Source organism: Gymnoscopelus microlampas (assembly GCF_963454915.1).
Source record: "Gymnoscopelus microlampas genome assembly, chromosome: 20".
Lineage (NCBI taxonomy): Eukaryota > Metazoa > Chordata > Actinopteri > Myctophiformes > Myctophidae > Gymnoscopelus > Gymnoscopelus microlampas.
In genome coordinates this window covers 46,365,060-46,437,148 of record NC_139957.1, presented here as the reverse complement: position 1 = coordinate 46,437,148, position 72,089 = coordinate 46,365,060, and the positions used below count along the sequence as shown (strand labels likewise).

The 72,089-nt window shown below is 41.5% G+C and overlaps 3 protein-coding genes across 3 annotated transcripts; 1 reads left to right on the top strand and 2 right to left on the bottom strand.

Moving 5' to 3' along the window:
• The first annotated feature begins 20,854 nt into the window (after nt 1-20,854).
• LOC311035814 (calpain-1 catalytic subunit-like) lies at nt 20,855-64,109 on the top strand. Its single transcript, XM_084044272.1, has 21 exons — nt 20,855-20,986; nt 26,292-26,550; nt 28,015-28,084; nt 28,832-28,950; nt 30,002-30,135; nt 32,392-32,566; nt 34,674-34,748; nt 35,382-35,467; nt 40,576-40,650; nt 40,886-41,046; nt 42,330-42,496; nt 43,933-44,141; nt 44,865-44,907; nt 50,586-50,669; nt 51,821-51,878; nt 52,442-52,503; nt 54,030-54,098; nt 55,362-55,440; nt 57,785-57,901; nt 59,654-59,706; nt 61,853-64,109. Exons 2-21 carry the CDS (start codon nt 26,314-26,316, stop codon nt 61,877-61,879), a joined length of 2,100 nt encoding a protein of 699 aa, XP_083900398.1. The 5' UTR covers nt 20,855-20,986; nt 26,292-26,313; the 3' UTR covers nt 61,880-64,109.
• Nucleotides 64,110-67,138: 3,029 nt separating this feature from the next.
• On the bottom strand, nt 67,139-68,173 carry LOC311036169 (kelch domain-containing protein 3-like; the record flags this gene model as incomplete). The annotated part of the gene is made up of 1 exon (XM_084044696.1): nt 67,139-68,173. The coding sequence occupies one exon, from the start codon at nt 68,171-68,173 to the stop codon at nt 67,139-67,141; it is 1,035 nt and encodes a 344-aa protein (XP_083900822.1).
• A 1,938-nt stretch (nt 68,174-70,111) lies between these two features.
• On the bottom strand, nt 70,112-71,152 carry LOC311036168 (kelch domain-containing protein 3-like; the record flags this gene model as incomplete). The annotated part of the gene is made up of 1 exon (XM_084044695.1): nt 70,112-71,152. The coding sequence occupies one exon, from the start codon at nt 71,150-71,152 to the stop codon at nt 70,112-70,114; it is 1,041 nt and encodes a 346-aa protein (XP_083900821.1).
• Nucleotides 71,153-72,089: the final 937 nt, after the last annotated feature.

Here is a 72,089-nt window from a genome sequence, read left to right as displayed (position 1 = left end):
CAAGGACACATTACAGCAAAGTACACACATTCATACACAGCTTCTCTTTCACAAAATGCACACACACATGGCTAAAGGTACATCACGCGCGCGCGCGCACGCACACGCACACACACACACACACACACACACACACACACACACACACACACACACACACACACACACACACACGAAAAACCAAGAAAGCTTTTAGTTGTAGAATATCTTTGAATTAAAAAAAAGTACATATTTTTCTGCGAATATTTTGTAACTCGAATCTTTGCTTCTAAGGGTCCCTGGAACAAAATATTTAGACATGGGGGTCCCTGGAACAAAATATTTAGACAAGGGGGTCCGCAGCCAAATACATATAATTTTGTGGATCCTTGACATGAAAAGTTTGAGAACCACTGATTATAACAACAAACATACATTTTCCAGAAAACTGTAAAACTGCATTTAGAAGACATTTTCTCCCTAACTAACCCATAACTAACTAACTAACCCACAACTAAGCCATAACTAACTAACCCATAGCTCTAACCCTAACCACTAGATGATTTCAACATGACTCTTTTCCCAATTGTAACTCTAAAGGTCATTACACAACGGCGATTATGCGAATATACGCGAAATTCGGACTTGTTCCGAATAATTAAAAGACGCTTTTTCGCTCCATGTAAGCTTGCATTGACTTTATAATTTTAGTAATAATAATAATAACGTCTATTTCTCAAATCCTTCTATACTTGTGGGGACATTTGACCCCCAGGAGCACACACACACACACACACACACACACACACACACACACACACACACACACACACAGTTTTGTCCCGGACGAGGCCAAGTCTCCTTGGGGACAGGGAGGGGATGTGTGTGTGTGTGTGTGTGTGTGTGTGTGTGTGTGTGTGTGTGTGTGTGTGTGTGTGTGTGTGTGTGTGTGTGTGTGTGTGTGGGGGGGGGGGGGGGTAAATAAATAGCTGCCTGCCAGCTTGGCTGGGAACCTGTCTTGAGGACCTGCTCCCTCCGCAGCACACAGGGAGGAGGGAGGGTCTTTCCATCAAACACGGACCCCTGAATGGAGAAGTGTACGTTCTGTTCTGCCACTATAGCCTGCACCACAGTGGTCCTCAAACTTTTTCATGTCAAGGACCCCCAGAATGATATGTATTTGGCCGTGGACCTCCATCTCAAAATATTTTGTTCCAGCCAGGGACCCCCCAGAAGCAAAGATTTGAGTTACAAATGTTCGCTTTAAAACATATATATATATATACTAGAGTTTCGGGGGGCTACGCCCCCCTCAACCCCAGCCGCGCACGGGGCCCAGCGTGGCCGTGTGTATATTGGGGGACCCAAATCGGCGGAGTGAAACTGAGGAAAAGTTTTTTTGAAAAAGGAAAAAATTTGAAGAAATAATATTTGTTATGTTTCAGGGGGTCCACAGGGGGTCCGCGGACCCCCTGATGGTCCACTGACCCCCTGTGGAGTGTTGGGACGCGCGGGGACACCCCTGGAACATTGCGGACCATTTCGGTTTTTTTTTTTTTTTCATGAAGGTGGTTGCTTGTTTCTGGCGCAGGCTGTGCAAACCTGGCAACCCAGCGCATGCTGCCGCACGTTTAAGTGGCGTAGCGTCATGAGGGTCAGTGGGGCCGTGGCTCGGTCAGTGAAGACCCTGTAGTGCGGATGATATGTGGCAGAGAGGGGCAGATTGTAAATCCACAGAGGAAACATCCGTGGGCTACCATTGGTTCAGCGATGTGTGCGGTCGCCCTGCGGCCCCTCCTCCTCCACCAATGTGCAGTATTGAGAGCCCTGACGTCACAACAATTGGAGCGATGGGCACTGCACTGTGGTTGGTTAGGGTACACCTAGGGCCCAGGTAGAAGGCAGTTAAAGCCTGCATGGGCAAACCCAGTTAGGACCCGCCTTGGTCCCACATAAACATGGCTAGTTGGGGCCCACCTAAGGGCCAGGTAGAAGCTACTTATAGCCTGCATGGGCATCGCAGTTGGGACTGAAGTGGATGGCGCTGACATTGCTGACATGGGGTCCATATGGTTTAGCCCACCTTGAAACCATATGGGAACTACGCTGGCATGCTGGCTGTAATGCAAACGCTGCATCATACCTGCAGTGTGTAGTTTGATGTTGTGTGTGTAGCAGATATACCTGCAGTGTGTAGATCAATGTCCATAGGAAAGTCAATGCCCAGCAGTGTTTTTTTTCCCCAGCAGAGTTTGTAGTGTCTCTGTGTCTCTCTGGAAGAGGTTGCACATGAACTCTGCAGCCGCACTGAGGCGCTCCAACACAAACACTCTGACATTAAGCTGCTTCACACAACAAACATCAGCACCACGCTGCTGTTTGTCCAAAAGACACAATATCTCCTCTCCCACCGACGTCATGTGTTCATTTATCGACAGGCGTACAGACTCCTTTTGACACATTTTACGTCGTTTATCCAGCTCTCACTGACTCTCCACATCGGGCTGTTATTTTGCTGCGATCAAGTCAACGATGTGAGAGATTAGCTATGACAGACGGACGGACAGGGGGTGAAACATAGTCTTGCGGCATGCCTTTCGGCCTGGCGGAGACAATAAAAAACCGAAAGTAAGGGAAATGGCCATTTCTGCAACAGAAGTAGTCAATAAACTATGCTATGAAAACATGGGCCACATTGGCAAAGAATGTAAGAAAGAGGCAATCATGTAGAAAATAGCCGATCTCCAAGCGTACAAAGCCTCTCAACGTGAGGCGGTTCGAGCTTGTAGATCGGCTATTTTCACAATATTTACTTGTGGAACGGAGTCAAACAGAATGGGGGGGTCCCAGATCAAGTACGTGTATTTGGGGGGGGGGTGGGGGGGGGGGGGGGGGGGGCGGCGTGAAAGGGTTGATAAACACTGCTCTAATCGGAGCAAAATTATCTGAAATTACTACATGAGCATAATGCAGCGTAACATAAGTTGCACGGGGCGGTCCTGCCATTACGTTAGTTACTGTAGTTGCTGTGGAGCTACATAGTTCTCCAGAAGACACACACAAACATACACCATCTACAATGGACGAACTGAGCAGCAATATAGACATTCACCACACGAACGTGCATTATTGACAAAGTGATTGCACAGCCGCTGCAGGCATGACAACCAGGTTAGCGTTAGCGACATGGCAGCTATCACAGCGCCCTGTCCGTCGTGCTGCAACTGCCTGTGATGGCTACAGCAGTAACAGCAAGCTGTCTGGAGACTGCTCTTAGCGTGACACGACCAATGAGAGTGAGCGCTGTAGTTGTTGCTAAGATACGGTGGCGTCTCTGCCCCATAGCTTGTAGATCTGTCACACATGATTGGCGTAGGCTGCGTTGCCAGGTCTGACTTTGTGTGTAAGCAATGGTCGGCTTATTTTTGCGCGCCTTTGGGCTCGTTTGCATTGTGCGCACGGCAGCGCTTGTTTAGCGTACGTCAGCGCGACGTGGCAACGGACGTGGCAACGTGAAAGGTGATTGGCTGGTGAAAAGAAACACCTGACGTTACACCAGAAATGGTGCCTGGAGAAAATGGTGACCAAAAAAAAAGTTTGGAAAAAAAGGAAAAAACCCCCGCAGCGGCTGGCTGCTGTTGTGGTGATGAGGTCGTGCGCACGGTAAACGGTACGAAGCTGGCTCCCCTTCCGTTTTGTCCGACATTTGGTGAGTAGAATTAATTATGTTGCGCGGTGGAAAAGGTGTAGTGAACAGTGAGATGTCCCCTACGCGAGGCGTAAATTCAGCGCGGCCGCCGTGGCGAGTCAGTAGGCGACATGTGGTCTGGCGGTGCGTTGTTTATTCGATAACAGAGCTGTGGGGTGTCACCACCGAGGGTGCGGAAGTTGCTCGCCATTTATATAGTTAGATATATATATATATATATATACATATATTCTCAAAGATTTGCACACATTTTCACAATAAAAAAAAAATAGCAGACCTACAAGTAATTATTTTAAGCCTAGAATCAAGCCATCCAGGGTCCTGGTAAATCATGACCATAAACATTCTATTCTGTGAAAAGATCATTTTGAATAGTTTAACTATATGATATACTATATTTAAGTGCATTCTCTTCTAAAACAACTAAGAGTATACCTAGTGCTAAGGTAAAAGTGCAATATATCAGCTCCCTACATTCATAAACAGATGAGACAAATACGAAAATCAAATGAGCAAGAGCTAAAACAAATAAGTGTATCGACTAAACAAAATCCAATAAAACAAGAGCTCATACAACTAGTTAACAACAAGTAGGCAAGGCTAAGAGGAAGGGTAGTGTTTCCTGAAGAGGTGGGTTTTCAGCCTGTGGCAAAAGATGGGCAGTGATTCTGCTGTCCTGACATCAGTGACTCTGCTGACCTGACATCAGTGACTCTGCTGTCCTGACATCAGTGTCTCTGCTGTCCTGACATCAGTGACTCTGCTGTCCTGACATCAGTGACTCTGCTGTCCTGCCATCAGTGTCTCTGCTGTCCTGACATCAGTGTCTCTGCTGTCCTGACATCAGTGTCTCTGCTGTCCTGACATCAGTGTCTCTGCTGTCCTGACATCAGTGGGGAGTTCATTCCACCACTGTGGGGCCAGAACAGAGAAAAGCTGTGACCGTGTCGATCGGCCAGAAGGACCACTTAGCGACGGGGAAACCAGTCGCCCCAAATATTTGCACAAATCTTCACGATGTAAAAAAAAATATATATATATCTGATGTATAAGCTCATGAGATACACAAGCTTATAAGCTATTTTTGAATAGCTAAATACATCTTAAAATGACACAGATGCGTTCCAGCGTCTTGTTAAAGCTCTCTATTGGTCCTGATAGTTAAGGAGCGTTCAGACAAATACATTAGTACATTTACTGATAGTTAAGGAGCATTCAGACAAATAGATTAGTACATTTACTGGAAGAAATGCCTCAAACTGTCTAAAAAGAAGCTCTCATGCTACAGGGCTCCATAAAGCTGTTTTTCTCCAAGGAACCCTTCCAATATGTTCCATATCTTTGTGGACTTGAGTACCACCACGGCGTGGAACGGACTATGGATCTCACTCAGCATCCGTTGGTCATTGTACCGGTCATATTGCAGCCTAGATCTACAAGCCGGGAAATAGATAGCTATAGCATTTGTATTGATCCCACGGGGGGGAAATCCAGCTGTCATGGAACGCAATGAAACTACGATCCTTTCCATCCATATGATAAGATCATCCTTTCCATCCACAGTGGTGTAAAGTAACTAAGTACATTTACTCAAGTACTGTACTTTTACTCTACAGGAGTACTTCCAATACTTTTACTCCACTACATCTCAGATGCAAATATTATACTTTTATTCCACTACAATTATATGAAAACTTTAGTTACTAGTTACTTTGTAGATTTTGATTATTATTACAAAACATACATTAACCACTTCAATACCTGCAGCCTTTTCTCTCACACACACATTTTAACCATTTATTTATGTCCACACAAAGGAGAGTATACAGGGACACAAATATTAAAGGTGCAGTGAGATTACATCACAAAATCATGGAATACGTCTTCATGATACAATAAGCATGTCACTCAGTTTCTCTATGGGTATAAGTAACAGCGTCTCCGCCATATGTGGCGGCTGCCAATTATAGCAGAAATAGAACAATACTTTGCCAGCCTTTTTGCCTCCTTTTTGGGCATCCCAAGTTGTTGGAACCCTCTAACAACCAGTCTGTGGGTATGTCCTAGGCTGCCAAATATAAAGACAAATAGTCTGCACCTATAGCCCAGCTCTGAGATGGTATGTAGAAGTGGTTGGTACTTAATGACCTTGGTCATAAAGGCCTCCTCTAGGCTAGGGTCAAAGGTGCAGGCTATCTCTAATACAAACACCTCTCTGGACTCTTCATCAACCACAACAACATCTGGTGTATTAGCTGTCAAAGATGTAAATATGTCTGGGTTATCACAAAGATGAAACATGGATGAAATGACACGGGAACCCTCACTGAGGGTGCATGATTTTTTGATATGTCCTTTGCGATGAGTTCCACTATTCTATCGTGGCGTGCAATGTACATCCCTTTGTATGCATAACAGCCATTCAAGATGTGTGGCCGTGTTTCAGTGATCTGTTCTGTGGTGTGGTGCAGACAATGAGGAGCTTGACTGGTGGGAAACCATATGGAAAGGTTGAGTCTGGTGGGAAGGACTTGTAGTCTGGCTTTTATAGTGAATGAAGTACTTTTATTCCACTACAATTATATGAAAACTTTAGTTACTAGTTACTTTGTAGATTTTGATTATTATTACAAAACATACATTAACCACTTCAATACCTGCAGCCTTTTCTCTCACACACACACACACACACACACACACACACACACACACACACACACACACACGCACGCACACAAAACAGTGCGATACGATCACACATCTCCATATCGTTGCTGTCGGGTAGAAACCATATTCTAACTGTTTGTATCAAAAGCAGCAGATCTACAAGCACGCTTCAAGGCTATTTTTTTTAAAGCCGAAGTATAAAACTAGGGCTTATCTCATTAAGACTGGGAACGCATCTGTGTTTTTACATTTTTACATTTCTTTGGCTATTTTTTTCAAATCGTGATTTTTTTTTTCAAATCTTTGAATATATATATATATTTTAAAGACATTTTAAACTCAAATCTGTGCTTCTGGGGGTCAACATATTTTGACATGGGGGTCCGTGGCCAAATACATATCAATTTAGGGGTCCTTGACATGAAAAAGTTTGAGAACCACTGATATTATAGCAACATAAGTTATTTTCAAAAAACAGTTAGGATTTAGAAGACATTTTGTAGAATCCCCTGAAGCAAAGATTTGAGTTACAAATGTTACAAATGTTCGCTTTAAAAAAATGTATATTCAAAGATTTGTCACACATTTTCACGATTAAAAATAAAATAGCAGATCTACAAGCTCATAGCGCGGCACTCGGTGCCGCGCTATGAGCTTGTATATCTGCTATTTTTAAATAGCCAAAGTATAAAATAATCGTTAAAGTGGTTAAAATCTAAAATGACAGAAGCTTTCCCTGGCTTAAAGGGATAGTTCACCCAAAAAATGACTTCTTTTCTATCAATCATACACCCCATGAAGCCTTGAATTCATTGATATTTGTTTAGTTTCTGTGTCATTCCTCAGACAATCTGATGAGCCGTGGAGACTCAATGGAGACTCTTTGAATCCTAACAGTTTTCTGAACAACGTATGTTTGTATATCAGTGGTGCTCAAAACCTCTTCATGTCAAGGACCCCCAAAATGATATGCGTTTGGCTGCCAAACCCCCATCTCAAGATTGTTGTTCCAGGGACCCCCCAGAAGCAAAGTTTTGAGTTAAATGTTCCCTTAAAAAACTATTATATTCAAAGATTTGCACAAAATGTCACGATTTAAAAAAAAAATAGCAGATCTACAAGCTCGCAGCGCTGTGAGCTTGTAGATCTGCTATTTTTGAATAGGCAAAGAATAATTGTGGTTAAAATCTAAAATGACACAGATGCTTTCCCCGTTTTAATGGGTTAAAATACACAATGCGACACATACAACACATAGAATATATACTGTTTCACGGCGGTGGAAAACTGCAAACTCTGTTACAAGTTAAAGTCCAGAATTCAACATTTACTTGAGTAAAAGTACAAAAGTATAGGTATCAAAATGTACTTACCAAAGTACCAAAGGTAGAAAGTACTCATTATGCAGAATGTCCCATTTCACAAGTTAAAAATGTATACAATCTTTTGAAAATAGCAGATCTACAAGCTCACAATGCGTCGCAACGCGAAGTAAAAAACATTCTAAAGTGGAGTGAGGAGTCACTTGACTGTCTTAAGGGGTGTTTTGATTGTACTTTATGGGACATGTTTAATGACACATGTGCTGATCTTGATGAACTTAACTCTGTTTTAACGCATTATATACAGTTTTGTATGTTATTCCATCCAAAAGGATCAAAGTGTTTCAAAATGATAAACCATGGATGAATAAGGAAATGAAAGATGCATTATATAGGAAGAAACGTGCTTTTGAACAAGGTGACCTAATTCAAGTGAAAGCTATCCAGAGAGATATAAAACGGATAACTACTGAATGTAAATACAACTACAAACTTAAGATTGAAAGGCAAATGAGGGATACAAATGTAAGACAAGCATGGAAGGGGTTGTATACAATGGTAGGAATAAAAGAAAAGAAAGAGGTCATCAACACTAGTGACGATCTGTCTTTTGCCAATGAATTAAATACCTTTTATGGCAGATTTGATACCTCAGATTTTTCTGTTGAACGTGATTTGTTAAAGGACCAATTTGGCAGTGGTCAATCACTTTTAATAACAGAGGAGGACGTGTGTAGAACCCTCAAAGGAATTAACCCACGCAAAGCACCGGGTCCCGATGGGATAAGGGGTTATGTGCTTAAGGAGTGTAGGGAACAGCTCAGCCCTGACTGAGACAAATGTTCCAGTTATCAGTAGATACGCACTACATTCCAAAAGCATGGAAAACTTCACTTATAGTTCCAGTGCCGAAAATGACCTCCTTAGTAATGTGCGTCAACATGAAATGGACCCCTTGCAGTTTGCATATAGAAAGGGGAGGGGCACTGATGACGCTCTTCTTCTTATGCTTAATAAGATCTATTATCATCTAGACCAACCTAAAAAGACACGATATGCTCGGGTACTTTTTGTAGACTTTTCTTCGGCATTTAACACGATGAGACCTCATATTTTGATGGGGAAACTGTATGACGTGTGTTAACACCAATATCATCAGATGGGTGGAGTCCTTCCTGACTGATCGGGTACAACATGTCAGGGTGAATAAAACAATATCTCTCCCCATTACAACCAACACGGGGGCTCCGCAAGGGAGCGTGATCTCACCGGTATTGTTCACTCTGTACACAAGCAACTGTAGGAGTGACTCAGATAACACCTGTATTGTTAAATTTGCCGACGACACAGCTATTGTTGGTCTGATTGAGAATGATGAGATAAGCTACCGAAGAACAGTGGATGAGTTTGCTGGTTGGTGCAAGAGTAACTTCCTTCAATTAAATATTAAGAAAACTAAGGAGGTTATATTTGATTTTAGGACTAGTGCTCATGATGCACACCAGCAAATAGTCATTGATGGGGATGGGGTGGCGACTGTTGAGGAATACAAGTATTTGGGCACAACAATTGATTCCAAGCTGACATGGAATTCCAACACTGATGCCATCTATAAGAAAGGTCAGCAGAGGCTGCATTTTATGCGCAGACTGAGACAGTATGACGTGGAAAAAAGTGTAATGGTACTCTTCCATCGATCCTTCGTGGAGAGTGCACTGACTTTCTGTTTTGTTTCCTGGTATGGCTCATTATCATTGGTTAATAAGAACAAACTCCATAAAATCATCAATGTATCCAGCAAGATAGCTCGGGTACGACATGAGAGTATGGCAGCAATGTATGAGACCCGGGTGCTTACGAAGGGGAGAGCCAGTCAATACCACCTTTTACCATCAGGACGACGGTACACAGTGCCAATGTTGCAGGCTAGGGCCTCAAGATCATTTGTCCCTACAAGTATAGGACTCCTGAACAAACACGCCCCATCTCAGTTCTGTGCATAAAATGTAATGTGATGCCTCTTGAATCATGACTGGTTGCCTTGTCTAGTTTGTATGTATTTTGTAATTATGTTATGTGTTTGTGATTTTTTTGTATCCTGATGGCTGCTTGGCACAAAATGAATGAAATGAATGAAGGACAAATAAAGTATCTATCTATCTAATGCGTCGCATTGTGAGCTTGTAGACCAGCTATTTTCAAATGGCCGAAATGCATGTAGGGTTTTAGAGGTTAATTTGTGTTTTGTAAAAACAATCAAAATCTACAAAGTAACTAGTAACTAAAGTTTTCAAATAATTGTGGTGGAGTAAAAGTACAATATTTGCCACTGAGATGTAGTGGAGTAGAAGTAAAAGTACTGAAAATTGGAAATACTCCAGTAAAGTAAAAATACCTCAAGTACAGTACTTGAGTAAATGCCTACTTAGTTACTTTCCACCACTGCTGTCTTACCAGTATCTCCAGGTCTCCAGACACAGCAGTTCATTGGAGGTCACTTCATTTGTACAACTGGAATAAATAAATAAAGACATTTGAATGAGATCAAATAAAACAACGATGTTGACACAAATTAAAGTGCTGTAAGCATCATGTGCTCAAACAAACAATAGGCTAACAGATACAGGGCAGCGGCAGCATTAGCTGCAACAAACAAAAGGTTGGCCTTACACAAGGGTTCCCACACTTTTCAGGACATGACCCCCCAAAATAATGATATCCCCCCCCCCCCCTTATAAGCACTTAGAATTGTAGGCATTACATTTAGTTTTACTCGGTTTCACAGATAAACAGTGAAAATAGCCGATCTACAAGCTCACATAGTTCCGTATATTTTCACAATGTTTGCCTCTTTCTAATGTAATATTTGACAATTTTGACAATTTAGCATCAAAAATGTTCTAAATGTCATTAAATTGTAACTTTATAAATGTTGCAGATAGCCTGTATAAACTTACACTGTATGTGGGTTTGTTTGCTGTTGAGTGAGAAAACAATAACAATGTGCTCATTGAGCTAATCACCTGGGGACCCCTCAACATTTTTTGGAGGACCCCCCTGGGGGTCCCGACACCCCAGTTTGGGAACCACCGCCCTTACACATGGTTATTCTGTGCTTAGTCATACCATGAGTTCTCCTTCACCCTGCATGAGAGAACAAACACCAGAGTCAGTCAACATGTGTCTCTGCTGGGAGGAGCTGGACCTTTAAGACTTCCTGGTCATGTGACATGGGTCAGGTGTGGTGGGCGCACCAGAGCCCTTTAAGGAGAGTTGGGTCACCTCCGTTCACTTCATCAGGCCAGGTCTTCTACAGAGCCTTCTATTGGCCAATAGTGACAAAGCCCTGAACCGGAAGTTTACGGAATGCATTGGAGTCTGTGAGTCTATGAGCGTTTGTCACTATTTACAGTTTACATGAACCACGTGACCGGCACTGTTTTTGCCCCCTCACTGACGCAACTCTCTAATACAAGGCTCTGGGGTCATGGTGCACCATTCACCTCGATCCACACACTGGATCCACACAGAGTATTTCCACCATAGATATAGAAACCTAGATACCTCATTGGCCTCTGCAGTTCATTGGAGCGACTGGTATCGCAATACCTTTGTGCTTCCGCCCTCAGTCGCGTGCGTCACAGAAGGGGACGTTCAGTAGCCTAACCGAACGTCCCCTTCTGTGACGTTCAGTAGGCCTCTGATTGGCCTACCGAACGTCCCCTTCTGTGACGCACGCGACTGAGGGCGGAAGCTGGTGCGCGCCCGAGATACGAACGCTTCAGAACCGAAGGAGGCGTCTACCTTTATATGTCTATGATTTCCACATTGTGGTATCCATGCTTTTACTTCCAGGCCAGGGTGTTACCGCTCTGTAACTCTGAGTGTACAAATGTAACAATGGGTCCATTTGGTTCCATGTGTACACTCTCACACTAAATATAGACTAAGCTATGACTAAAACTAAGACTAAATATATTGACAATTTCGTAATAAGTATAAGTATAAAAACTAGACTAAAATGTCAGGGAGGGACGAGTGGAGAAGAGATCCAGTAGAACTAAAAGACGAGTCATTTTATGCTTGTTAGCGCTCGAGTGCCCTGAAAATAGCAGATCTACAAGCTCACAACGCGTCGCGCTACGACACGTTATGAGCTTGTAGATCTGCTATTTTCAGCATGCAACCAAGTGTAAAATCATCCACTACGACGCTATCAAGGCACCGCCAAAACACATTATAGTCGACTAAATCAACTGTGGATTTAGTCGACTATAATCTTATGATATTTAGTATAATAAAACTAGACAAAAACTAAAACATTTCATTACTTTGGCTGCCAATTGACAGTAAAATTGTTTTTAAAATGATGTTAATCACCTATAAAGCTCTCCATGGGCTGGCCCAAAAGGCCTTCTCACTGTCCCCACAACCGGGCTGAAAAGAAAAGGTATATGGAGCTTTTGCAGTGGTAGCAAACTAGTAGTAAGGCTACTGAAACTAGTAAGGCTACTTCTTGGCCTTAAACATACAACTCATCTAACCCCTGCTCATTTTTCTAGGGTGGGATGGCTCAGGGTTGAGGACAGAGTACGGTAACTTGCTATGGGCCTGGTCTACAAGATACACCACAACATTGGGATACCCATGTACCTGTCAAAGTAATTCAAAAACGTAAATGAAGTCCACAATCACACCAACACCCGAGGCAGCTCCACTGATCCACATGTCCAACCCAGATTTGGCACAAACAAGGGGTTGAACTCGTTCTCATGCTACGCAACAAAAATGTGGAATGCCCTACCAAAAGTATAGTGAAGGAGTGTAAAACCCTACTCACTTTCAAAACTGCCCTAAAAGGATACCTTCGGGAGGCTGCAATTCTAAACTGGCCCCTGTCAAAGTCATAACCTAGCCCGCCCCTCACCCTTGAACTGTTTACTGTACATATTTTCAGTTTTTTTGTTTTGTTTTTCTTGCTTTTAAAATGTTCATATGACGTTCTGCATAGTAGTGTATATCTGTCTGTTTTTCTCCATGAATTGGGTACGTGGGGCTCTAATTTGAAACAAGCCATTGGGCTTTTTTGAGCGATCCATTTTAGCTGACCCTGTATTGTAAACTGTACTTCTATGAGCTTGTTCTCTGCAATCTTCTAAATAAAGTATTCATTCAATCAACCAATCCCCGCCCCCTACTCTCTGGAATGACTCACCACTGCACTGTCCTTAAGTCAGTCAGTCGTTGCCTTTAAAAATCTGCTAAAAACTCAAACATTTTGGTTTGTAATATTGTTTATTTCTATGTATTGTTGATGTGTAATGTTTTGCTGCTCTGTCTTTTTATTTTGCGTATTTATTGCGCAGCACTTTGTAACATTTGTTTTGAAAGGCGCTTTATAAATACATTTACCTTACTGTACATTACCATCTGTCCCATGTGACCTCTCACTCCCCCCCGCCACCCCCCCCCCCCCCCCCCCCCATGTTTTTAGTTTTTTTGCCAGGGCCCCCATTTGGGCCGAGTCACTTATAAATTAATAATTGGCCCGGCCCCGCCTGGCCATGAGGGGTCCGACCGGGACCCCTCGTATTCAGAGAGCCAGATGGGCAAACGTCATGATCAGACGCTATCTCAGCTGACACCCTCCCCCCCACACACACACACACACCCCCCCCCACCCTTCCAACGCCAAAACACATTAGTCATGAATTAGTGATGAGGTCGTCGTCCTGAAGCCTCCAGGACCGTGGTAGCCTTTAAAACATTGGTTCTCAAAGTGGGGTCCGGGGACCCCCAGGGGTACTTGAGGGGGTTCCAGGGGGTCCCCAGCTAAATGATGGATAGGAACCAAATGGACCCTTATGGGTCTGTAACTCTGAGAGTGTACAAATGGAACCAAATGGACCCTAACGGGTCCATTTGGTTCCATTTGTACACTCTCAGAGTTAAATTAACATTGATTTTACAATAGGAAATGGGGTCCCAGAGATAGAGATGCCATTAAATGGGGGTCTGTAGCCTCTAATGCATGTCAAACTGGGGGTCCTTGAAATTAAAATGGTTGAGAATCACTGCTAGAGCCGTAAAAATCTTCTCTCATGGGGGTCCCTGGCATATCTTTTCAAATGTGGGTCCGCGGTCTAATAAGTGTCTATTTGGGGGTCCTTGGCACGAAAAAGTTTGAGAACCACTGCTTTAAAACATCCTGAAAATGTGTGCAAATCTTTGAATATATATATTTTTAAAGCGAACATTTGTAACTCAAATCTCTGCTTCTGGAGGTCCCTGGAACTAAACATTTCACAAATGTTCGCTTTAAAAATATGTATTCAAAGATTTGCAAATATTTTCATGATTTTTAGAATATCAGATCTACAAGCTCACAGAGCGGCACTCGGTGCCACCAGGGCAGTAGTGTTGTACTTCTTACAACTGACAATGACAAGTCTCCGCCAGGTCAGGTAGGTTATTGTGGGCCAGCAATGTTCGGAAGTCACCAATCAGGATGGAATATGGAAGATTTCAATTGCACAGAAATCACACAGTGTCCTCATGACTTGAGGCATATTGTTCAAAACGGAGCACTTCTGCAAATTTTGGAAGCCATTCTTAGCCAATCAGAATGGAATATGAGAAATCTGAAAGACCAGTTTTGTTTAATGTCTATAGAGATACTGTGTACCGATTTGTGTGATGTTTGGACAACATCTGTAGGAGTACTGTCAAAAAATGTGTTTTGCAAAAAAAGGCGCTATAAGAAAGAATTGGGGCAGAGGTTCTGCTCTGGCATCCAGGGAATGTGTGTGCACAGTTTCGCTGCGGGCATGCCAACGGTGCCGGAGATTAGCTGTTCACAGACGGACGGAACGACGGACGGACGGACGGACGGACGGACGGACAGGGTGCAAAACATACTCTCTCGCCATGCCTTTCGGCCTGGCGGAGACAAAAGCCTGGCAGAGCAGCATTGGGGCCAAATATCTACTGTAAACTGAATTGACTGCAAAACCGCAGATAGTCCTCCCTTAAATAAATAATTCAAGGAATAAAACAAAGTGCATTCAGTACATAACAGCTGCTTACATCCAAATAAACAGTCCTTTGACCACAAACATCGTGACCGCTCGGTGACTCTACACCGTTTTGTCACGAGCCCCACTGCAGTGTGTCTGAGACACACCTATTAAAACGCTCGCCCCAAAACACAGGCGCACACCCGGCGACCTCAGAAGGGTCTCTGGTATTCCTAAACGTAACCTCAGTAAATATGCCTAAACCTAACCTTATTCCTAATCTTAACCTCAGTAAATATGCCTAAACCTAACCTTATTCCTAAACATAACCTCAGTAAAACTATGCCTAAACCTAACATTATTCCTAATCTTAACCTCAGTAAAACTATGTCTAAACCTAACCTTATTCCTAATCTTAACCTCAGTAAAACTATGTCTAAACCTAACCTTATTCCTAATCTTAACCTCAGTAAAACTATGTCTAAACCTAACCTTATTCCTAATCTTAACCTCAGTAAAACTATGCCTAAACCTAGCCTTATTCCTAATCTTAACCTCAGTAAAACTATGCCTAAACCTAACCTTATTCCTAATCTTAACCTCAGTAAAACTATGTCTAAACCTAACCTTATTCCTAATCTTAACCTCAGTAAAACTATGTCTAAACCTAACCTTATTCCTAATCTTAACCTCAGTAAAACTATGTCTAAACCTAACCTTATTCCTAATCTTAACCTCAGTAAAACTATGCCTAAACCTAACCTTATTCCTAATCTTAACCTCAGTAAAACGGTGCCAAAACTGAACCCTAGTCCTAAACTTAACCTTAGTAAAACTACACCTAACGCCTAAATGTATTTCTAACTTTATCCTCAGTAAAACAAACACAAGAACCGCCCCAGTGTGAGGTCGGCGGGGAAAAAATGGGGGCCTGTTGCTTGCTCCGAGTTGCTTTCATCTAAACACGTTGCGGTGTGTGTGTGTGTGTGTGTGTGTGTGTGTGTGTGTGTGTGTGTGTGTGTGTGTGTGTGTGTGTGTGTGTTTGCGTCAGCGTCACGTAAGTTAGACAGGTCCTGACAGATAGTCAACGTCATCGTGAAGCCTTTATTTGAACGGTTATTAGTGCGTCTAGGAACCGATATGTAGAACCAAAATTACATAATTTTTATGGATACCCGGTACCCGCCATTTCTTATTCGGTTCCTACTTGGAACCGAATTTCGGTACCAAACCCTAATATGACACCCTTTTTTTTTACTCTGTCTATGAGGAGCAGCTCTATGCCCACTGCCTCCAGTCCACACACAGTGTGTAGACTCTGTCTATGAGGAGCAGCTCTATGCCCACTGCCCCCACACACAGTGTGTAGACTCTGTCTATGAGGAGCAGCTCTATGCCCACTGCCCCCACACACAGTGTGTAGACTCTGTCTATGAGGAGCAGCTCTATGCCCACTGCCCCCACACACAGTGTGTAGACTCTGTCTATGAGGAGCAGCTCTATGCCCACTGCCCCCACACACAGTGTGTAGACTCTCTCTATGGAGGAGCAGCTCTATGCCCACTGCCCCCACACACAGTGTGTAGACTCTGTCTATGAGGAGCAGCTCTATGCCCACTGCCTCCAGTCCACACACAGTGTGTAGACTCTCTCTATGGAGGAGCAGCTCTATGCCCACTGCCCCCACACACAGTGTGTAGACTCTGTCTATGAGGAGCAGCTCTATGCCCAGTGACCACCCGATGACAACCAGCTCAGCAGAAAGAAAATATTGTGCAGATTTCTGGCCTTCAACGGTTCTAAATTATAATCTCAGACTGACTGTAATAGTCAGCCTCCTCGACTCTCTGACTGACTGACTCTCTGCCCTTCAGCCCTGAATATCTCTGCTTGTGTTTGTTTGCTTACAGAAGCCTGACATCTGTCATGGCTTCACGTCGAGCGGCCAAAGAGGGGAAAAAGGGAGGCACAGGCCCCGTTCTGTTCACAGCTCTGAGGTATGTGGGTTGCCAGATCTGCGTATTATAGTTTCCCCCCAAGATTGTATTTGAAAATAGCAGATCTACAAGCTCACTGTGAGCTTTTTTCTATTTTCAAATACGATAGACAAATGTTGAAAGATTTGACTACTCTTACTTTGGTCATTTTAGTAAATCTTGATGCTGATATTGTGTGTACTTTCACTCAAGTAGCATTTTGAATAAAGGCCTTCTTTATAACTGAGTAAAAAAATAAAAGACTTCTTCCACCTCTGGCTGAGAGTTGGGCAGCGAGAGAATAAATTAAATCAGTTCTGGGAAGTAGCACTGGATGCACACACACACACACACACACACACACACACACACACACACACACACACACACACACACACACACACACACACACACACACACACACACACACACACACACACACACACACACACACACACACACACACACACACACACACACACACACACACACACACACAGTGGTGTACTAAGTACAATTTTGAGGTATTTTTTACTTTACTTGAGTATGTCCAATTTCCAGTACTTTTACTTCTACTCCACTACATCTCAGAGGCAAATATCGTACTTTTACTCCACTACAATTATTTGAAAACTTTAGCTACTAGTTACTTTTCAGATATAAATAATGATATTATGAAACATACATTAACCACTTTAGCCTTATTTTATACCTAGGCAATTTGAAAATATCTACAATTAGTATATTTTTAATTCTGGAGTTTTACTTGTAACGGAGTATTTCTATATTGCAGTATTGGTACTTTTACCTAAGTAAAGAATTTGAGTACTTTTTCCACCACTGCGCACACACACGCGCACACACACACACACACACACACACACACACACACACACACACACACACACACACACACACACACACACACACACACACACACACACACACACACACACACACACACACACACACACACACACACACACACACACACACGGGGGGCCTTTCTAATGGCAGCCATACTGTGCTTCACACCCTTCTAATGTGAGGGAGCTGTGTTCGGGACCAGTGGTGGAAATTACCTAAGTACATTTACTCAAGTACTGTACTTTAAGTACAGTTTTAAAGTACTTTTACTTTACTGGTGTATTTCCTTTTTTTTATATATATAATTCTACTCCACTACATCTCAAAGTCAAATCCGTTTTTACTGCAATTATTATAAAACTTTAGTTACTCGTTACTTAGTAGATTTGGATATTATTATGAAACACAGTCACCACTTCCAGTGGCGTGCACAGACATTTTGAGGGGCAGGTGCTCAAGTAGATTATACTTTTTTTTGTTTACTTGGTCTGCTCTTTTTTCCCCTTTACACCTATACCTCTTTGCCAAAAATAGCAGATCTACAAGCCCACAACGCCTCGCAGCGCGAGGCGTTGTGGGCTTGTAGATCTGCTATTTTTGGCTAAAGTTCTCCTCAGAAAAGGGATGCAAGGTTTCGAGTGGTTATGGTAAAACAGAAAAATCATATCACATAAAGATTTGGCGGACCCCCTGTAGTAACTCTGAGGACCCCCTAAGGGTCCCGGACCCCCTGTTGAAGACCCCTGCTGTAAACCGAAAAAAAAACAACAACTTTTTTTTCTTCTTTTTTTCAAAAGGGCACTTCTGGTCAAGAGGGCAAAGGGCAGGTGCTCTAGCACCACCTAGAGTCTATCTGTGCACGTCCCTGACCACTTCAGCCCTATTTAAACTTTGGCAATCTGAAAAGTAGCAGATCTACAAGCTCATAATTGCGACGCGTTGTGAGCTTGTAGATCATTTAACAGATTTTTTAAAATACATTTTAGACATTAAAACATGTTCTGCATAAACTTTGTAAGTACATTTTGATGCCAATATATTTGTACTTTTACTGAAGCAATGTTTTTACTTCCGGACTTTTACTTGTAACAGAGTATTTCTACATTGCGGTATTGATATAAAAAAAACTGTGAGTACTTTTTCTACCAGTGTTCAGGACCCATCACACACACACACACACACACACACACACACACACACACACACACACACACACACACACACACACACACACACACACACACACACACACACACACACACACACACACACACACACCTGTGTGTGTGTGCGCGCGTGTGTGCACGCATTGGTGTATAGGCTGCGTTTACATGGACAGGTTTATTCCACTTCAATTCGGAATGAATGCTCATTCAGAATAGAAATGCTCATGTAAACGCATCGGTATGGCCATACCGGTCTGATCCGAATGAAATTTCATTCGGGTTTGAAGGGCTGGTATATACCGATAGAATCGGGCTACATTGCCCATGTAAACGCACTGGTATCAGACTGGTATACATTTGTTCTTTTGCGCATGTGTCATTGGCTAGCGCGGTGCTTCTGGGTGGGGGGGGGGGAGAGGCGCAAGCCATGTGGAGTCTGGCGCTCCAAGCCCAAGTCGCAGACGCGCGTAGTTCTCCGCCGACCGGCTCCTCCTCCGGGTCAGCAGCAAATATAACTGGAGCTGATTTTGTTGCATTAAACTCATCAATAGCAGACCAATGGCCGTAGCCAGGATGCGGTGCGCTTCCATTATCAAACCTTCTCTCTACCTTCTCTCTCTTAACTTGTTTTATTGTCTCTCTTCTCTTCTTTGTTGGAATGTGTTCTCATACATTATGTTACTTCTGGTGTGCGCATATATTATGTATACGACCAGATTCTCTTGTGGCGCTGTGCGCTTGTATTACAGGATATACGTGCTGATGACGTGTAATGTATGTGACGAGTGTGTTTTGCGCGTGCACTTTGTGATCTACTGAGAAAGAGACAACAACAATGCTATGTGTGGAGAAGAGAAATAAAACTACAGAAAACTAGATCTTGTGTCTGACCATTCCTCAACATGGCTAGCGAAGCTGGAAGTCTAACAGGTTATGGGCCCAGGCGTGATGCAGGAGGAAGGTGGCAAAGATTAGTCTTTGATGGGAACGAAGACAACTACGAACTTTGGGAGGTAAAATTCCTCGGCCATATGAGAATGATGAGAATTAAGTACAGGTATGATAAGTACAGGTGTGATAAGTACAGGTGTGATAAGTACAGGTGTGATAAGTACAGGTGTGATAAGTACAGGTGTGATAAGTACAGGTATGATAAGTACAGGTATGATAAGTACAGGTATGATAAGTACAGGTGTGATAAGTACAGGTATGATAAGTACAGGTGTGATAAGTACAGGTGTGATAAGTACAGGTATGATGCAAAGCAAAGCAAAGTTTGTTGTTTACCCAGGGTGTCGGACTAAGTACGAAACTTGTTTCCAGCCGGACCCTGCATGGAAGCCTTGCTCAAGGGCTATTCAGCGGTGATTCATGATTGATATGATGAATTGGGGAATCGAACTAGGGACCTTCCGGTATCAAGGCCGCCCCTCTAACCACTAGGCCACCGCTGCCACTTAGTACAGTTATGATAAGTACAGGTGTGATAAGTACAGGTGTGATAAGTACAGGTATGATAAGTACAACTATAAGAGGAAATACATGAACATTAATGGTTGTTAAATAGGATGTTCTTGGCTCTGACTCTGATCTAAACGTCAACCTTTATTAACTTGACATAATGATTAACATTGATTGCTGACAGTCTCACTTATTTACACACGCACACACATGTCTCTGTCTCTCTCTCTCTAGCTCTCTCTCTAGCTCTCTCTCTCTAGCTCTCTCGCTCTCTCTCTCTCTCTCTCTCTATCTATCTCTCTCTCTCTCTCTAGCTCTCTCTCCCTCTATCTCTCTCTCTCTCGCTCTCTCTCTCTCTAGCTCTCTCGCTCTCTCTCTCTCTCTAGCTCTCTCTCTCTAGCTCTCTCTCTAGCTCTCTCTCTCTAGCTCTCTCTCTCTAGCTCTCTCTCTAGCTCTCTCTCTCTAGCTCTCTCTCTAGCTCTCTCTATCTAGCTCTCTCTCTATCTCTCTCTCTCTCTCTCTCTCTCTCTCTCTGCAGGAGGAACAGTAGTAAAAGTAGGAGGAGTCTAGTAAAAGGAGGAGGAGTCTAGTGAACAGTACATCTCAGGTGTTGCAAAGAGAATCTCTCAGTGTGTCTCTCTCTCTCTGTGTCTCTGTCTCTGTCTCTGTCTCTCTCTCTCTCTCTCTCTCTCTGTGTCTCTGTCTCTCTCTCTCTCTCTCTCTCTCTCTCTCTCTCTCTCTCTCTCTCTCTGTGTCTCTGTCTCTCTCTCTCTCTCTCTCTCTCTTCAACAACCTTCATCACAACCTGTACTTCTGTCTAAAGGTGAGTGTTTTAAACCACTTCAGAATCATCAGAGTTACACTGTTTCTGTTTTAAACCAGAGGTTCTCAAAGGCGTCCTTGGGGGGGGTCCCCAGTTAAAGTAGTTAACATAGCGTCACAATATTTTTAACCACTTTATCCATTTATACTTTGGTTATTCAAAAACAGCAGATCTACAAGCTTGCAGCGCCTGACTTTGTGCTGCGCTGCGAGCTTGTAGATCTGCTATTTTTTTTAAATGTTTGAAAAATGTTGACATTTTTGGGGAAATGTTGCATTTTTTTTATACAAATCCAATTTACAAAATACCAAAATGATTATCAATGATGGGGTCCTTGACATGAAAAGGTTTGAGAAGCACTGTGTTAAACCACTGTCCAGAATCACGTTGCATCAGAGAGTAGTTTATATTATGATGCTTTTGGTTTGCTCATAGAAAACATGCACGAGTTGCACAACTTTTTACAACTCCACATAAAGTTTGGAATGATTTTACTGTCAAAGTGCAGGTGAAATCCTGAGGCTATACAGGCTACCAATGTGAACCCTACACCAGCGGTGGTAACTAAGTCAATTTACTCTGAGGTATTTTTACTTTACTGGAGTATTTCCAATTTTCAGTACTTTTTACTTCTGCTCTGCTACATCTCAGAGGCAAATATTGTACTTTTACTCCACTACAATTATTTGAAAACTTTAGTTACTAGTTACTTTGCAGATATAAATTATTACATTATAAAAACATTACCAACTGCAGCCCTATTTTATACCTAGGCTATTTGAAAATAGTCGACCTACAAGCTCACAGCGCGTCACATACGCAACGTGTTGTGAGCTTGTAGATTGGCTATTTTCAAACATGTTAGTACTTGCACCTTTGGTACTTTAAGTAATACTTTTGCACTTTTACTCAAGTCAATTTTGAATTGCAGACTTTTACTTGTAACAGAGTACTTCTACATTGCAGTATTGATACTTCTACTTAAGTAATCAGATATGAACTGATATATGAAGAGATATGAATATGACTCAGACTATAGGGGCTTGTTTTGGTAAACATGCTGGTTGTTATTGCCAGTGGTTGAAGTATTTAGATTATTGTTTTTTTTTACTTAAAAGGGACATTTCACTGATCTTCTTGTGTTCGTGGTCATTTTAACGTCTACTCAGGCTGTGTTTCACTCCAGACAGTTTATAAGTGTCTTGATTCAGTATTTAGATATTTGATATTCATTTTATCAGACACGCCCCCTTCCTATACAAACCCATTGTAACTTCACACTCTATTTTAATCATGTTAGATTCATCAGAAACACTGTCATTGGTTCTAGTGACTGATATTGTCCTTCTAATGCATGCTTTTTTACATGTATTTGATTTTATTGTATTTCTTTCCATTAACCCATTCAATCCAGGAACGCATCTATGTGTCATTTTAGATTTTTAGCTATAAGCATTATTTTATACTTTGGCTATTAAAAAATAGCAGATATACAAGCTTATACAATATATACAAGATATACCAGCTTGTAGATCTGCAATTTTTGATTTTTCTTTTTAATGTATTTTATTTTCAAAGATTTGCACATATTTTCACGATTTTTCAAAAATGGCAGATCAGATTGTATATCTGCTATTTTTTGAATAGCCAAAGAAATCTAAAAATGACACAGATACGTTCACGGTCTTCATCTAATCTTAACGGTTAAAAGAATATAAAACAAAACAATAAAAAGAGTAATTGAAAAAACACGGCCCCCTCACACATTAGAAGGACAATACCAGTCACCAGAACCAAGGACGGGTGTTTTCAATCAGTGGTTTAACATTAACATGGTTAAAATGGAGTTTGAAGTTACTATGGGTTTGTATAGGAAGGGGGCGTGTCTGTCTAGGGTGCTCACACAAGCCTGAGTAGAGTTAAAATGAGCCTGACATGTATTGAAAGTGAAATGTATGCCTTTAAACTGTCCTGCATTCAACATAGGGCTGATGTGGTGAATGCACCAAACCTATCCTTTAACTCATTAAGACCTGAGGTCCATTCTACAATGTCTTCTAAATCCTAACAGGTTTCTGAAAACCCTGTTTCTGTAGGCTATCAGTGGTTCTCAAACCTTTTCATGTCAAAGACACCCAACATGATATGCATTTGCCCCCCCCCCCCCCCCCCCATCTGAAAATATGTTGTTCCAGAGACCCCCCAGAAGCAAAGATTTCAGTTAAAAATGTTCACTTTAAATTTTTTATTGAATCAGTTGTCAAGATTTTTCAAAAATAGCAGATCTACAAGCTCATAGTGCGGCACGAAGAGGCGCGCTATGAGCTTGTAGATCTGCTATTTTTGAATGGCCAAAGTATCAAATAGTGTTTGAAATGAGTGGATAAGTTGTTAAGCAGCTACAGATCTACAAGCTATGTGTGACACATTGATGGCTTGTAGATCTGTTCTTTTTAAGCATGGGCTCTCTCGTCAAATCCTGACTCTTGACCTTAATTGTACATGCAGGTCAGGGTATAGCAAACGTAACTTGTACTAGTTACTCTTGATACCAAGTAATAAGTAATGCAATATTATTATTAAGAGTAATAAGTAACTATAGTACCTTATTACACTCTCAGAGTCACAGACCTGTAAGGGTCCATTTGGTTCCTGACCAGCAATCATTTTGCTAGGGACCCCTGTGGGTTCCCAGACCTCACTTTGAGACCCTCTGCTGCATGTGAAGCACCAGAACAGAACAGCTGCTTGTAAAGCGTTTATTTTCAGTGTTTCAACACCCGGCGCCACTAAGTATAATCACCGTTAAAACACAGAATGTGTCGGTTGAGCAGTGGTGTAAAGTAACTAAGTACATTTACTCAAGTACTGTACTTAAGTACTATTTTGAGGTAGGCCTACTATTACTTTACTGGAGTATTTCCAATTGTCTATACTTTTACTTCTACTCCATTAACATCTCGGAGGCAAATATTGTGCTTTTACTCCACTACAATTATTTGAAAACTTTAGTTACTAGTTACTAGCTACTTTGTAGCTTTTGATTATTATTACAAAACATACATTAACCACTTCAGCCCTTTATACATTTCAGCCATTTGAAAATAGCAGATCTAAAAGCTCACAATGCGTCGCGATGCATTGTGAGCTTGTAGGTCTGCTATTTTCACGATGCCAATACTTTTGTACTTTTGTTTAATTTTGATTACCGGAACTTCTACTTCTACATTGCGGTATTGATACTTTTTCCACCACTGCCCCCGGAGCCAAGCAGTTGGCCTCCTGCTGTGCTGTGACTAAATCCTCCTTTCAGTGTGTGGAGACTGAGGACAGGCTTCAGTGATGATGTGTCATGCTGTCCCTCTGTCTGCCTGTAGGGTCTCTCTCAATGTGACATCAGTCAAACTGGTCATTAAGGCTCTCCTTGTGTTTAAAAAAGAGAGAGTTTGGAACCACTAGAGATAGAAGACATGCAGTGGGTGGGCTGTTAAAGTCAGCATGGATCAGTAGATGGATGGAGTCTTTGACATTCTTAGAAAGTGCTACGTGTGTGTGTGTGTGTGTGTGTGTGTGTGTGTGTGTGTGTGTGTGTGTGTGTGTGTGTGTGTGTGTGTGTGTGTGTGTGTGTGTGTGTGTGTGTGTGTGTGTGTGTGTGTGTGTGTGTACTTTTAGTGCTATTCAACACTTCTCCATTCATGTAAAAAACACTGATATTGAACTCACTCAGAATATGCACCATGATGATGCTGCCTTACTTTATGCAAAGACTTTGCCTGCCATGCTTGTGGGGACGTTTGGCCCTCATTTGGACCTCACAAGTATAGCAATACAAGTGCACGCACACACACACACACACACACACACACACACACACACACACACACACACACACACACACACACACACACACACACACACACACACACACACACACACACACACACACACACACACACACACACACACACACGCACACACACACACACACACACACACACACACACACACACACACACACTCTGACTGTAATGTTTGGCTGACCGGTGCACCATAGGCCGTGTTGGTGGGAGGGGCTTAATTGTAAGCTCCAGAATGTGAACAGCGTGGTTCTACTGTCCGTTTCACAGAGCAGAGACAGTCCAACTCAAACATGAAGTCAGGGAAATAATCAAAGCTACATCTGAGGGGAAAAAACAGTTTTTTTTCAGGCCATGGATCGACCCCCTTAGCAGAGAGACAGATGAAGCAGGGACCCCTGAGAGACAGATGAAGCAGGGACCCCTGAGAGACAGATGAAGCAGGGACCCCTGAGAGACAGATGAAGCAGGGACCCCTGAGAGACAGATGAAGCAGGGACCCCTTAGCAGAGACAGAGATGAAGCATATTCTCTAGAGGTTTAACAATATAGTAACCGCATCGACAAATCTTTTTAAATATAAATTTCCCATGATCTACTATATCGATATGCAAACAGCAATATATCGTATTGTTTGACTTTGTATCGAATCGTTTTGCAAAGCAAATAATCGATTGTATACTAAGTTATTGTGTGTTAGCAATTTTAAGAAAAAAAAGAGAAAGGTTTAATTACTTTTCCATTACATATCTCTACACTTGGTTTATAGATAAATGTGTGTAATCTCTGTGATCATGTGAAGGTGTGGGTTTGTCCATAATGTGTTCAAATACAATGTCCATGTATTTACCAGAGAATCACTGTGTTTACTTATTTATATCCATAATAATATTTTTTCCCCTTAAAAAACCTGCTCTATCCAAGCGTTTCACACAGATTTTTTTTTTTTGCTAAATAGTTACTGTATCGATTTTAAATCATTAAATCGTATCGTATCACCATGAAGGAAACAATATCTTCCATGTATCGTATCATCGTCAACCATGTATCTTTAGTTACTAGTTACTTTTCAGATGTAAATTATTACATTATAAAACATACATTAACCACTTTAAACCTATTTTAAACATAGGCTATTTGAAAATAGCCGATCTACAAGCTCACAACGCGTCGCATCGCGACGCGTTGTGAGCTTGTAGATCGGCTATTTTCAAATATTTAGTACTTTTACTTTTGGTACTTTAAGTACATTTTGATGCCAATACTTTTGTACTTTTACTCAAGTACATTTTTAATTCTGGACTTTTACTTGTAACTGAGTATTTTTATATTGCAGTATTGGTACTTTTACTTAAGTAAAGAATTTGAGTACTTTTTCCACCACTGATCGTAACGCTGGTAAAAATGTATTGTTATTATTGGTACCTAATGTTCTCCATGTTCTCCAGGCCAGCAGCAGCAGCAGCAGAGATGTCTCCACCAGGCGTGTGCATGAGCATCATGGAGGAACGTCACAAGAAGGACGGCCGCGGCAGCCTGGCCAACCCGGAGATGTTCCTGCAGCAGGACCACCAGCAGCTGACCCAGTACTGCCTGGTCCGGGGGGTCCGCTACATCGACGACATGTTCCCCCCCGACCACAACTCCATCGGCCAGGGGGTCCTCAGCCCCACCGACCTGGCCAGGGTGGTCTGGATGAGACCCAGGGTACGAGGAGAGTTATGAAATGTACTATAATGATGATGATGATGATGCTCTGAATACTACAAATGTTATGGTCCTCACCAGCGTAGATTTAGAAACATAGAAACTGCAGGGACGTGCACAGATAGACTCTAGGTGGTGCTAGCGCACCCGCCCTTTACCCCTCTTGACCAGAAGTGCCCTTTTGAAAAAAACTTGTTTTTTTCAGTTTACAGCATTGGTCTTCAACAGGGGGGTCCGGGACCCCTAGGGGGTCCTCAGAGTTACTACAGGGGGTTCCGCCAAATCTTTATGTGTTACGATTTTTCTTTTTACCATAACCACTCGAAACCTAGCATCCCTTTTCTGAGGAGAACTTTAGCCAAAAATAGCAGATCTACAAGCGCGAGGCGTTGTGGGCTTGTAGATCGGCTATTTTTGGCAACGAGGTATAGGTGTAGAGGGGAAAAAGAGTAGACCAAGTAAACAAAAAAAAGGATAATTTACTTGAGCACCTGCCCCTCAAAATGTCTGTGCACGCCACTGTAGAAACGTTTTTATTAAAGATATTTATTTTGGATTTTTCTGATTTGTCTGCTTTAGCGATAGAATACAGTAAACTGACAGGAAATGGGGAGAAAGAGATGGGGAGTAACACGCGACATGCTGTCAGACTGCATTAGCAGCCTATACGTGCCTGAGATTCTACATTTTGACATTAAATTCCGTATTTATTCATTTATTTTGCTGATAGTTATATACTGTATTCAAAATGAAATCATCCTTAACCCTTAAATTCAATTCCTAAAATCATTGTTTTGTTTGATGGCCTTCCTGCCCTGGTGTTTGGCCTTTATTGTGCCCTCGGAAAACTGACCGCACCAAAGGCCAAGCGGCCTTGGCCCTAAAACGATGACATTCCAGGGCTGGTCATCATCAGCACCTCCACATGTTACACATCGTCGCCTTGCTAAACTAATGGCCTATGTCATTTTTTAAAGTTTTTCAGGAAAAATTTAAAAACTGATCCAAAACAAAACTATATGATATTTCTTAATCATTTCACCCAAAATGTTTATAACAAATTATGACTATTTAAATAGAAATAACACTGTCTGTCAGTTATGTAACATAACAGATTTAAATAGGTTTAAATAGGATTAAATCTGATTTAGGCCATTTTTTAAAAAATGGCCTAAATCAGTAAATAGTTTGGCCTAAGTCACAAAACCATGTGACTTAAGCCCAAAAAAAAGGCCTATTTTGGCCTCAGTCACACTGTAGGGGGCCATTATACTAAAAGGGGAGTGAACAGCATGATCCTTTTCAATTAGGAGCTGGGCCATTTTACCAGAGGTGGCCTTGTGTCATGAGGAGCTGACTTATAATTTTCCTCAAAAAATGACTTACAGTAGGCCATTAGTTTAGCAAGGTGACGACATGTTATTTGTAACACTCAGTTTGACATTCTGCCTTGTTCTGTTGCAGAAAATTGCTCCAAACCCAGAGTTCATAGTAGAAGGAGTCTCCAGGTTTGACTTTGGCCAAGGAATAGTAGGTAAGTGAAGTGAATTGTAGGAGGCGGGGGCTGTGCATAGACCAGGGGCGGGCGGGTGCTCAAAGGTCATGAAAGGGCACATTGAGTGTGCTCTACTAAGAGTCTTGATTTTGACAGCAAACTTTTTTTAGTTTTAGTCCTCTTTTTTTTTTTTTGGCGGTGCCTTGATGGCGTCGTAATGGCTGATTTTACACTTGGTTGCATGCTGAAAATAGCCGATCTACAAGCTCACAACGCGTCGCAGCGCGACGCGTTGTGAGCTTGTAGATCTGCTATTTTCAGAACACCCGGGCACAACCAAACATAAAATTACTTGTCTTAGTTCTACTCTTCTCCACTCGTTCCCTCACTAACATTTTAGTCTAGTTTTTATTTGTTGACGAAATTGTCAGTATATTTAGTCATAGTTTTAGTCATCATAGCTTAGTTTTTTATTTCGTTTTAATGTAGTTTTCGTCAGTGAAAAAAAGGTAGTCGATGATCGTTTTTCGTCATATTTTTAGTCGACGAAATCAACACTGGCTCCTAACATCACTTTAAGAGGAGGTCAAAGTAGGTTTACTTTAAGTTAAAGCACTTTCTTCTTCCCCCGGATTTGAACCTGGTTTCCTGCTTAAGTGCTGACATTTTCACCATTGCTAGAGTATGTTAATACTAATCCACATAATACCAATGGTAATATGTGGACCATTGATGGAAAATAAAAACAGTGTGCTAAATGCCTAAATGCCTACACTGTAATTGCAGGGAACTGCTGGTTTCTGGCGTCTATCGGAGCCCTGACCTTCCAGGACCACATCCTGGAGCAGGTGGTCCCTCTGAAGCAGTCCTTTGATGAGCAGTACTGTGGACTGTTCCATTTCAGGGTAATGGACTGTACCACTTTTTATATGTACTGTGGACTGTTCCATTTCAGCGTAATGGACTGTTCCACTATTTATATGTACTGTGGACTGTTCCACTATTTATATGTACTGTGGACTGTTCCACTATTTATATGTACTGTGGACTGTTCCATTTCAGGGTAATGGACTGTTCCACTATTTATATGTACTGTGGACTGTTCCACTATTTATATGTACTGTGGACTGTTCCACTATTTATATGTACTGTGGACTGTTCCATTTCAGGGTAATGGACTGTACCACTATTTATATGTACTGTGGACTGTTCCACTATTTATATGTACTGTGGACTGTTCCATTTCAGGGTAATGGACTGTTCCACTATTTATATGTACTGTGGACTGTTCCACTATTTATATGTACTGTGGACTGTTCCATTTCAGGGCAATGGACCGTACCACTGTTTATATGTACTGTGGACCGTACCACTGTTTATACTGTGGACCGTACCACTGTTTATATGTACTGTGGACCGTACCACTGTTTATATGTGCTGTGGACCGTACCACTGTTTATACTGTGGACCGTACCACTGTTTATATGTACTGTGGACCGTACCACTGTTTATATGTACTGTGGACCGTACCACTATATGTACTGCGGACTGTTCCACTTCAGGGTAATGGACCGATCCAATCCACTTCATTGCTAGAGCACATTTCAAAACAACAGAGTTGACTGAAGCTGCACAGTTGTGACGCGTTGTGAGCTTGTAGATCTGCTATGTTCAAATAGCCTTGGTATAAAATAAGGCTAAAGTGGTTAACGTATGTTTTATAATGTACATTTATATCTGCAAAGTAACTAGTAAATTAAGTTTTCAAATAATTGTAGTGGAGTAAAAGTACAATACTTGCCTCTGAGATGTAGCGGAGTAGAAGTAAAAGTATAGACAATTGGAAATACTCCAGTAAAGTAAAAGTAACTCAAAATTGTACTTATGTACAGTACTTGGGTAAATTTACTTAGTTACTTTCCACCACTGATGACAACCTACCATGTTTGTTTACAGTTCTGGAGGTTTGGGAAGTGGGTGGACGTGATCATTGATGACAAACTGCCAACCATCGACGGCAGACTGATCTTCGTTCACTCCAAGACTCCCAACGAGTTCTGGCCTGCACTGCTGGAGAAGGCCTACGCCAAGTAAGTATGGGATCCAACCTTTACTATATAAGTAAGTATGGGATCTAGACCCTCTCGGGACCCTGTTTACCTTTTTTTGTATTTGTGAAGGCGGTATTCAGGGTCCCTTGACGCTCAAACCACTCTCTCTCGTACTAGCGGCTACCACTGTCTGGTCTCGGGCAAATATCTCGTCGCTTAGAAGTTGCAGAGATTACTCAAAGGTACCCAGAGCTGCAGTAGCCTAGTAGGTCACAGAAAGCTGCATTAATCCGAGCGGATCGGCATTGCCGTTAAACATTTTTCACTTAAACTCCTCTCACACTCTGCTCCACTTCCCATGTCCCGCCTCCCAGCCTTGTGATTGTCATCATGCAAGCATGTAGGAGCTCGGCCAATCAGAACGCCAAGACATGCCTGTGATATGAAACACTTTGTGTCACCCATTCAATCCGGGAACGCACCTGTGTCATTTTAAGATGTATTTGGCTATTAAAAAATAGCAGATATACAAGCTCATAGCGCGGCACTCTGTGCCGCGATATGAGCTTGTATATCTGCTATTTTTTAATAGCTTGTAGATCTGCTATTTTTTTGAAATATCGTGGAATATTAGTGCAAATCTTTGAATATATATATATATTTTTTTAACACTGGCATGACTGAGGTTACATTATCCAACACACAGCCTGCAAAACGGTCATTTTGAACAAGAAATCAAGCTCTCCTATTCGTTACTGTCTCACCTCTGTGCTCCAGACTAGCTGACACCTTCTCACCCACACAGTGGGGGGTTCCATTGTCTTCTAAATAGCCATTAACATCTAAATTGCACTCTGCGCAGTCAGTGAGCCCACATAATGTTGTTGTTGTAGGCAGACACAAACATTATAAAATTAGGCTAACTTGTAATGGTAACTGCAGATTCTGTATGTAAAATCTTTATTTAAAAAAAAGCGTATAAAACAGCGCGATCTGTAGCGTCACACATTAAACTCTTCAGTGAAACATGGAGCCTATATGAACCACTGAAGCCACAGTCTAATTACGTCTTACGTGACTCCAGGGTTAGGGTTAGATTACGTGATCTCCATTGTGCAAAACACATGGATATCTCTTGACAAACCAATATTATATTATATAATATTCACATTATTGTCTGAGCGTAAAGCTCTCATTCTATCAGCTGTTCACGCTGATGAGAAAGCGTCTCCTCTCCTGTCCCTCTCATCTCCTTGTCAGCGTAACAAGTGAACACATCGCTATATGTTCCACAAATGTGCTCATTCCTGCGCTAAATATCTGATCTAAAAACATAAAACAGCAAATGTTTTTTTGTAACTCAAATCTTTTTCTGGGCGGATTCAGTAAATATCATCTGAATCCTATATTGCTATAATATATGAGTGGTTCTCAAACTTTTTCATGTCAGGGACCCCCACATTTATATATATTTGGCTGCGGACCCCCATCTCAAAATAATATGTTGTTCCAGGGACCCCCCAGAAGCAAAGATTTGAGTTACAAATGTTCGCTTTAAAGCTTTCGCTTTTTGTTTAACTACAGCATTTTGTCCTCAGGGTGTTTAACTACAGCATTTTGTCCTCAGGGTGTTTAACTACAGTATTGTGTCCTCAGGGTGTTTAACTACAGTATTGTGTGTCCTCAGGGTGTTTAACTACAGTATTGTGTGTCCTCAGGGTGTTTAACTACAGTATTGTGTGTCCTCAGGGTGTTTAACTACAGTACTGTGTGTCCTCAGGGTGTTTAACTACAGTATTGTGTGTCCTCAGGGTGTTTAACTACAGTATTGTGTGTCCTCAGGGTGTTTAACTACAGTATTGTGTGTCCTCAGGGTGTTTAACTACAGTACTGTGTGTCCTCAGGGTGTTTAACTACAGTATTGTGTGTCCTCAGGGTGTTTAACTACAGTATTATGTCCTCAGGGTGTTTAACTACAGTATTATGTCCTCAGGGTGTTTAACTACAGTATTATGTCCTCAGGGTGTTTAACTACAGTACTGTGTGTCCTCAGGGTGTTTAACTACAGTATTGTGTGTCCTCAGGGTGTTTAACTACAGTATTATGTCCTCAGGGTGTTTAACTACAGTATTATGTCCTCAGGGTGTTTAACTACAGTATTGTGTGTCCTCAGGGTGTTTAACTACAGTATCGTGTGTCCTCAGGGTGTTTAACTACAGTATTGTGTGTCCTCAGGGTGTTTAACTACAGTAGTGTGTGTCCTCAGGGTGTTGTAACTGTTCTTCTATGTGTCAGGGTGTGTGGCTCCTACGGGGACATGAGTGCCGGGACCCCCGCGGAGGCTCTGGTGGATTTCACTGGAGGGGTTCACATCTGTTTCCAGCTGAAAGAAGCTCCTCCAAACCTGTTCCAACTGATGCAGAGAGCCGCCAAGTCCAGGTCCCTGATGGGCTGTGGAACACCACAGGGGGTAAGACCACCACCCTATACTGTTTACTGAACACCACAGAGGGTATAAGACCACCCTCTGCTGTTTACTGAACACCACAGAGGGTATAAGACCACCCTCTGAGGGAGGTTGCAGTTGCTAGTCAAGCATTGCTACCAGCTAAGCCACCGAGGCAGCCGTCCAACTCATTGATTGGAGTAGAGTAGTATTTGAAGCTCCAGTGCCTTTAATGTGTTGTAGTCCTACAGTATAGAGACGCTTTAGGGAGTTAAAGTGACAGAGCTATCTGTGAGAATGTGTTGCAACCGACGTAACCATAAACAAACCCGTCACGGTCGTCCAGAACCTTCGATCTGACCGATGTTCCCATATATGGGCATTGGTAATATATGGGCCTATACTGATGACATCAGGGATCTCCTGAAAATAAAGGGGAAAACAACACAATTCTCAAGTCAATAGACCAATTATTTGTTTACCAACATTGAGACTGGACGCACAGGTGATTGTTTCACGCAATCAATTCTCAACCTGTTGTTTCGGGGTGCGCTGGTTTCAGCGCACCCCGACCCCCTCTAACCTCTAACCCCAACCCCCTCTAACCTCTAACCCCAACCCCCTCTAACCTCTAACCCCAACCCCCTCTTGTGTGTTGGCTGGTGAGGCGCGTCCTAGCGAGACGCTGATTTGTTTTGTTGGTTAAAACAAAAAGTAATCATAGAGTGCTTGTTCAGTAACAGGGGTCTCCTCGTCTCACCAGCTCTTTAATAAACAGGGGAAAAAATGTAGGCGCATGGACAATTTCAGCCAATCAGGACAAATCTTTAAAAAAAAAAAAAATGTTAGTGTCCCACTTTAAAATGTGTCTTCAATTTGTTTTGTGTCATCACTTCCAATTTGACATACTTGTTTATATCCTGTATCCTGTTTGAATTCTGCCTCCTGATTCGATGAAATTGGTATCCCGATCTGAGAACGCATGTTCTGTTTACTAAAGAGCTGGACAGATGGGGAGACCACCTCTGTTTTAGTCATTCATTACTGTCACATCACAGCTGTTTAACAGCACATTTTACATTTTAAAGTTGGCTATTCAAAAGTAGCAGATGTACAAGCTCACACAGCGTGTCACTTTGTGCGGCCGCTGCAAGCTTGTACATCTGCTATTTTTGAACATTTTAGAAACATCTTGAAAGTGTGTTGAAAAGTGAACATTTTTGAATAATTTAAAAACAAATTTAACACAAATCCCTGGCACAAAACATTTTCAGATATATGTATCGATTTGGAGGTCCTTGGATCAAAAAAGTTTGAGAACTACTGGTTTTAGGGTGACCACCCGTCCCGAAATTCGCGGGACAGTCCCGAAATTAGACCCTCTGTCCCGCGTCCCGCACAAGCAGAGCAATGTCCCGAAAATCAAAGATATGAAAAAAAAAAAAAAAAACGATAAAATCAGGCAAAAATAAGAATTAAATAACATAACCCTAACCTAACCCTAATCTTAACCCTAAAACCGAAATAAAGAAACCAAAAACTGGAAAAAAACGATCCCAATCCGCCCAGAACCGCGCAAAAGATTCGCTTCGCGCGCGCGCACGGGAGGTCCCGCGGAACGGGTACGTCTGTCCCTCAATGGGTCTGTTTGAAGGTGGTCACCCTAACTGGTTTAGAAGGCATTTGCCTCAGGTCTTAATGGGTTAATTGCATGTTAAAAGTATCAGCGTTTCTCCAGGATCAAACAGGACAAAACATGGAGAAAAATCAAAAACCTGAATATCTGAACACTCAATAATACAAGAGCATCTGAACACTCAATAATACAAGAGCATCTGAACACTCAATAATACAAGAGGATCTGAACACTCAATAATACAAGAGCATCTGAACACTCAATAATACAAGAGCATCTGAACACTCAATAATACAAGAGCATCTGAACACTCAATAATACAAGAGGATCTGAACACTCAATAATACAAGAGCATCTGAACACTCAATAATACAAGAGCATCTGAACAGTCAATTCGGTTATCCTTTGGTGTGAGCTATGCTTTGATGATGTATATTTATGTCTTGATGATACATAATGTTTTAATGATAAATATTGTGTCTTGTATTGGTATAGGAGACATCTGACAACACAGTGTCAGGCAACGGTTTGGTGGACGGCCACGCCTACACCGTCACTGGCATCAAGCAGGTAATATTAGTGTTTTTATTACTATGCTCATAGTGGATGTAATATATTATATAAATATTATATACATATTCTTGAAAAGACTGAAAGGAAAATGAGTCACTCATAAATGTAATGATAGATCCAAAGCCATGGCACAATATAAACTGGACCCCAAATTGATATATATATATATTTGGCTGCGGACCCCCACATGAAACATTTTTTATATATGAAAAAATAAATAGCAGAAAAATAGCAGATCTACAAGCAGATCTGCTATTTTTGAATAGCCAACATATACAGTACATCGATAAAGCGGTTCAAATGATTGTGTTGCTACATTAACTACTTTTTCTGGGGACCCCTGGAACCCCCTCAAGGACCCCCCCTGGGGGTCCCCAGACCCCACTTTGAGAACCAACGCACTATAGGATGCCAGGTCTACAGATGAACCTGGCATCTGTCTACTTAACATAAAATCTAAATGACATTTTAACCTTTTCATATAGACTGCAAGGTTGTCAAGGCTATAGGTTCAAGTACTACGGGCTGCTGCTATATTGAGGAGGATTTGTCCTAAATAGTCTCTTATTGTCCAATGACACCAATCAATTAATCAATCACCGGCGGTCCATGTGTCACTGTGATGTGCAGGTGATGAGCCAAGGGACAGCTGTCAACCTGGTGCGTCTGTGGAACCCCTGGGGACAAGGAGAATGGAAGGGAGACTGGAGTGACGGGTAAATAATAATATTAATGATAATACATCAGACTTATATAGCTCTTTTCTTAGTACCCAAAGTCGCTTTACAAAACAGCTTAAAATAAACAATTTTATTTAGGAGCAAGTTAAGTTAAAAGGCTAAAAACATTAAGCTAAGACAAAGGAGCAGAAAGGGAGATTTGGTTTGGGTTAAGTGGGGAAAGCAAGTCTGAAAAGGTGGGTTTTGAGGGAGGCTTTGAACACGGCAAGGGTTGGGGGAGGGGGGGGGGCTTTGATGTGAGGTGGGAGTGGGTTCCAAAGGGTGGGGGCTGCAACTGAAAAAGCCCTGTTCCATTTGTTTGTTTTTATGGGGAAGTCCAGGAGGTTTGCATCACCTGACCTGAGGGAGCGGGAGGGGGGCGTGGCGTTTGAGGAGGTCAGAGAGCAGTGGCGTGCACAGACATTTTGAGGGGCAGGTGCAAGTAAATTATACGTTTTTTGTTTACTTGGTCTGCTCTTTTTTCCCCTCTACACCTATACCTCTTTGCAAAAAATAGCCGATCTACAAGCCCACATGGGCTTGTAGATCGGCTATTTTTGGCTAAAGTTCTCCTCAGAAAAGGGATGCTAGGTTTCGAGTGGTTATGGTAAAAAGAAAAATCATATCACATAAAGATTTGGCGGACCCCCTGTAGTAACTCTGAGGACCCCCTAGGGGGGCACTTCTGGTCAAGAGGGCAAAGGGCAGGTGCTCTAGCACCACCTAGAGTCTATCTGTGCACGTCCCTGTCAGAGAGGTAGAGGGGAGCCTGGTTGTTGTTGGCGGGCTTGTAGGTGGTGATGAGTATTTTGACTCCTCCTCCCGCCCGACACTCCCCGCTGACAGATGCCCCCCCCAGCCCGTAGGAGTATACGTGCAGTGACCGATATCACCCTAGAAAAAACGCCTACCAGTGACATCATTGGAAGGCGGGTTTGGTCATTTAAAAACAAGATGTCTTGTTTCTTTCTGGTTTGTTTTGGTTCATTAATGCAAGAACAATGGCTTCCATCATAGCATGCTAACTGTCCAGGAACAGAAAGCCTGATCCCCCATCCATGATGCAGGTTTCTGAACTGTCCACAGCCCTCCTCTGAGACACATAACGAGTAGACAACAATGGTGCCATGTTATAATGAGCATCAGTGAGGACCAGTTATATTAAGATAGGTTGAAAATGGATGGAGTGGTCCTTTAAGTAAAACATTACTAATGCTCGTGTCTTGTGTGAATAAACAATACAACAAAACAAAAGTGTTTATTCAACATGAAGTTAAATGAGCACTAAAGGTCATTGTTGTCTGTAAAACATTCAGTTCCTGTCATCTTTATTCAACTACAAAGAGATATTCACCGTAAGGAGGACAGAATCCTCACGTTTCACAGTTTTGATGTGTCTCTCATCACCAGAACAACACGTTCTGTGGAGACGTGTTTGATTTGTCTCTCTTTGTGATGTGAGACAAATCACTGAGTGAAACCTGAGGACCTTGACCTCCTTGTGCCGTTTTTATTTGGCGGGGAAAGTACTCCAAGGATATGTTTTCTTTTTTGTAAAGTACTGATACAGGATTTTGGGGGATTAGCGTCCCACTGACAATCCTATTGTTCAAGCTCAACCCCATTCCATGCCAAGTGTCCAGTTTACTTTGAAAAGTAGTGTAAGTGATATATTTTGGTTAAATCTTTTTACTTTATTGTTTGTGTGTGTGTGTGTGTGTGTGTGTGTGTGTGTGTGTGTGTGTGTGTGTGTGTGTGTGTGTGTGTGTGTGTGTGTGTGTGTGTGTGTGTGTGTGTGTGTGTGTGTGTGTGTGTGTGTGTGTGTGTGTGTGTGTGTGTGTGTGTGTGTGTGTGCGTGCGTGCGTGCGTGCGTGCGTGTCAGCTAATCTCTGCCACTGCTGGCTTGATTGAAGCGAAGCTGTGCACACACACACACACACTCCTTGGATGCCAGAGCAGAACCTCTGTCCGGGGACCCCCCCAGTCCTTGGAGGAGTTCCAGGGGGTCCCCAGCTAAATGTATTACCGTGGCTATTTAAAGAATAGCAGATCTACAAGGCCACAGCGCGTCACAAGCTTGTACATGTGCGACTTTTGAATATTATTTGAAAAATCTTGATCGTGTTGACATTTTTAACACAAATCTTCTCGTCTGGGGGTCCCTGGCACAAAACATTCTCAGATGGGGGTCTTGGCGGGCAAATATATATTGAGAACTACTGGCCTGGTGCGCCACCTACTTATCTTATTTGTTCTACTTCATTATTTTGTGAGGTGTTTGTAATGGGTGCTAATTTAACACATTGACCGCCAGAGTTTAATCTCATAATGTACTCGCAGTGCCAACGTTTTATTGTTGTTTTTTGTTTTCTTCATGTCGCCATAGACCTTGTTAAAATCCTTAAAATTGAGCCGTGCACTGTTTGTAAACATCGCAGACATCTGCGTGCTTCTACCACTGAAGAACGCGTGTCAAACGGTGCCTCCATGTTGTAGTTAGAACGGTTTATGTTAAACAGTGATCGACGAGGAGAAGAAAAAAACAAGGAGAAAATTGAGTTTCAGTTTCGTCATTAGAATGAGGGCTGACGGCATCGGCAAAACCGGAATCCCTAATAAGCGCTTTCCGGTGGTGTTACAATGAAATGGTCCGTGTAGAAAATTGAAAAAAGTTTTTTTTTTTTTGAAAAAAAGGAAAAAACACCACGGCCCGTAGGCTACGGGATCGGCGCTTTACAGTTGGATTTATCGGCCCGTAGGCTACGGCCCGGCGGGTAGAGTGTTAAAGATGTTCATACATCAGAATCTGTAGCTCTTCTTATACAATAGACTGTAGGTGCTTTCTCAGTCATGTAGCGTGATAACGCTGCAATCCTGCAAAGTTTCATATTGAATTTTCTTTTATGCCTTTATTTTAGAGAGGGATAGGGGAAGTAGGCTGACAGGAATTGGGGAGAGAGATGGGGAGTGACACACCCCCCATCTCAGGGATCGACTCCCGATCCCTTTTTTTTTTTTGTACTCTTGCTCAACAATCCCTGACTTGTGTGTCAGGGATCGGGAGTCGAACCCGCGACACGCTGTCAGGCTGGCATTGGGTGCCTGGACCGTCACGCTGCGGCCCAGGCCTGTTTCATGTTTCATTTTTTAAATGTCTTTGTCTTTGTCTTTGGATCTACTCCACTACATCTCAGAGGCAAATATTGTACTTTTACTCCACTACAATGATTTGAAAACTTTAGTTACTAGTTACTTATACAGATATAAATTATGATATTATAACACGTACTTTAACCAAAAATAGCAGATCTAAAAGCTCATAGACTATGAGCTTGTAGATCTGCTATTTTTGAAAAATCTTAGAAATGTGTGCAAATCTTTTAATATATTATTTTTTAAAGCACACACTCGTAACTCAAATCTTTGCTTCTGGGGGGATTCTACATTTTCACATATATGTTTATTTTCACACCTGCTTTGTATTGTGATTGTAATAATAAGTGAATTAAAGTGTCATTAAGTTGTCACATGCTGGGTGAAGGTATAGGGCGGTGCGTGATCAGGCCTCTAAGGTGCCGGGATGGCCTGTAGAACAGGAGGGAGGCTCTAGCAGAGAGCCCTGAGGGACTACACCACCGGTCGGCTAGGAAAGGATTCACACAAATCCCCTGTGAATGAGTCTTTGTCACAGCTCTAGTGTTATGTAAGGTTTTATGTTGTTGGCACAGAGCCATGCCTGCTCCGAGGCCAGAGGATTATCCATCAGAAACCGGTTTGACACACACACACACACACACACACACACACACACACACACACACACACACACACACACACACACACACACACACACACACACACACACACACACACACGTCGTCGTTTTGTCAATTAATGCCTATACTTGATCATTCTACAGTGTCACACAGAAGTAGCAGATCTATAAGCTTTGCAGCTTGCGGATCTGCTAATTTTGTTAGTTTTGAATTTGAGTCCAAAACTGAAAAGCAACAGTACTTTTACTTTGGTACTTCAAATATGTTTTGGACGCCATTACTTTTGTGCTCTTGCTCAAGTAACATTTTGATTAAGGGCCTTTTTACTTGAAACAGAGTATTTCTACACTGTGACAGTGTATTAAAATGTATACAGGATGCTCCCTGTGTCAGCCCCTCTATACAGTGTCTGGCTGTATAGAGGGGCCTCTGCTATAAGAGGCTCCCTGACTAAACCTTGTAAAAGATAATTGGCCTGAGGGGCCCGAGGCCAGGGGCCTCCACAACGGGCCTCCGGAAGTCTTATTCCATCTGTGTTTACTTTAAACAGAGTATACCTACCTACTGTATCAGAAGCAGTTTAAAGTTACCTAGAAAGAAGCTAAGCTGTTGTTCATACAAAGACAGACATCGTGGCGTCATATTATTCCATTTCCCCTCTCTCTCTCTCTCTCTCTCTCTCTCTCTCTCTCTCTCTCTCTCTCTCTATCGAAATGCGCCGCAAAGCTTGTAGAACTGCTACTTCTGTGTGACACTGTAGAATGATCAAGTAGGACATTAACCTACATGTCTCCTAAATCTCATCAGTTTTCTGAAAAACGTACGTTTCTATGTCAGTGGTGCTCAATCTTTTTCATGTCAAGGACCCCCAAAATGATATGTATTTGGCCGCGAACCCCCATCAAAATATGTTGTTCCAGGGACCCCCCAGAAGCAAAGATTTGAGTTAAAAAAAAATCGCTTTAAAAATATATATATTCAAAGATTTTCACACATTTTCACAAATTTTCAAAAATAGCAGATCTACAAGCTCGTAGCGCGGCACTCGGTGCCGCGCTATGAGCTTGTAGATCTGCTATTTTTGAATAGCCCAAAGTGTAAAATAATGCTTTTTAGCTCAAATCTAAAAATGACACAGTTCCAGGTCTTAATGGGTTAACTTGACGAAACAACACAAAAAGTGAAAATATGGAGATGAGAGGTTCCTGCCCAACAGCAACGATATGCTATGTGTACTGTATATATACATTTATAAATATATATATGCTGTGTATATATATACATATATACATATATATATAATGATAAATATATGCATTGTCTTCCCAGGTCTCCACTGTGGCAGACAGTCAGCCCTCAGGAACGGGAGACGTGCCTCTCAGTCGGTGACGATGGAGAGTTCTGGTGAGCAGAGAGAGACATACACATTAGGGCTGTACCCATACATTTAGACACAGAGAGAGACATACACATTGAGTTCTGTTATTTTGCACATTTTTGAAACATCTTCAAAGTGTGAGAATGAACTATTGACGTGGAAGGCATTTGCAGAACTGCCTCAGGTCTTAATGGGTTAATAAAGTATTCAATCAATCAACCAATCAAGCCCATGTTGCCCCCCCCCCCCCCCCCCCTCCAGGATGACCATGGAGGACTTCTGCAGGTTCTACTCTGACCTGGACATCTGCTGTCTGTGTCCAGACTTCCTGGACGAGAAGTCCTCCTGCCACTGGAAGCCCTCCTTCTACGATGGACGCTGGGTGGCAGGGACCACCGCCGGAGGGTGCATGAACTATAGAGGTAGACCGGGGGGGTCCGGGACCCCTTAGAGGGGGTGGTGGGGGGGTCCTCAGAGTTACTGCCAGACAAATCTTTTTGTGAAAGGACTTCTCTTCTTTTTTTTTTTGTTGCATCTTTTTTTCTGGTGGCAACACATTCGCAGAAAGTATCAGATCTACAAGCTCACAACGCAAGTCGCAAAGTAGATCGGGTATTTTTGGCGAAGACATTTTGGGAAAAGAGTAGACCAAGTACAGAGCCAAGTTTACTAAGTATTGAGGGTTTAAGACTTGGTTTAAATAATGTCTGAACATACACATAACATGAATCCAACAATGATGACAAACAAGTCTATGAAGCCATCTATGAAATCTATGAAATGTTTTAATCTGCAACACAATTCTAAAAAATATGTAGTGTGTGTGGGGGGGGGGGGTCCCCTGCTTCATCTCTCTCTCAGCTAAGGGGTCCTTGGCATAGAGTTGAAAATAATAGAGAGGGCATCGGAAATCCCCTCCCATCCACTTGCATTGAGTTGCTCACCCAGCGCACACATTTAGGCGTATCCCCCTTCTTCCGGGTTGGGACACGCGTCGGGAGACGCGTTGAGAACCTACAGTATGCACATTGGCTACAACAAGTGGGCGTGCCTTCGGATCAGGAAGCAGGCCGCGCTTTACCCAATCAAGTGTAGTGGGCGGGATTTTACATGTGTGCGGCTCGTTTCCCCACTGGAAACAAACCGAAAGTCATTTAACAATAGCGTCCTTGGAGCAGACACAACCACGGAAAGTTAGTAACATTTTAACTTGCTCTTTCATCATAGAAACAAGTGGGCTTATAACCAAAACCATCCATGTTCTTTGGGAGAAAGTGGTGTTTGTGTTCCGTGGAGAAATATTGTTAGTGGGAATATTATATATTATTATTATTATCTTTTGAGTTTAAATTCCGCTGGAATATTAGACTGGAGTCCATTAATTATTAGCAATATCCACATCAATCCCAACGGGAGATTAATGACCAAATGTGATTCACACTGATGGATTATCTATGGATTGAATGACACGATGTTGGCAATAATGTGTAAAATAATCTGTGTGCTTTCTCTCCTTAAACCTGACAGATTATTGAGTTTTAATTTCTAAATGTTGTCCCTTTTAGTTTAGCCTGGTTGGGTCTATTGTAAGTGTTTTGTTGCCTATGCTGCTTTTATGCTCTGCTTTTAATCTGTAGCACTCTGAGATTCGTGAGAATGTAAAGTGCGTTATAAATAAAATGTATTATTATTATTATTATTACAGAGACGTTCTGGACCAACCCTCAGTTCCGGATCAAGATCGAGGGTCTAGAGAAACAGTGTGAGGAGACGCAGGGAGACAACAACATGCTGGTGTCTCTCATGCAGAAACCTGACAAGAGGAACAGACGTCTGGTCCAGAACCTCCACATCGGCTTCTCTATATTTGAGGTGAGGGGGAGGTCACTGCGTCGCGGTGCATAATGTGTAGGCCGGCTACTCCAGTGTTGATCTCATCGACTAAAACTATGATCAAAAAATAATGTTCGTCGACTACCTTTTTTCACTGACGAAAAAGTTCATAAAAACTAAATAGAAACTAAAATGTTAGTGAGGAACGAGTGGAGAAGAGATCTAGTCGAACTAAAAGACGAGTCATTTTATGTTTGGTTGCGCTCGGGTGTTGCGCTCTGAAAATAGCCGATCTACAAGCTCACAGCTTGTAGATCAGCTATTTTCAGCATGCAACCAAGTGTAAAATCAGCCATTACGACGCCATCAAGGCAGGCACCGCCAACATACATTTTAGTCGACTAAATCAACTGTAGATTTAATCAAAGTTTGCTGTCAAAATCAACACTGCTGGACTCACTCGGTCACACCGCACGACACTCAAGGATTCATGGATGGATATTTTTTTGTTTTTATATAATGTGATGACCAGCGGACCGGTAGGCAGCGGTTCCGGTTGGAGACACAAAGGAGACTCTTTGTGTCTCCTACCGGAACCGCTGCCGCTCATCAAATTATTGTCTAAGGAATGAGACACAAACAAGAGAATATCCATGAATTCAAGTCTCCATGGGGTGACTAATCAATCTCTCTCTCTCTCTCTCTCTCTCTCTCTCTCTCTCTCTCTCTCTCTCTCTCTCTCTCCCCCACCCCCCCCCCCCCCCCCCCTTCCCCCCAACATGTGTTCCTGGTCTCATTCAACCCAAGGTGACTGGAGAAGTAAGTAACACTCTTTTATTCCAACATTTTACACTTTAAGCCATTTAGACCAGGAATGCATATGTGTCATTTTAAGATGTATCTGGCTATTCAAAAATAGCAGATCTACAAGCTCATAGCCACGCTATGAGCTTGTAGATCTGCTATTCTTTTTTTTAAATCGTGACCATTTGTGCAAATCTTTGAATATATATATATTTTTAAGCAAACATTTGTAACTCAAATCTTTGCTTCTGGGGGTCCCTGTAACAACATATTTTGAGATGGGGGTCCGTGACCAAATACATATCATTTTGGGGGTCCTTGACATGAACAAGTTTGAGAACCACTGATATAGCAACACAAGTTTTTTCAAAAAACGTTTCTTTTTTTTGACATTTGTCAAATCTTTGACAAATGAACATTTGACAAATGTTCAGTTTAAAAAATATATAAATTCAAAGATTTGCACACATTTTCACGATTAAAAAAAAATAGCATATCTGCAAGCTCATAGCGTGGCACTCGGTGCCGCGCTATGAGCTTGCAGATCTGCTATTTTTTAATAGCCAAAATAAATCTAAAAATGACACACATCTCTCATCTATATTACCGTAATGTCACGTGTATATATATACGTTGAATATTATGTAACATCATATTTTATACGATTGCAGTACAAGAAGATGCGAGGGAAGTTCCCCGCCTCCTTCTTTAACAGCCACGCCCCCGTGGCTCAGAGCAAGAACTACATGAACGCCCGCGAGGTCATGGAGTTCTTCCTGATGAAGCCGGGGGAATACCTCATCGTCCCCTCCACCTTCAAACCCAACGAGACCGCCTCCTTCATCCTGTCCATCCTGTCCAAGGCAGAGACACATGTCCAGTACGTATAGTCTAAAACCCTAACCCTAATACTGACCTTAAAGGAGGAGTTCACCCAAAAATGACTTATTTTCTATCAATTGCACACCTCATGAAGCCTTGATTTCATGGATTTGTTTTTGTTTCTGTGGCATTCCTAAGACAATAATTTGATGACCGGGTGTATTTCCGGTAGGAGACACAAACAATCTACTTTGTGTCTCCTACCGGATACATTAGCCGGTAGGAGACAGGAATCAAATTATTAGCTTAGGAATGCGACAAAAACACAAAAATAATCCATGGATTCAAGGCTTCATAGGGTGTGCAATTGATAGAAAATAAGTCATTTTTTGGGTGAACTCCTCCTTTAACCTTAACCCTAACCCTTCATCCTGTCCAAGGCAGAGACCCATGTCCAGTACGTACTGTACACACTCTAAAACCCTGACCCTAACCCCAGTGGTCTAAAGTAACTAAGTACACGTACTGAAGTACTGTACTTAAGTACAGTTTTGAGGTATTTGTACTTTACTTGAGTATTTTCAATTTCCAATACTTCTATAATTTTATATCAGCATAATTATATAGTGGCTGATAGAGGGGGAAAATTCAAAAACAAAAAATATATATATATCTTTTTTAATTTAGGCTCAAAGTGACCTAGTCTGCCTTTAAGATGTTGAATGTGTGTCTGGTTTTACGCTACAGTCTAAAGTAAAGGTTATCATGTGCTTGTTGTCAGTGAGAACTCCGGGGACCATGACCACGGTATTGAAGTTGAAAAGGTCAGTACAGTACTCATATTTGTCATGATAATACTGTCGTTTAAATACAATGTAATGGCAGTATTCACTTGTCTCCGTGTTCATTGTATAATTACGCAGTATATCTTTTTTTTTTTTGCTGCTTCAAACTGATCAGAAAATGATGCACTTTTTGACCACAATCGGGTCAAAACAAATCAGTGATCAGTGGTCTAGTCCAGTGGTTTTCAACCCAGTGGTCCGGGGACCACCAGTGGTCCTTGAGGGAGTACCAGGGGGTCCCCAGCGAAATTAGTTGACATAGTGTCACAAGCATTTTAGCCGCTTAGCTTTGGCTATTCAAAAATAGCAGATCTACAAGCTCATAGCGTGGCACCGAGTGCATATCTTTGGCACAAAACATTTTCAAATAGGGGTCCAAATGTATATCAATTTAGGGGTCCCTGGCATGAAAAAGGTTGAAAACCACTGGTCTAGTCGTCTCCAAAATCAGAATCAGCATCTTGACCCAAAAATCTCAAGAATAAAATATATCTGCAAGCAGCGATAATACGGGGCCAGGAGAGAGAAAGAGAAATGATAATTCCTTTAACAGGTCAGTTCATGAAAGTCCTTGCGGTCTTGTTTCCAATGAGGGCCTGTGAGCAATTAGGGGTTAAGAGTCTTGCTTGTGTCGATGACAAATTTCATCAACACATTTGCTGACCTGGCCTGGAATCGTACCTGGGGCAACCAGAGCCTCTGGCTCACTAACCACTCAGCTATGGCCGCCCCTGAGAGAGAGAGAGAGAGAGAGAGAGAGAGAGAGAGAGAGAGAGAGAGAGAGAGAGAGAGAGAGAGAGAGAGAGAGAGAGAGAGAGAGAGAGAGAGAGAGAGAGAGAGAGAGAGAGAGAGAGAGAGAGAGAGAGAGAGAGAGAGAGAGAGAGAGAGAGAGAGAGAGAGAGAGAGAGAGAGAGAGAGAGAGAGAGAGAGAGAGAGAGAGAGAGAGAGAGAGAGAGAGAGAGAGAGAGAGAGAGAGAGATAGAGAGATAGAGAGATAGATATGGAAACGGAATAGATTGAAGATAGAAACGGAATAGATTGAAGAGACAGAGAGAGAGACTTGGAAACGGAATAGATTGAAGAGAAAGACATGGAAACGGAATAGATTGAAGAGAGAGAGAGAGAGAGCCATGGAAACGGAATAGATTGAGTCATGTTTTTTGCAATTCAACTTAAATGAGTGTGCATCAAGTGAGGCTTGAACCAGCAACCTTGCGGTCATGAGGCACTCTTAGGTAGCTGCAACACTACCTATAGTGCTATAGCTTTGTCCAGGCTGATGTTGTCTGTTGAGGATGACAAACGCTTGCCTTCTGTCATGACCCAAGCCCCTGTTTCACTAACACTAAGATCACTCGTTCACAAACCATTTACCAATGAAGAAATTGTACATCTCCTCAGAAGCAAAACTAGTGAAAGTAGCCGATCTACAAGCTCACAAACCATTAAAAGTTGTCAGATTGTACATCGGCTATTTTCACAATGAAGTATGTTATACATTGAAAAAACATACTCTCATTGCTATCTGAAAAGTTGTGAGATTGTAGATCAGCTGTATGTAAAAAACACTCAATTAAGTATTTCATGTTATCTTTAACAATTGCAGATGTATTCATTGATAGTCATGTTGTGTGAAGTGCAACTTAGATGAAGTCTGCACCAAGTGAGGCTTGAACTGGTGACCTTCAGATTGTGGGGCACACATTTAAGCGAGAAGCCACCAACAGACAAGAACCTGTGAAAGGAGATCACACAGATGATACAGTTTCACGCAAATAGCTGAAAAATCCTGGGTTTAAGTGTTTTTCAAACTGCTCAATATTGCGGACAATCTAAGGGCGGTGCTTACTGGTCAACGTGATAGATGTGTTCCTCATTAGTCAAGGCACATGTGTAAGCAGGTCTAATGGCTGTCGGCCAAACGAGGCATGACTTTTGCCTGTTTAAAGTTTGCATTTTCAAAAAATTGCTATAACGCCCCCGTTTGACCAATTGGAGTAAGATTGGTTTCAGTGATATTTGGACTGGCCCTTTACATTTCTGCAAAGTTTCAAAGAATGGTAAGTCTGCATGTATGTGTTAGGGGCAGATGAATAATTGTCATAAAACTGCAATATTCATTGGCTCATTAAAGCTTCATTTTTTCACTTATGGAAAATATTTTGCAAACGTTTTTTGGCATAGGTCCAAAGTTCATGTGTAAAAAGTTTCGTGCAGATTACTCAAAAATCCCAGGAGGAGATAGGTTTTAACTGTTTTTCATATAATTCAAAATGGTGGGAGATCTAAGGGTCTAAGGGTCTAAGGGTCAAAAGTCAGAGTGTGAAAGTTGTTCAGCATGAGGAGACGCATGTGTGCATCGAAGTTTCATGGCTGTAGGTGAAACAGGGCATGAGTTGTACCTGTTCAAAGTTGGCATTTTTCAATTGAGTGCTATAGCGCCACCTTTTGACGAAAGATTGTGAGAATTATTTCTTGATCGTTTTTCATGACCATCTATCATATGGCCGAGTTTCATAAAAAGCGACTGCACGGTTCAGCCAGAACTGCCAAAAGTGGCAGAAGAAGAAATGGAATACTGCCAATAACAATACGGGTCCATGCTGGAAGCCTGGCCCCGTAATGATTTATTATTGATTCTTAGTTAGTAGTGTCACTAACTTGTACCAAGGCACAAGCAGCGAAATATTGTTGGGACTTTGTTCCACACTTATTTTTGCAGCATCCTAAACGTAATAATATATTAAGTAAGAGAAGAAATAAAATAGTATAATAATAATAATCACACCCAGTGTGAAGTGAGGGTTCCTTTGAGTTAATGGCATTAAGCTATATGATCTAGAGGAACGATGTTAAATCCCTGTCCATTCATTTCAAGGCTGCTCAACAGCGCTACTTTAAGGTAGGTCACCCACTACTCTATTTGATGTGTGGGTGCTGGTATTCAGGCGGTACTACTATATTTGATGTGTGGGCGCTGGTATTCAGATGGTACTACTCTATTTGATGTGTGGGCGCTGGTATTCAGATGGTACTACTCTATTTGATGTGTGGGCACAGGTATTCAGGCGGTACTACTCTATTTGATGTGTGGGCACAGGTATTCAGGCGGTACTACTCTATTTGATGTGTGGGCGCTGGCATTCAGGCGGTACTACTCTATTTGATTTGTGGGTGCTGGTATTCAGGCGGTGCTACTCTATGTGCACTGATTCAATGGTCACCGGGTTATGGCCATTTGAAATGTTAGAAACTGCTGTAGTGGTGCATACAGTATGCGTGAAATTTAGGTTTATTTACTTACTTTTAAGCATTTTTTAATGATTTATGAACTATTTGTTGCCCTTTTTGACCACAATCGGGTCAGAACAAATCAGTGATCAGTGGTCTAGTCGTCTCCAAAATCAGGATCAGCATCTGATACAAAAATATCAAGAATCAATGATTTATTATTGATTCTTAGTTAGTGTCACTAACTTGTACCAATAAGGCACAAGCAGCGAAATGTTGTCGGGACTTGTTCCTCAATTATTGCAACGTCCTAAACGTAAAATATATTCAGTGGGAGAAGAAATAAAATAATATAATAATAATAAAAAAAACGGCAAAAACTAAACTGCCTTGGGTTGGGCTGTAATTGCAATGCGTGCCATGACCTTGTTGTGTAGTTGTGTTGAGGTTGTGTGTGTTTGTGGTGAGACCAGTTCTCTTGTTGTGTAGTTGTGTTGAGGTTGTGTGTGTTTGTGGTGAGACCAGTTCTCTTGGCAGCAGTGTTGGTGAACTTAGTGATTTGCTACAGGGTGCGTTCTGAAATGTGCACCGGGAGCGCTCTCATGTATTAGTTTGTATTGGGAGTGCTCTCATGTATTAGTTTGTATTGGGAGTGCTCTCATGTATTAGTTTGTATTGTGAGCGCTCTCATGTATTAGTTTGTATTGGGAGTGCTCTCATGTATTAGTTTGTATTGGGAGCGCTCTCATGTATTAGTTTGTATTGGGAGCGCTCTCATGTATTAGTTTGTATTGTGAGCGCTCTCATGTATTAGTTTGTATTGGGAGCGCTCTCATGTATTAGTTTGTATTGGGAGCGCTCTCATGTATTAGTTTGTATTGGGAGCGCTCTCATGTATTAGTTTGTATTGGGAGCGCTCTCATGTATTAGTTTGTATTGGGAGCGCTCTCATGTATTAGTTTGTATTGTGAGCGCTCTCATGTATTAGTTTGTATTGGGAGCGCTCTCATGTATTAGTTTGTATTGGGAGTGCTCTCATGTATTAGTTTGTATTGGGAGCGCTCTCATGTATTAGTTTGTATTGTGAGCGCTCTCATGTATTAGTTTGTATTGTGAGCGCTCTCATGTATTAGTTTGTATTGGGAGTGCTCTCATGTATTAGTTTGTATTGGGAGCGCTCTCATGTATTAGTTTGTATTGGGAGTGCTCTCATGTATTAGTTTGTATTGGGAGCGCTCTCATGTATTAGTTTGTATTGGGAGTGCTCTCATGTATTAGTTTGTATTGGGAGCGCTCTCATGTATTAGTTTGTATTGTGAGCGCTCTCATGTATTAGTTTGTATTGTGAGCGCTCTCATGTATTAGTTTGTATTGTGAGCGCTCTCATGTATTAGTTTGTATTGTGAGCGCTCTCATGTATTAGTTTGTATTGTGAGCGCTCTCATGTATTAGTTTGTATTGTGAGCGCTCTCATGTATTAGTTTGTATTGTGAGCGCTCTCATGTATTAGTTTGTATTGGGAGCGCTCTCATGTATTAGTTTGTATTGTGAGCGCTCTCATGTATTAGTTTGTATTGGGAGCGCTCTCATGTATTAGTTTGTATTGGGAGCGCTCTCATGTATTAGTTTGTATTGTGAGCGCTCTCATGTATTAGTTTGTATTGGGAGCGCTCTCATGTATTAGTTTGTATTGGGAGCGCTCTCATGTATTAGTTTGTATTGTGAGCGCTCTCATGTATTAGTTTGTATTGGGAGCGCTCTCATGTATTAGTTTGTATTGGGAGCGCTCTCATGTATTAGTTTGTATTGTGAGCGCTCTCATGTATTAGTTTGTATTGGGAGCGCTCTCATGTATTAGTTTGTATTGGGAGCGCTCTCATGTATTAGTTTGTATTGGGAGTGCTCTCATGTATTAGTTTGTATTGGGAGCGCTCTCATGTATTAGTTTGTATTGGGAGTGCTCTCATGTATTAGTTTGTATTGGGAGCGCTCTCATGTATTAGTTTGTATTGGGAGCGCTCTCATGTATTAGTTTGCATTGGCCAGTGTGCTCAGTGCTATATATCCCACAGTTACACTTCTGCTCATTATATTAACTCATTCAATTCGGGAACGCATCTGTGTCATTTTAGATTTATTTGGCTATTCAAAGATAGCAGATCTAGATCTAGATCAGATGTAGATCTGCAATGATTTGTTTTTTAATGGTGAAAATGTGTGCAAATCTTTGAATACATATATTCTAAATCTTTGAATACATATTCTAAATCATTGAATACATATCCACACACTTTCACGCTATTTTTGAATATCCAAAGACATCTTAAAACGACACGGATGCGTTTCCCCGGTCTTCATGTGTTAAAGTAGCAGGGGGATTGAACGTTTCACATCATTTAAATGCTGCTCTGCGTTGTCATGTCCAGCCCACTACGCCCACAGAGAAGGAGAACGGCCAGCCGGCCGACGAAGAGAACAAGAAGGTCCTGTTCCGTCAGTACTCTGACCAGGTGAGTTAAAGTCATTAATACCAAGCATATTGAACAGTCTAATCCATTGATTCTCAAAGTGGGGTCCGGGGACCCCCAGGGGTACTTGAGGGGGTTCCAGGGGGTCCCCAGCTAAATGATGGACAGGAACCAAATGGACCCTTTTGGGTCTGTAACTCTGAGAGTGTACAATTGGAACCAAATGGACCCTTTTGGGTCTGTAACTCTGAGAGTGTACAAATGGAACCAAATGGACCCGTCAGGGTCCATTTGGTTCCATTTGTACACTCTCAGAGTTAAATTAACATTGATTTCACGATATGAATTGGGGTCCCATAGATAGAAATGCCATTAAATGGGGGTCCGTAGCCCTAATGCATGTCAAACTGGGCGGTCCTTGAAATTAAAATGGTTGAGAATCACTGCTAGAGCCGTAAAAAAAAAACTTCTCTTATGGGGGTCCCTGGATTATCTTTTCAAATGGGGGTCCGCGGGCTAATAAGTGTCAATTTGGGGGTCCTTGACATGAAAAAGTTTGAGAACCACTGGTCTAATCCATGGGGGTCTTCAACAGGGGGTCCGGGTACCCCTAGTGGGGGGGGGGGGGGGGCTTGAATCCTATAGCATATTATAAAGGGCAAGTTTAGGTCAATTATTATTTTAACAATTAGTTGGTGTACTGTCCTGCAATTAGGCAGTAAACACTGCAGTAAAATTATGCATGAAAGAAAGAAAGAAAGAAAGAAAGAAACTGTGACTGACTCAAAGCATTTATGGGTATATTGTAACGTTTTTGTTTTTTTCTTTTCTATGCAGTCCAATTGTTTACTCATTTACATGATTAAATTAGTTATATGGTTGAAAAAAATACTTTAATGTTGAAGTTAAATTTGAAGTAAAATGTTAACTTATATTTACACATTTTTATTGATTGTATTTATTGTGCACTGATTATTTGCAGTGTTTTTATGCGAACCATAAAAACATATGACATTACAATATAAACTATAAACCTGAAACCTAAAGACAGTTAGTTGACCTAAAGCATCTTCTCTTGTTGTCTTTCTTTCTATAAGTATGAAGAGGTGAACAATATAATATCATATAAACCTAAAGACAGTTAGTTGACCTAAAGCATCTGATCTCGTTGTCTCTCTCTCTCTCTCTCTCAGTATGAAGAGGTGAACGCAGAGAAGCTGCAACAGCTGCTAAACCAACAAATCCTGCAAGGTGTGTGAACTTTAATAACCTGTCAGGACATGAATGGACCGGGTGAAACACACACGCACGCACGCACGCACGCACGCACGCACGCACGCACGCACGCACGCACGCGCACACCCACGCACACACACACACACACACACACACACACACACACACACACACACACACACACACACACACACACACACACTTGGAACAAAACAAAAACAGCTTTGCTGTCATCTAACCTGCTGCTGACAAAAGTGTTTGAGAATGACTGAAAGCTTTGTTCTGATTGGCTGCCTGTGTCCCGTGTGAAAGCTTTGTTCTGATTGCCTGTGTCCTGTGTGAAAGCTTTGTTCTGATTGCCTGTGTCCTGTGTGAAAGCTTTGTTCTGATTGGCTGTGTCCTGTGTGAAAGCTTTGTTCTGATTGGCTGTGTCCTGTGTGAAAGCTTTGTTCTGATTGCCTGTGTCCTGTGTGAAAGCTTTGTTCTGATTGGCTGTGTCCTGTGTGAAATCTTTGTTCTGATTGGCTGTGTCCAGTGTGAAAGCTTTGTTCTGATTGGCTGTGTCCCGTGTCATTCAGGGGACCTGAAAGGTGAAGGATTCAGCCTGGACGCCTGTCGCAGCATGGTCGCTCTGATGGACGTATCCTTTCCTTACTTCCTTACTACCTACAGAGGTGTAAAGTAACTAAGTACATGTACTCAAGTACTGTACTTAAGTACAACTGTGAGGTACTTTTTCTTTACTGGAGTATGTCCAAATTTCCAATACTTTTACTACTACTCCACTACATCTCAGAGGCACATATTGTACTTTTACTCCACTACGATTATTTGAAACTAGTTACTTTATAGATTTGAATTATTATTACAAAACATACAGTAACCACTTCAACACTTTATATAGCCTACTTCGGCTATTTGAAAATAGCCGATCTACAAGCTCACAACGCGTAAAAAGCTCTATATTGTGATAGTAATCATTACTATAGAGTGTTTGTTCAGTAACAGTGTTAAATAGCTCTATATTGTCATAGTAATCATTGCTATAGAGTGTGTGTTGGGTAAAAGAGGTCTCCATGTCTCTCCAGCTCTTCAATAAACAGAAAATTCAGGTAGGTGACAACATTTCAGCCAATCAGTAGAGAGTACCCATTTATCAGCTTCATTTGAATGTGTTCCAGTTCCAATTTTGTTCTGCTCATTATATTTGTGTCATCACTTCCACTGTCATTTGTTTAATCTTTATCCTGTCTGAGTTCTCTATCCTGATTGGACAAAATTGGTATCCTCACCTGGAAAATGCATTTTCTGTTTAATAAAGAGATGGAGAGACATGGAGACTCCTCTTAGTGAACACACATTCTAAACTTTAGAATGTGTGTTCACTAAGAGGAGTCTCCATGTCTCTCCATCTCTTTATTAAACAGATAAAGAGATGGCTTTAGAATCTAAAGCAATGATTACTGAGAATATAGAGCTATTTAACACTTGCTTTAACCAAAGAAAATCACTTACCCTACCTTTTAAGTACAGTACTTAAGTAAATGTACTTAGTTACTTTCCACCACTGTAAACAATAACCAAAAAGTATCACTTTAAGCACCTTAAACTTTTATGGTTGTTTGACAGAAAGATGAACCTCTGTAAACAGAGACATCATTATGACTGTGAGACAGGCTCAGACATGTGAGACATCATTATGACTGTGAGACAGGCTCAGACATGTGAGACATCATTATGACTGTGAGACAGGCTCAGACATGTGAGACATCATTATGACTGTGAGACAGGATCAGACATGTGAGACATCATTATGACTGTGAGACAGGCTCAGACATGTGAGACATCATCATGACTGTGAGACAGGCTCAGACATGTGAGACACCATTATGACTGTGAGACAGGCTCAGACATGTGAGACATCATTATGACTGTGAGACAGGCTCAGACATGTGAGACAGGCTCAGACATGTGAGACATCATTATGACTGTGAGACAGGCTGCTTCCGAAGCGCTCCATAATTCTGCTCTCAGTCAGGAGTAGAACGTCACTAAGTACATTTACTCAAGTGCTGTATATGAGTAAAAAATAAATCATGTACTTGAGTATTTACCTGTTACGATAATGTATAGTCTTTAATGAACAACCTTAACGTCACACTTCAGTCATCCATCACCGGCAAGTTGAACAGCGATGAGTTTGTTCGTCTGTGGAAGAAAGTGACATTGTACAAGGTACAAGATCCCATGTTTTAACAACACACATGATCCCATGTTTTTAACAACATACATGATCCCATGTTTTTAACAACACACATGATCCCATGTTTTAACAACATACATGATCCCATGTTTTAACAACATACATGATCCCATGTTTTTAACAACATACATGATCCCATGTTTTAACAACATAAATGATCCCATGTTTTTAACAACATACATGATCCCATGTTTTTAACAACATACATGATCCCATGTTTATAACAACATACATGATCCCATGTTTTAACAACATACATGATCCCATGTTTATAACAACATACATGATCCCATGTTTTTAACAACATACATGATCCCATGTTTTTAACAACATACATGATCCCATGTTTTTAACAACATACATGATCCCATGTTTTTAACAACATACATGATCCCATGTTTTTAACAACATACATGATCCCATGTTTATAACAACATACATGATCCCATGTTTTTAACAACATACATGATCCCATGTTTTTAACAACATGCATGATCCCATGTTTTTAACAACATACATGATCCCTGTTCAAATCTGTCACGTGTTTCTTTTCTTTTTTTCATCTCAATTTAGTTTGAATCCATTAAGAGCAGGAACACATCTGTGTCTTTTTAAGATTTCTTTGGCTCCTCGGAGCACAGGTCTCCACCAGATCAGGTATAGGTTCGGAATTGGCCAATCAGGATGGAATATAAAAAATCGGATGGAACCGCCTTGATCACTTCACCGCACTATGAGCTTGTAGATCTGCAATTTTTTTTTTATCGTGAAAGCTTTTTGCAAATCTTTGACTATACTGTATATATATTTAAAGCGAACATTTGTAACTCAAGTCTTTGCTTCTAGGGGTCACTGGAACAACATATTATACAAATGTTCGCTTTAAAAAAATAAAGATTTAAAGATTTTCAAAAATGTTCATGATTTTTTTAAATATAGCAGATCTACAAGTTCATAGCGCGGCACCCGGTGCTGCGCTATGAGCTTGTAGATCTGATATTTTTGCATAGCCAAAGAAATCTTAAAAAGACACAGATGTGTTCCTGGTGTTAATGGATTCAAACTAAATTGAGGTGAAAAAAAGAAAAGAAACACGTGACAGATTTGAATGTTAAATGTGAACATGGTGATTGCCGTACCCTGAGACCCCAAATGACACCCTGGGTAGATGTGGACCACGTGTGGTGCTCTCTCTCTCTGGTAGAGAGACTGACGGTTATTGTTCTCTTCATCAGGACATCTTCTTCAAGACAGACAACGACCGCACAGGAACCCTGGACCTGAGTGAGCTGAGGAACGCTGTGATGGCTGCAGGTGATCTGTGTGTGTGTGTGTGTGTGTGTGTGTCTGTCTGTCTGTCTGTCTGTCTGTCTCCGTGCGTGCGTGCGTGCGTGCGTGCGTGCGTGCGTGCGTGCGTGTGTATTACTATACTTGCGAGGACAAAGTATAGTAGAATTTGAAGAAATATACATTGTGAGGACAGTTTTCCTGGTCCTCACAATGCAAATGGTTGTTTTATAGTTCAAAAAAGGGATACGTTTAGAATTAGAAAAACATTCAGGTCAGGATTAGACATTTAGAGGTTAGGTTTAGGGATTGGAATTAAGAGTTAAACCAGTGTCATGCACCGAAAAATAGCCGATCTATAAGCTCACAACGCGTCGCAGCGCGACGCGTTGTGGGCTTGTAGATCTGCTGTTTTTTTCGGCTTTAGGCTTACGGTTAAAAATGGCAAAACATATATATGTTTATTGTTTAAATGACATTCATAAAATGGCTGTCCTAAAGCGTTGTTGTCCTCACAAGTATAGTAATACAAACCTGTGTGTGTGCGTGTGCATGTGTGTGAGAGAGTTGAGATTTGCTTGGGGCCCCATAATTACTAAGTAAGGTGGCCCCTGTATGCATACACAACATGTATACTGAACCAAAGCTGACATTCCTTACTGTACACTTTCCCAGGAATATTGGGTTTTACATTTCTCTGGTTTATGTATGAGCTGTGGTGAACAACTAGCAGCTTTATGCAATGAATGGCATCAATTGAGTGGCATTTATTTGTTCTTATTTTGTTTGTGGCTTTTTTTTTTAAGTGGCTTGAACTACTGATTCTTCACATAACCAAACTTGATTCCTCCCCCAAGGGTAACTTAGCTGTAGTTTAGCTGCTAATCGGTAGCTTGCAAAGCTTTGCTTTCATAGTAGCTTCCCCCCAAAACGGTGTGTTGCAATTTTGTTTTGTTTGACAACTAAATGCTCAACAATTATCTTTTAATGGCTCAGTGGTTATTAAAGATGAAAAAGGGGCATGGATGGGTGGGGCGTGGTTGATTCGTTGCCATTTGGCAGCCTTGGCACAGTGACACCATGATGGGGCACGGTCCATTCGTTCAGTGTTTTTCCAGAAGGTGTGACACCCAGGCCTGTGAGATGAGTTCAGGACTGCCTCGAGCTCTTCACTTGTCCTTTAGTCAGTGGTGTAAAGTAACTAAGTACATTTACTCAAGTACTGTACTTAAGTACAATCAGTATTTCCAATTGTCTATACTTTTACTTCTACTCCACTACATCTCAAGAGGCAACTATTGTACTTTTACTCCACTACAATTATTTGAAAACTTTAGTTACTAGTTACTTTGTAGATTTGGATTAGTATTACATAATTAACCACTTCAGCCCTATTTAAACTTTGGCCATTTGAAAATAGCAGATCTACAAGCTCACAGCGACGCATTGTGAGCTTGTAGATCTGCTATTTTCAAAAGATTGATACATTTTATACATTTGAAAACTTGTGAAATGGGACATTCTGCATAATGAGTACTTTCTACTTTTGGTACTTTTACTCGCAACAGAGTAGGCCCTTTTACTTAAGTAAAGAAGCAGATATTTGAGTTAAAAATGTTGTTTAAAAAAAAAGTATGTATATATTCAAAGATTTGCACGAATGTTCAAGATTTTTGAAAAACTGTCGTGCTATGAGCTTGTAGATCTGCTATTTTTGAATAGGCAAAGTATAAAACAAGGTTATAGCTCAAATCTAAAATGACACAGATGTGTTCCCGGATTGAATGGGATAAAATGACTGGCAGTGTGGTCACAGTGGAATGCACAGTGGACTCCTGAACTACACTATATTATCAGGCTATAATATGCATAAGACTACCATAGTGTACATGTATAGAGGGCTGTGCATATATATATCTGTATTAACCCATTAAGTCCTGAGGCGATTCTTAAAAATGTTTTCTAATTCCTAACAGTTTTTTTGGAAAAGAAAAAAAAAAGATTTTTCAAAAATAGCAGATCTACAAGCTCATAGCGCGGCACTCGGTGCCGCGCTATGAGCTTGTAGATCTGCTATTTTTTAATAGCCAAAGAAAGTGACACAGATGCGTTCCGGGTCTTAATGGGTTAAAATCGCACATTTAATTTACTGATAGATGCAAAGGTTTATTTATATCCACTTGTGTCTGCTTGTAGGACTTTGAATGGACAGTGTATGTATACATCAAAGTGTGTGTGTGTGTGTGTGTGTGTGTGTGTGTGTGTGTGTGTGTGTGTGTGTGTGTGTGTGTGTGTGTGTCCGGTGTGTGTGTGTGTGTGTGTGTGTGTGTGTGTGTGTGTGTGTGTGTGTGTGTGTGTGTGTGTGACATAGGGATGAGGGTCAGTGATGACATGCTCAACCTGATGGCTCTGCGTTACGGCGCCTCCTCTGGTCACATGACCCTGGACTGTTTCATCAGCCTCATCCTACGTCTGGAATGCATGGCCAGTAAGTATTATTATTATTAGTATTATTATTATTATTATTATTATTATTATTATTATTAGGGGGCCAAGCACGTAGTGTGTAGGACCCCTATTTGTTATTTTAGTTGTATTATTATTATTCCACCACTTTTTGCGGTTCTGGCTTAACCATGCAGTATTTTTTTTTTTTTTTACGAAAAAGAAACAAAACTCACAACCATTGGCCAAATGGTGGCGCTCTAGTACCGCACAGAAATTAATAATTCATCATTAAATGTGTAATTAATTTATTTCTGTATAAGGTTTTGTATTATTACACATTATATTCCACAAGGGTTTTTATCTTTTACATCATACATGGGCGACTGGCGGCCCGGGGGCCACATGCGGCCCCCACCTTCACTTAATGCAGCCCCCAGGTTAATATCAGAATACTGATATATTATTTTAGCTGTTACAATTCCAAACACGACCCGCTTTAATGACTTCACTCTACATTAGTAGCTTAATGACTAGTATTACAATTCTATTGTCTTTTTTATGTCCAATGTATTTGTATTTAAGTTCATACAGTATAAGTATAACTAAATGCATTTGAAATTAAATAAAAATTTTACTTTTCAGGATTCCAATTAAAAAATAGCAAATAGCCGTTCTACAAGCTCAAAACGAGTCGCTCTGTGGCGCGTTTTGAGCTTCTAGATCGGTTATTTTTGCTACTTTTGTGTGACATAGAATGGCCCGACAGTATTATGCAATGTGTCCCTCTGGAGTGAGTGTGTAAATATAGTGGCCCTCTCTACAACATCAAAGTTGCCCACCTCTGTTTTACATGTTACAGAAGTGGAAATAAGGTATTGCTTACTGTATATTCAATCAGTAAACTCCATGATGACTCTACATGTTTGCAGCCTGTAGATCATTGGTTCTCAAAGTGGGATCCGGGGACCCCCAGGGGTCCTTGAGGGAGTACCAGGGGGTCCCCAGCTAAATGATGGATAGGAACCAAATGGACCCATACGGGTCTGTAACTCTGAGAGTGTAACAAATGGAACCAAATGGACCCATTTGTTACACTCTCAGAGTTACATTAACATTTTGATTTTGCAATATGAATTGGGGTCCAAGAGATATAAATGCCATTAAATGGGGGTCCGTAGCCTAATAATGCATGTCAAACTGGGGGTACTTGTAATGAAAATGGTTGAGAATCACTGCTAGAGCCGTAAAAAATCTTCTCTTATGGGGGTCCTTTTGCATATCTTGTCAAATGGGGGATCCGCGGGCTAATAAGTGACAATTTGGGGGTCTTTGACATGAAAAAGTTTGAGAACCACTGCTGTAGATCATGTTGGCAACATGATTTATTTATTTTTGTTGGGGGGTATTTTTGAACTGTAATCCTGAACATGTAACATTTTGTATTTCATTTCAAATGCATTTAGTTTTACTTATGTTAACTTTATGAACTTAAATACAAATTGGACATAAAAAAAAGACAATATCATTTTAATGCTAGTCATTAAGCCACTAATGTTTGCATGTTGCCGCCAGTTGCCCATGTATGACCCACAAGCATGTTGGCAGCTTGTAGGGTTCTTGTGACCTCTGCTGGTGGATCAGGGTATGAGTTCAGCAGGGAGGAGAGAGCCTGAACTCTGTTTTGGAAAGTAACTAAGTATATTAAATACCGTGCTTTTGGTGGTACTTTTACTTGAGTATTTCCATTTGATGAGGTGCGGTCATGTAACGGGTGTCTCTGTTTCCTCAACAGAAATCTTCAAACAGCTCTCTGACGGACAGAACATGGCTCTGAGAGAGTCTGAGGTAAACACACTGTTCATAACATACACATACAGTAGGCCTACATATCTCTATCCTAACATGCACATACAGTATGCAGGGACGTGCACAGATAGAGTCTAGGTGGCGCTAGAGCACCTGCCCTTTGCCCTCTTGACCAGAAGGGCCCTTTTGAAAAAAAGAAAGAAAAATACTTTTTTTTTTTTTTTTTTTTTTTTCCAGTTTACAGCAGGGGTCTTCAACAGGGGGTCCTGGGACCCCTAGGGGGTCCTCAGAGTTACTACAGGGGGTCTGCCAAATCTTTGTGTGATATGATTTTTCTCTTTACCATAACCACTCGAAACCTAGCATCCCTTTTCTGAGGAGAACTTTAGCCAAAAAATAGCAGATCTACAATCCCACAACGCCTCGCGCTGCGAGGCGTTGTGGGCTTGTAGATCGGCTATTTTTGGCAAAGAGGTATAGGTGTAGAGGGAAAAAAGAGCAGACCAAGTCAACAAAAAAAAGGATAATTTACTTGAGCACCTGCCCCTCAAAATGTCTGTGCACGCCACTGACAGTATGTATATCTAACACAACATACACAACATCACAACATACACATACAGTACATATCACAACATACACATACAGTACATATCTCTATCACAACATACACATACAGTACATGTCTCTATCACAACATACACATACAGTACATGTCTCTATCACAACATACACATACAGTACATATCTCTATCACAACATACACATACAGTACATATCTCTATCACAACATACACATACAGTACATGTCTCTATCACAACATACACATACAGTACATATCTCTATCACAACATACACATACAGTACATGTCTCTATCACAACATACACATACAGTACATGTCTCTATCACAACATACACATACAGTACATGTCTCTATCACAACATACACATACAGTACATATCTCTATCACAACATACACATACAGTACATATCTCTATCACAACATACACATACAGTACATATCTCTATCACAACATACACATACAGTACATATCTCTATCACAACATACACACATATCTTCATCTCCACATTTTAAACTTTAAAAAGTACCAAGTAAGTAAAGTAAATGTAGATTTTGCTTTTCCCATTGAAAAGCATTCATAGGCAGAATTAAAGTTGTGTGTGACCCAGGGCTCGAGACTAAGGGAGTCCCGACGTCCCGGAGACGTAAAAATATGTATTTGGAACTTTTTGAGCCAACTGGGCATATCAATGTCACTGAGCAAAGGGTGCGTAAACTGGCAGCAGCAGACACTAAATATGATTACAGAATGCTTTAAAGTTACGACAGGCTGATCATCCTTTTCAGGTAGAACTTAGTTGCAAACATGCGCTATTTGAAGAGGTTAACTTACACAGCGGAAAGAGATGGAGAACAGACATACTGTCAATCTGGGAAGTAGGAACTATATCCAACAACAACTAGTCGAAAAGAGCCGATCTACAAGCTGTGACTGAGAGATAAATCTTACCGTCCCAGTCTCCTTTCCATGGGAAATATTGCTGCGCTACATAAAGAGTAAGTTAAGTAACGTTATGGATATGATTTGGATTGTGATAAAAGTTGAGACAAAATGTTGAGACGACAAAAAATGTGTCGTCTCAAATAAACAACTCCATCTCTCGGCTACAGTTCCATCTGAACTAAAACGACGCATGTCAACAAGCCAGAGAGAAAAAAGCGTGGTTATACTTCGTCCGTACAAGTCCACTGTGTTGTGCGGTGAGCATAGCCCTCAAAGCCCTGAAGAAGATGCATCGCGTTGTGGGCTTGAAGAACGGCTAAGTTCACCCCGTGACACCGTCGTAGGACGAAGTACAACCAGGTTTGTACCGTAATTCCTCCAACAATCGCGCATGGTCCTTTACCGTATATGATACCCACACCCCCTCTGACACCAGCAAGCAGCCCTGGCTTTGGCAATCAGCCATTTCAACAGCAATGATGATGATGATGATAATAATACATTAATTTATTTAACAATATATATATAATGGGGACGGATTACATTCTTTTTGGGACGGTTCTGGGACGGGGGGGTGAACAAAGTGAGTCTGGAGCTCTGACCGCACCCTAATAGTGTGTTCATCAACCATGTATTTTCTCTTATCTTTTCCAGTGGATGTATATTTCAATGTACACATAAAGCTGAGGATGACCGACGGAGAGCGGCCGCAGCACGGGACACATTCTGCTCCATAACACCTAGAACAATATAACACAGGACACATTCTGCTCCATAACACCTAGAACAATATAACACAGGACACATTCTGCTCCATAACACCTAGAACAATATAACACAGGACACATTCTGCTTCATAACACCTAGAACAATATAACACAGGACACATTCTGCTCCATAACACCTAGAACAATATAACACAGGACACATTCTGCTTCATAACACCTAGAACAATATAACACAGGACACATTCTGCTTCATAACACCTAGAACAATATAACACAGGACACATTCTGCTCCATAACACCTAGAACAATATAACACAGGACACATTCTGCTTCATATCACCTAGAACAATATAACACAGGACACATTCTGCTCCATAACACCTAGAACAATATAACACAGGACACATTCTGCTTCATAACACCTAGAACAATATAACACAGGACACATTCTGCTTCATAACACCTAGAACAATATAACACAGGACACATTCTGCTCCATAACACCTAGAACAATATAACACAGGACACATTTTGCGTCATAACACCTAGAACAATATAACACGGGACACAATATGCTTCATAACACCTAGAACAATATAACACAGGACACAATCTGCTTCATAACACCTAGAACAATATAACACGGGACACAATATGCTTCATAACACATAGAACAATATAACACAGGACACATTCTGCTTCATAACACATGTATTGAGTACAGCCATTTGTCAATACTTTATACTTCTACTCCACTACATCTCATCGGCAAATATTGTGCTTTTTTTTTTACTCCATTACAGTTATTTGAACTTAGATTATTAAATATACATTAAGCAATTAAGCCCTATGTTATACTTTGTCTATTATAGAAAATAGCCGATCTACAAGCTCACAAAACATAGCATTGTGAGTTTAGATCATCTTTTTTTCTTTTTTCTTGTAAACCTCTGAGCATAATAGAGCCTGTCTGCTTGCTCAGGGGAGAAATAGAACTTTGACCTATTTATTATACAGAGGTCAATATTTGTGTCAAATCAGTAGTAGATCCTACAGGATCGTGTCAAAGGTCGTGTCAAACCAGAAACAGGGTCTAAATGTCTCGATAGAAGAGCAGCCTGGAGGCCAAACACAACCATGATATGAGTTCTATAGAGCAGTGGTCCTCAAACTTCTTCATGTCAACGTCCACCCAAAATGATATGTATTTGGCCGCGGACCCCCATCTCAAAATATGTTGTTCCAGGGACCCCCACCAGAAGCAAAGATTTGAGTTACAAATGTTCGATTTAGAAATATAATTATATTCAAAGATTTGCACAAATGTTCACGATTTTTCAAAAATAGCAGATCTACAAGCCCTCTAGTGGCAGTGGTGTCAGACTTCAGTGCTCTATTGTATTAACATACTCTACCATACAGATTGGACAACATAACATTGTATTCCCCCCAAAAAAACACCAACAATGATTGGCATGACCTTAGCTAGAAAATTTGATAATAGTCAAAAACTTCTACTGTAAAAAAAAGTCTCTTCTCTATGAAACCTTCCACACTGTAAAAAAAAAAACCCCTCAGTGTTAATTTAACTCTGAGAGTGTACACAGGGACCCGCAAGGGTCCATTTGGTTCCATTTGTACACTCTCAGAGTTACAGACCTGTAAGGGTCCATTTGGTTCCACTTGTACACTCTCAGAGTTAAAAATGGATACATTGGAAGGTGGGTGATAACTTTTGGTTAAAACAAAATGTTTAAAAATAGAAAAAGTTTAATAGCTCTGTATTTGTTTTAGATATGTTTTTTTCTGTTTATTAAAGAGCTGGAGAGAAAGAGAACTCACTGTATTTAATTACTGAACAAACACTCTATAGCAATGACTACTATCACACTATAATCTATTCAACTCTTATGTTAACACTTACAACACCTTTAACACGGCATGTTTTACTGCATCTTTTCCATGTGCATATTTCTACATTACATGTATGAATGTGTGTTTCTTCAGACTATACAATGTATTATTCTTAAAGCATAGCTTCAATAATAGTTTTACATTCATTATATGCAGTTACTGAATTTGTGTTTTATTTTTGGGTGGACAGAACTTTTCTGTTTTTTTTTTTACTTGTACTTATTACTCTGTAGAACCTTAAACACAAATAAATAGCGCCTTTAAACACATTGCTTTGGATTTTACTTTGGCCTCTTATTCGTATAAAGAAAATGATTACAAAGTAACCATTTTTTCAATACTTCATACTTCTACTCCACTATAGCCTGACACTCAGCCTGAATTTTCATTTGGTTTCACTCCATTATTCAGTCTGAAAGCCCTCTCAATGCAGCCGATTGCTGAGATGGGGGCTAAAGATACACCTTCAGGAGGCTGCAATTCAAAAATGGCCCCTGTCCAAGTCCTAACCTACCCCATGTCCTAACCTAACCTACCCCGCCCCCCCCCCTCTCTTTCTTTTTTGTACATATTTTTCACCCTTCATACTTCATACCAGTAACCTGTAAACTGATTGTATGACATTCTGTATAGTAGTGTGTATATCTGTCTGTCTCTTATATGTCAACATGATTTGTGTGCATGGGGATCTCATCTTAAACAAGCTACGTGCTTAACTGAGCTATCCAGTTTAGTAGACCTTGTATTGCGAATTTGTACTTCCATGTACTGTTATGTACTGCCATGTACTGTTCTCATGTCTTACTAAATAAAGTACATCAATCAATCAAAAATGGCCAAAGTTTTTTTTTTCAAAGACTTTTTGGCGATTGGTTCATACTGGATTATCCCGATCCCGATTCGTCGATCAGATTTTCAACCGAGACTGAGCATATTTTTTTAATGGACGTGGCTAGCGATTCACGGGCTGGAGCCAGGCTAACTCTCAGAAGCAAATATTATCATTTTTACTCCACTAGAAGTATTTGACATATTTAATATTTAGTTACTAGTTACTTTGCAGACGGACCCCCACCTGAATATATGTTGTGCCAGGGTCCCCCCCCCCCCCACACACACACAAGACGTGTGTTGTTAAAATGTTTCACAAATATTCAAAAATGTGGCTGCAGTGTTTAAATGTTTTCTGAGCATGTGGGCTGTGAAAATGTGCAATTTTATCTGGTCACATGACCAAAACCTTCTATCTCTGCTCGTTTACATCACTGGTGTAAAGTACCTAAGTATATTTAACTCAAGTACTGTACTTAAGTCCAATTTTTAGGTATTTGTTTTACTTTACTGGAATGTTTCCAATTTTCAGTACTTTTACTTCTATTCCAGAGAATCTCAGAGGCAAATATTGTACTTTTACTTCACTACAATTATTTGAAAACTTTAGTTACTTTGTAGAATGTGATTATTATTACAAAACATACTGAGCACTTCAGCCCTATATATATTTCAGCCATTTGAAAATAGCAGATCTACAATCTCACAATGTGTCGCAGCGCGAGCATTGTGAGATTGTAGATCTGCTATTAAACTAAACAAAGAAATGTATACATTCTGATTGCACAAAGATTTGGCGGACCCCCTGTAGTAACTCTGAGGAGCCCCTAGGGGTCCCGGACCCCCTGTTGAAGACCCCTGATCTAGTGTAGTAACTCTGAGGAGCCCCTAGGGGTCCCGGACCCCCTGTTGAAGACCCCTGATCTAGTGTTTAAAATGAAATGATTGACCTTAACACATCCATGATATCCTCATGTAGTGTCTGCTGATGGCCACTAGATGGCGTCCAAACAGCAGGTTCCAGGCTGTCAATTACAACAAATTCACACAAAGGGGTTTAATCACTCTTTAACGGTGGTGTAAAGTAACTAAGTGCATTTACTCAAGTACTGTACTTAAGTACAATTCTGAGGTACTTTACTGGAGTATTTCAAATTGTCTATACCTCTATAGCTCCACTACATCTCAGAGGCAAATATTGTACTTTTACTCCACTACAATAATTTGAAAACTTTAGTTACTAGTTACTTTGCAGATATACATGATTACATTATGAAACATACATTAACCACTTTAGCCCTATTTTATACATAGGGTATTTGAAAATAGCAGATCTACAAGCAACGCGTCGCACTGCAACACATTGTGAGCTTGTAGATCTGCTATTTTCAAACATTTCAGTACTTTTATTTTTGGTACTTTAAGTACATTTGGATACCAATACTTTTGTACTTTTACTTACTTTTACTAAGTAAATTTTGAATTCCGGACTTTTACTTGTAACAGAGTACTTCTATATTGCAGTATTGATACTAACACATTTGAGTACTTTTTCCACCACTGGTGCTGACCATGAGGTTGTAACTAAGGTAAAGGTGATATCGGTAAGAAAAGGTCCTGATGGATATAGTGCAACATAAAACCATGGTAATGTGTAGAACCATGAGAATGTGTATGACAATCAGAAAATAATAAATATGTAAACAGGAAAAACAAATACACATAATTGAACATGTGAGGCTGAACATGTATAAGTGGGAATGTCAGTCTCTGTCTTTACCACAGGAACCCTCCTGTATGTTGGGAAACAAAGTTGTAAAGATTCATTTAAAAGCGCTATATTCAAACCAGACATCTTTGCGTATTCACAAGATCACTAGTACTGTACCATTTATGATTGAATACCGTTGTGTAACACTGCTCACAAAACCAAATAAAAACGTTAACGTTGATGGAGAAAACAAATCCAATCCTCCAGCATTCTACATTCTACATAAACCCAGCGTAAACATTATCCGATGCCCGGCACAAATGTGGTTAACCTCTGTCTCCCCCTCAGACCCGAGTTCAGGCCCGCTCAGCATATATGCTTTCTTCAACAAACAAATAAGTGTATCAACTAAACAAGATCCAATAAAACAAGAGCTCGAACAAATAATTGACAACAAGTAGGCAAGGCTAAGAGGAAGGGTCAGGGTAGTGTTTCCTGAAGAGGTGGGTTTTCAGCCTGGGGCGAAAGATGGGCAGTGACTCTGCTGTCCTAACATCAGTGACTCTGCTGTCCTGACATCAGTGTCTCTGCTGTCCTAGCGTCAGTGGGGAGTTCATCCCAGCACTGTGAAAGCCGTGACCGTGTAGATCGGCCAGAAGGACCACTGAGCGTCGAGGCAACCAGTCGCCCCGAGGCGGCAAACCGAAGTGGTCGGGCAGGGGGGGTGTAAGGCTTGACCATAGCCTGGAGCTCTTATCAGTTGCTGTCAGTTGTCATGTTTGCCAGTTCCCACCTGATATCATGTGGGAGTCCTGACTGCTCCAGGCTGAACTGAATAACTGCTAGCTTGCATAACGTCTTCAAACTAGGACTTAAGTCCAGGATATACAGGATGCTGGGTCTGTCAAATCCTCCAAAGAGGATGATACGATCTCCCACCGTGCAACAGCACATCCCATCCATCCAACACAGTGTCTTCCCCTTTGGCTCAACCTTCTTCCAGGAGGAGATCTCTGGATTGCATTTCCACAGATCATTGGTGTTAAGCAAGTACAGCTCTCCATTGTGGGCAAAGGCTGAGGGAATAGCCTCGAGGCTTGGACGGAGGTCTGCAGAAGGAATCCTCGTCCAGCAGTTGGTCTCAATGTCAAAAACACTGAGGTCGTTGCAGAGGCTTTCACCCCCTATACCGCCAAATACAAACATCTTTGTCCCAATGATGGTGGCAGAGTGAAGTATTGACGGAGGTGGCGGAGTGCCTCTGAGTTTAATTGAAGACCAGACCATTGTGGTGGTGTCCAACTTGAAGATGTCTTTGGAGAGACTATGCTCACTGAACAAGTGATCGGACCACCTAACTCCTCCGAAGACATACATGACCTTCTCCAAGACACAGGCTGAGTGACACATCCTCTCAGATGGAAGAGACCCTGATACCTCGGGCCTGAACCAGCTGTGGGCGTCCACATCAAACGCATAAAGCACGTCGTAGTACTCATTCATTCCCTTATTAGCCCCTCCCCAGATGTAGACGATACCTTCTATTAGCACAGCTGTGTGGCAGAAGCACACAGAGGGAACCTCAGGGGGGCGCTCTCCTCGTTCAGTTGTCACAAGAGGCAACTTCCTCCAGCGCAAAGAGACTGTGTTGAAAACATGCACCTCTATCTGGTCCCTGGAGATCTCCCGGAAACAGAGATCTCCAAAGGCGTACACCTCGCTCCCCACCGCCACGGAAGTGGCAAAGTCGGTGCGTGGACCTCCTGTGAGACGCGCTGTGATGCGCAACATTTCATACGCGACGAGCAACGATACGTTTACGAAGAATTCCACAAAGTCTTGTCCTATAAAGGTGTGGAGTCCATTCACAAACACTATATGATACAGGACAAACGTCACAAAAAGCTTGGCCAATCCACAAAGCCTGATGGGTTTCGTTAGCCAATCAGTGCTCACGCAATCAAGCATGTAGATCTGCTATTAAACTAAACAAAGACATGTACATTCTGATCGCACAAAGATTTGGCGGACCCCCTGTAGTAACTCTGAGGAGCCCGTAGGGGTCCCGGACCCCCTGTTGAAGACCCCTGATCTAGTGTAGTAACTCTGAGGAGCCCCTAGGGGTCCCGGACCCCCTGTTGAAGACCCCTGATCTAGTATTTAAAATGAAATGATTGACTTTAACACATCCATGATATCCTCATGTAGTGTCTGCTGATGGCCACTAGATGGCGTCCAAACAGCAGGTTCCAGGCTGTCAATTACAACAATTCACACAAAGGGGTTTAATCACTCTTTAACGGTGGTGTAAAGTAACTAAGTGCATTTACTCAAGTACTGTACTTAAGTACAATTCTGAGGTACTTTACTGGAGTATTTCAAATTGCCTATACCTCTATAGCTCCACTACATCTCAGAGGCAAATATTGTACTTTTACTCCACTACAATAATTTGAAAACTTTAGTTACTAGTTACTTTGCAGATATACATGATTACATTATAAAACATACATTAACCACTTTAGCCCTATTTCATACATAGGCTATTTGAAAATAGCAGATCTACAAGCAACGCGTCGCACTGCAACACATTGTGAGCTTGTAGATCTGCTATTTTCAAACATTTCAGTACTTTTATTTTTGGTACTTTAAGTACATTTGGATACCAATACTTTTGTACTTTTACTCAAGTACATTTTGAATTCAGGACTTTTACTTGTAACAGAGTACTTCTATATTGCAGTATTGATACTAACACATTTGAGTACTTTTTCCACCACTGGTGCTGACCATGAGGTTGTAACTAAGGTAAAGGTGATATCGGTAAGAAAAGGTCCTGATGAATATAGTGCAACATAAAACCATGGTAATGTGTAGAACCATGAGAATGTGTATGACAATCAGAAAATAATAAATATGTAAACAGGAAAAACAAATCATAATTGAACATGTGAGGCTGAACATGTATAAGTGGGAATGTCAGTCTCTGTCTTTACCACAGGAACCCTCCTGTATGTTGGGAAACAAAGTTGTAAAGATTCATTTAAAAGCGCTATATTCAAACCAGACACCTTTGCGTATTCACAGGATCACTAGTACTGTAGCACTTATGATTGAATACCGTTGTGTAACACTGCTCACAAAACCAAATAAAAACGTTAACTTTGATGGAGAAAACAAATCCAATCCTCCAGCATTCTACATTCTACATAAACCCAGCGTAAACATTATCCGATGCCCGGCACAAATGTGGTTAACCTCTGTCTCCCCCTCAGACCCGAGTTCAGGCCCGCTCAGCATATATGCTTTTTTCAACAAACAAATAAGTGTATCAACTAAACAAGATCCAATAAAACAAGAGCTTGAACAAATAATTGACAACAAGTAGGCAAGGCTAAGAGGAAGGGTCAGGGTAGTGTTTCCTGAAGAGGTGGGTTTTCAGCCTACGGTGAAAGATGGGCTGTGACTCTGCTGTCCTGACATCAGTGTCTCTGCTGTCCTGACATCAGTGTCTCTGCTGTCCTGACATCAGTGACTCTGCTGTCCTGACATCAGTGATTCTGCTGTCCTAGCGTCAGTGGGGAGTTCATTCCACCACTGTGAAAGCCGTGACCATGTAGATCGGCCAGAAGGACCACTGAGCGACGAGGCAACCAGTCGCCCCGAGGCGGCAGACCGAAGTGGTCGGGCAGGGGGGGTGTAAGGCTCGACCATAGCCTGGAGCTCTTTTCAGTTGCTGTCGGTTGTCATGTTTGTCAGTTCCCACCTGATATCATGTGGGAGTCCTGGCTGCTCCAGGCTGAACTGAATAACTGCTAGCTTGCATAACGTCTTCAAACTAGGGCTTAAGTCCAGGATATACAGGATGCTGGGTCTGTTAAACCCTCCAAAGAGGATGATACGATCTCCCACCTTGCAACAGCACATACCCTCCATCCAACACAGTGTCTTCCCCTTTGGCCTAACCTTCTTCCAGGAGGAGATCTCTGGATTGCATTTCCACAGATCATTGGTGTTAAGCAAGTACAGCTCTCCATTGTGGGCAAAGGCTGAGGGAATAGCCTCGAGGCTTGGACGGAGGTCTGCAGAAGGAATCCTCGTCCAGCAGTTGGTCTCAATGTCAAAAACACTGAGGTCGTTGCAGAGGCTTTCACCCCCTATACCGCCAAATACAAACATCTTTGTCCCGATGATGGTGGCTGAGTGTTGTATTGACGGAGGTGGCGGAGTGCCTCTGAGTTTAATTGAAGACCAGACCATTGTGGTGGTGTCCAACTTGAAGATGTCTTTGGAGAGACTATGCTCATTGAACCAGTGTGTATCATCGAACCACCTAGCTCCTCCAAAGACATACATGACCTTCTCCAAGACACAGGCTGAGTGACACATCCTCCCCAATGGAAGAGACCCTGATACCTCGGGCCTGAACCAGCTGTGGGCGTCCACATCAAACGCATAAAGCACGTCGTAGTACTCATTCATTCCCTTATTAGCCCCTCCCCAGATGTAGACGATACCTTCTATTAGCACAGCTGTGTGGCAGAAGCACACAGAGGGAACCTCAGGGGGGCGCTCTCCTCGTTCAGTTGTCACAAGAGGCAACTTCCTCCAGCGCAAAGAGACTGTGTTGAAAACATGCACCTCTATCTGGTCCCTGGAGATCTCCCGGAAACAGAGATCTCCAAAGGCGTACACCTCGCTCCCCACCGCCACGGAAGTGGCAAAGTCGGTGCGTGGACCTCCTGTGAGACGCGCTGTGATGCGCAACATTTCATACGCGACGAGCAACGATACGTTTACGAAGAATTCCATAAAGTCTTGTCCTATAAAGGTGTGGAGTCCATTCACAAACACTATATGATACAGGACAAACGTCACAAAAAGCTTGGCCAATCCACAAAGCCTGATGGGTTTCGTTAGCCAATCAGTGAAGTCGATGCTTGTTGATCTAATGTTACGACCCTGAGGTTGTTTGTTTTTATGAGTGTATGTGTAGCCAAATTCCAACACTCCAACTTCCACATGTGCGTCCTCCACTCGCGCCTTAGTCCCTTAGAGCGAGAAGGCAAGGATCAGATGCAAGTCCAGAGGAATGTAGCAGGTCGGACTGGCGGCCACATTCGTCCTCATGTTCTCCACATGTTGTATATTGGACGCTGTATATCTCATGGAGCTGTTTGACATGCATTTTCCCACACCTACCCATGCACACCAAACAGCATGATTTTGTAAATAACGATCAAACCATTATTTAATTTGTTAGAGGGTACATCTCCCTCTAGTTATTATTATTGTTATTATTATTATTATTATTATTATTGTTAATATTATTATTTTAAATGTAGAGATCAGATTAGGAGTGTACTGTACTGTCTAGGTGACGCCAAATTAATTCACAGCAAGTGGGTATAGGTACTGTAGATATGGGTTATAGCTATGTGTAGTACAGTAGATATATATATGATACAGACTCTGTATCTTTGTATTACAGAGATAAGATATATATAGATAGAGTATGGGAGTATAGGTATACAGATATCATATGATTTATATGATATATAATGTTAAATTTGTAATTGTTTATATGGATTATGAATGTTAAATAAGACGGGGGTAGGAGTAAATAAGCTTTGCGTCTTCCTACTCCTTTTAGAACATGTTGGGGATGATCAATGATCGCATTTTAAATGTTTTTGTTTACTTTTTT

Bases quoted from the DNA above. Each gene is read 5' to 3' on its own strand.
- LOC311035814 (XM_084044272.1), top strand. From the start codon at position 26,314: ATGTCTCCACCAGGCGTGTGCATGAGCATCATGGAGGAACGTCACAAG. The intron at 41,047-42,329 runs GTAGACCGGGGG...TTATTATTACAG, and splicing joins AGGGTGCATGAACTATAGAG to AGACGTTCTGGACCAACCCT. The intron at 57,902-59,653 runs GTAAGTATTATT...TTTCCTCAACAG, and splicing joins ACGTCTGGAATGCATGGCCA to AAATCTTCAAACAGCTCTCT.